This window comes from Bos mutus, chromosome 27 (assembly GCF_027580195.1).
Source record: "Bos mutus isolate GX-2022 chromosome 27, NWIPB_WYAK_1.1, whole genome shotgun sequence".
NCBI classification, from domain to species: Eukaryota; Metazoa; Chordata; class Mammalia; order Artiodactyla; family Bovidae; genus Bos; species Bos mutus.
Window position 1 is genome coordinate 24,230,890 of NC_091643.1, and position 72,089 is coordinate 24,302,978.

A 72,089-nucleotide genomic window follows, 5' to 3' on the forward strand; every position below is an offset into this window, starting at 1 on the left:
ATGTAAAACTTAGAGATTTGCACCATTTGTGTTTCTGTACACCGGGCAGTGGTGGATTTTGCACAGCCTTTGGAAGAACATTCAATCCTATACTTCTCCTATTCTTTAGAACCTTAATGTTTCTCCAGACTCCAATATGAATAGGGATCACCCAGCGAATGCATCCTGTTAAGTCATCTAGTTAAAATGCAAAGTCTAATGAAATGGTACTGAGATACATGCTGGGCTTCTGAATTTTGAACAGGTTCTGGGTGTGGCTGATGCTGCTGGCCCATGGACCACGCTTCCAGTAGTGAGGCTTAGAACAGTATTCTCAAGGTGTGATCTCTGGACCAGCAGCAACAGCATCACCTAAGAACTTGTTAGAAATGCAATTTGTCAGGTCATGCCTCACAATCAGAGGCGTGAATCAGAAATTCTGGGAAAGGAGCCCTGAAATCTGTTTTATTATTTATATTTTAATTAAAGGATACTTGCTTTACAGAATTTTGTTGTTTTCTGTCAAACATCAACATGAATCAGCCATAGGTATACATATGTCCCCTCCTCCCATCTCCCTCCCCATCCCACCCCTCTACATTGATACAGAGCCCCTGTTTGATTTCCCTGAGTCATACAGCAAATTTCCATTGGTTATCTATTTAACATATGATAATGTAAGTTTCCATGTTACTCTCTTCATACATCTAACTCTCTCCTCCCCCCCACCCCGACCCCATGTCCATAAGTCTGCTCTCTATATCTGTTTCTCCATTGCTGCCCTGCAAATAAATTCATCAGTACCATCTTTCTAGATTCTACATATATGCATTAGTACATGATATTTATCTTTATCTTTCTGATTTACTTCACTCTGTATAATAGGTTCTAGGTTCATCCACCTCATTAGAACTGACTCAAATGTATTCCTTTTTATGGCTGAGTAATATTTCATTGTGTCTATGTACCACAGCTTCTTTATCCATTCATCTGTCAATGGACATCTAGGTTGCTTCCATGTTCTAGCTATTGTAAGTAGTGCTGCAATGAACAATGGGATACATGTATCTTTTTCAATTTTGGTTTCCTCAGGGTATATGCCTACGGGTCCAGTCCATTCTGAAGGAGATCAGCCCTGGGATTTCTTTGGAAGGAATGATGCTAAAGCTGAAACTCCAGTACTTTGGCCACCTCATATGAAGAGTTGACTCATTGGAAAAGACTCTGATGCTGGGAGGGATTGAGGGCAAGAGGAGAAGGGGACGCCAGAGGATGAGATGGCTGGATGGCATCACTGACTCAAGGGACGTGAATCTGAGTGAACTCCGGGTGTTGGTGACGGACAGGGAGGCCTGGCGTGCTGTGATTCATGGGGTTGCAAAGAGTTGGACACGACTGAGCGACTGATCTGATCTGATGGCGGTTTTATTCCTAGTTTTTTAAGCAGTCTCCATACCATCTTCCACAGTGGCTATATCATTTACATTCCCACCAACAGTGAAAGAGGGTTCCTTTTTCTCCACACTCTCTCCAGCATTTACTGTTTGTAGACTTTTTTTTTTTTCTAAATAATATATGCTATTTATATGAAATGTATATTTAATTGGACACCCTACATTTTCTAGAATGGCTGCGATCCAAAAGTCTACAAATAATAAATGCTGGAGAGGGTGTGGAGAAAAGGGAACCCTCTTACACTGTTGGTGGGAATGCAAACTAGTACAGCCACTATGGAGAACAGTGTGGAGATTCCTTAAAAAACTGGAAATAGAACTGCCTTATGATCCAGCAATCCCACTGCTGGGCATACACACTGAGGAAACCAGAAGGGAAAGAGACACGTGTACCCCAATGTTCATCGCAGCACTGTTTATAATAGCCAGGACATGGAAGCAACCTAGATGTCCATCAGCAGATGAATGGATAAGAAAGCTGTGGTACATATACACAATGGAGTATTACTCAGCCATTAAAAAGAATACATTTGAATCAGTTCTAATGAGGTGGATGAAACTGGAGACTATTATACAGAGTGAAGTAAGCCAGAAGCAAAAACATAAATACAGTATACTAACGCATGTATATGGAATTTAGAAAGATGGTAACGATAACCCTGTATACGAGACAGCAAAAGAGACACTGATGTATAGAAGTCTTATGGACTCTGTGGGAGAGGGTGGGAAGATTTGGGAGAATGTCATTGAAACATGTGAAATGTCATGTATGAAACGAGATGCCAGTCCAGGTTCAGTGCACGATGCTGGATGCTTGGGGCTGGTGTGCTGGGAAGGCCCAGGGGGATGGTATGGGGAGGTTGGGAGGGAGGAGGGTTCAGGATGGGGAGCATGTGATTTTTTTTAAAAAAATAAAAGAAAAAGAGAAAAAAAAAAAAGAAAACGTAAACACAGCATATCTCTTGGCCAGATAAAAATAAGATGTCGAGGAGGAGCCAAGATGGCGGAGGAGTAGGACGGGGAGAACACTTTCTCCCTCACAAATTCATCAAAAGAGCATATAAAAAAAAAAAAAGAAAATGTTTGTAGACTTTTTGATGATGGCCATTCTGACCTGTGTCAGGTGATATCTCATTGTGGTTTTGATTTGCATTTCTCTAATAATAAGTGACACTGAGCATCTTTTCATGTGCTCACTAGCCATCTGTATGTCTTCTTTGGAGAAATGTCTGTTTAGGTTTTTTTCCCACTTTTTGATTGGGTTGTTTGTTTTTCTGGTATTGAGTTGTACAAGCTGCTTGTATATTTTGGAAATTAATCCTTTGTCAGTTGTTTCATTTGTTATGATTTTCTCCCATTCTTAGTGTTGTCTTTTCACCTTGCTTCTAGTTTATTTTGCTCTGCAAAAGCTTTTAAGTTTAATTAAGTCCCTCTTGTTTATTTTTGTTTTTATTTCTATTGCTCTAAGAGGTGGGTCATAGAAGATCTTGCTTTGCTTTATGTCTTAAAGTGTTCTGTCTATGTTTTCCTCTAAGACATTTATAGTTTCTGGTCTTACACTTAGGTCTTTAATCCATTTTGAGTTTATCCTTGTGTAATGTGTTAGGAAGTGTTTTAATTTCATACTTTTACATGTAGCTGTCCAGTTTTCCCAGCACCACTTATTGAAGAGGCTAACTTTGCCTCATTGTATATTCTTGCCTCCTTTGTCAAAAATAAGGTACCCACAGGTGCATGGGTTTATTTCTGGGCTCTCTATTTGTTCCATTGGACTATATTTCTGTTTTTGTGCTAGTGCCACACTGTCTTGATGGCTGTAGCTTTGTAATATAATTTGAAGTCAGAAAGTTTGATTACTCCAGCTCCATTCTTTCTTCTCAAGACCGTTTTGGCTATTTGGGGTCTTTTGTATTTCCATAAGAATTGTGAAATTTTTGTTCTAGTTCTGTGAAAAATGCTATTGGTAATTTGATAGGGATTGCATTGAATCTGTAAATTGCTTTTGGTAGTATAGTCATTTTCACAATATTGATTCTTCCTACCCAGGAACATGGAATATCTCTCCATTTGTTTGTGTCATCTTTGATTTCTTTCATCAGTGTCTTATAATTTTCTGTATATAGTTCTTTTGTCTCCTTAGGTAGGTTTATTCCTAGATATTTTATTCTTTTTGTTGCAATGGTAAGTGGGATTGATTCCTTAATTTCTCTTTTTAATTTTTCATTGTTAGTATATAGGAGTGCAAGTGATTTCTGTGTATTGATTTTGTATCCTCCAACTTAGCTAAATTCACTGATTAGCTCTAATAATTTTCTGATATTATCTTTAGAATTTTCTATGTATAGTATAATGTCATCTGCAAACAGTGAGAGCTTTACTTCTTTTTCCCATCTGGATTCCTTTTATTTCTTTTTCTTCTCTGATTGCCATAGCTAGGACTTCCAGAACTATGTTGAATAATAGTGGTGAGAGTGGACACCCTTGTCTTGTTCCTGATATTAGAGGGAATGCTTTCTGTTTTTAACCATAGAGAATAATGTGAAACCTCAGTTTTAATAAGTTCTCAAGATGATTCTCGGAGAAGGCAATGGTACCCCACTCCAGTACTCTTGCCTGGAAAATCCCATGGACAGAGGAGCCTGGTGGGCTACAGTCCATTGGGTCACTGAGTCGGACACGACTGAGCGACTTCACTTTCACTTTTCACTTTCATGCATTGGAGAAGGAAATGGCGACCCACTCCAGTGTTCTTGCCTGGAGAATCCCGGGGACGGGGAAGCCTGGTGGGCTGCCGTCTATGGGGTCGCACAGAGTCGGACACAACTGAAGTGACTTAGCAGCAGCAGCAGCAAGATGATTCTGCTGCTCACTGTAGTTTGAGAGCCTCTGGCTTATGGTATCATCTTTCAAAAATTTTCTTCCACACAAAGTTATTGCATAGAACATGTTGAATGTCATGGCAAAAACTTACTCTGAACAATATAAAACCAAACTACACATGATATTCAACCACTAAGCTACAATATGGAATAAAGGTAATTTGCAATTTTCATTTTCTCTCCTTAGAGAATTCACACATTAATACTGGCTATGCTCTAATGTCATGAACATAGATCAGCATATTCTGGAATATCTCACTCAACACAAACAAGTTTTATAGTAGACCCTTTAATAATGTGGGGATTAGAGGCACCAACCCTATGCATAGTTGAAAATCTGCCTATAACTTATAGTCAGCCTCTGAATCTGTGGTTTTGCATCCATGGATTCAACTTGGTACAGACTGGATGGCCCTGCAGTATTTACTATTGAAAAAATTCTACATGTAAATGGACCCATGCAGCTCAAACCTGTGTTGTTCAACTTAACTATAAAAGGTACCTAAGTAATGGAGTATTCAGAGAACCCAAGAATTCTTTTTCAATCCACGGGGTATGATGGTAGCCAAGACAGACAAAAATGCCTCCTCATGACCATCATCTTGTAGAGAATGTAGACATAAATAATGTTAGGTGACATATATAATTTACGCACATGTGCCATATATGGTTGGTCCTGAGTTAGAAGCAGGTGGGTGAGAAAGAGACAAATTCTCAGTCCTTGACCATGTCCTGACTATTCTGATCCAATTGCTCCAGAGGTTGTGGTGTGGCTTCCTGGATGGATTACTGCAGCATCTGGGGTTCGTGCTCCCTGGGCAACTGCTACAGAGGTTTGAGGTCAGAGTTCTACTGTCTCCTATGGTTTCTCTAGTGTCCTTTTATACATTCAGCCTCTCTCGGAGGGAAATGGAGAGCCATCATAGGACTTTGTGCCCTACAATGAAGGGTTCGGTGAAGGGAATTTGGTAATTTAATTTATACATTAAAATGGTCACTCTGGCTCTTATTTGAAGACTAGATGGTAGGGAGGCAAGGATGAAAGGGAAACCTGCTCTGATATTATTAAAAGAACCCAGAAAGATGTGATTCTTACTGGTATCAGAGTGTGAAGAATATACAAAGAGGTGGATCTGACCAACTCTCAGGGTTTGTGGAACAAGCACAAGGAAGCAAGTAAGAGATGAGGAAAGAGAGGGTATGAGTCACCAGGTGAATATCATTATTTTCCCCTAAATTTAAGCAGGTAAAGATAGTATTAACAAGGGAGGAGGTGGATGAAGTGAACGGGTAACTCAATGAACATTTTTTCAAGCATATAGTTCTTTGATGCTGCTGTTTAAGTTGTTAAAAAAATATTTGGGGTAAATTATGTTTCTGAGTTTCATTGAGGGATATCACATCTGTCTAGACTAACAGAAGCCTGCATAAAATGGCCAGGCCCATTCTCCAGTTACTGATTTCACCAAGATTAAAAATAAAGAAAAAAAAAAAAAAAAAAACAGCAATAGGTATTTGAAGAACGGAGGATTTTATGTTCTCTTTGATGATGACCCATTAAAATATTTTGCCCACGGTTTCTCATTGACTTAATTAGCCAATTCTTTTATTCTCCAAAGAAATAGGATGTAAGATGCAAGAGTACTTTTATTGGTTTTCTTGTCAAGGTTTTGGGGATCCAACTTAGATGAGAAGTTTTAATTGTATTGTCAGCAGGCATTAAAGTGCATCTTAAGCTGAAATGTATTTGCTGTCATGAATATAAATCTTGTAAACAAATAAATACTCAGTATAAAATTGTCTGGGTTCCTTCAGCTAGAGGATTGTAGGAGAACAGTTTCAAAGGAGTTGCAAATGGCCAACACAGAGGGTTTAGTAGGAAGTACCAACATTCAGAAGACTTTTTAATGTATGTTTTACAATTTCTATGGAAATAAAAATATGAAGGAAATAATAATGAACACACTGACATAACTACCAGTGGCACAATTTTGTAAAAATAGGTTTCATTCTAATATATCCATTTTTTGTTAAAGAAATCGACCTAGAGATAGCAATAGGTAGATTTATGACTGCTGACATATCCATAAAGTTCTTAGGGCAGTACCTAGACATAGAAGCCTTTTGTATTATTTTGGCCCTATATTATAAAACTATGTGCACACTATCTGTATCTTGGTATTTCTTTTAGAGACCTAACTCTTCATTGTTGTTTAATCTAATATAGAATTAGTAGGTTTCTCTTGCCAGAATTGAGATGAAGAACTCAATTTACTCTTTGACTGTCTTGTATGTTTAATCTTTTTGTGGCAGAGTATGTGCGTGGTATTTTTAAGTTTTATGGGAATGATATATTTCTTTTAGACACAAGTCCATAAAAATAAAGTAATATTTTTGTATTAGCTGACCCTTTGCAGGAGCACATCCACATGTCAATATGAGTGGCGAACTGGAGAAATGAGAAGATGCAATTTTCAGCCAACTAAAATGTAAATATAGATGCCTTTTGAGAGTCCCTTGGACTGCAAAGAGATCAAACTGGTCAATACTAAAGGAAATCCATTCTAAATATTCATTGGAAGGACTGATGCTGAAGCTGAAGCTCCAATACTTTGGCCACCTGATGCAAAGAACTGACTCATTAGAAAAGACCCTGATGCTGGGAAAGATGGAAGGCAGAAGGAGAAGGGGACAACAGAGGATGAGATGGTTGGATGGCATCACTGACTAGATGGACATGAGTTGAGTAAGGTCTGGGAGTTGGTGATGGACAGGGAAGCCTGGCGTGCTGCAGTAGCAAAGAGTCGGACACGACTGAGCGGCTGAACTGAACTCATAGATGCCTCATTTTTAACCACCCCCATGCAATCCATTGCTAATAAATATCCTTTTTTATGCAAAAATTAGTTGATTTTCAGGGGACTTTGATGCTGATGGACTTTAAGTGACTGAATTTATTCAAATACACAAATATCCATTTGCCCAGAAATTGAATGAAAATTTCACATTCCTGTTCACACATGAACACCCACATAATGTGTCTTATCTTTTAGCTCCTTTCAGTTATCTAAAGAGTTGCATTAGCCATTTTTCCCCTTGAACAAACCCATGATTTTAGGTGACTTCTGGACTTAGGATTTCATCAGTGTTAAATATGAAGAGTGGGAAATTTTGTAAAAGTAATTATATGAAAATATTCATGAATACCTAGAAACGTGTTAAAAACCCAGTGGCCTAAAATGTGAGTATATATTGCATACCTACTGTAAACTTAATGATAAAGGTACAGTCAGGGCTGAGCTAAGGATTGCTGAGTAGGAGAGAAATATAAAACATATTGGTTACCTACAAATTGTTTATCATTTAGTTGATAAGAAAGTGCATCATGGGGACTTCCCTGGTGGTCCGGTTAAGAATCTGCTTTGCAATGCAGGAGATCTGGGTTTGATCCCGGGTCAGGGAACTAAGATCCCACATGTTGTGGAAGACCCAATGCAGCCAAATAAACAACTAAATATTGTTAAAAAAAATAAAGTACATCATGAAACAAATAAGATATATACAGACACAAATTAAAGGGTGCTATAACCAAAAAAAAGTGAATGTATAACTAAAGAAACTAAAAAGTATAATTGAAGAAAGTATTACTAGAGAAACTAAAGAAAGTATAACTAAAGAAACAGCTTCCCTGGTAGCTCAGTTGGTAAAGAATCCTCTTGTAATGCAGGAGGCCCCAGTTCAATTCCTGGGTCGGGAAGATACACTGAAGAAGGGATTGGCTTACCCACTCCAGTATTCTTGGGCTTCCCTTGTGGCTTAGCTGGTAAAGAATCCATTTGCAATGTGGGAGACCTGGGTTCGATCTCTGGGTTGGGAAGATCTCCTGGAGAAGGGAAAGGCTACCCACTCCAGTATACTGGCCTGAAGAATTCCATGGACTGCATAGTCCATGGGGTTGCAAAGAGTTGGACACAACTGAGTGACTTTCACTTCACTTCATAACTAATGAACTACTGATATAAATAATTAGATATGTGGTATATTTAAAAAGCATTAATTGAATAATAAGATGTCAATAAATGCTTTATACTTAAAAATATCAGGAGGAGAGTTCTTGTGAAACTTCAAAGAAGATGCCATTAGGAGGTGGGTCTGAAGAATGGAGAGAGTATTAATAAATCCAGAGATGACAGAGAGAATTCTCATTGAGGGAAAGAGCAGGAGCAAATCCAGACATATAATCATGGGGGGTTCCTGGAGCTGAGCAGGGGAGAGACAGTAAGAGTCAGTATCCTGAATCAGATGGGGTTTCTGGAGGGAATAATAAGAAATAGTATTGAGATTTAGTATTAAAGATTGACTCCTACTCCAGAGAGCTTTAAAAGAAGTAGATGTGCTTTCATTGAGTACAGTAGACTATTAGGAGGTATTATAAACACTTGAATGGAACAATAACGTAAAAAACTTGTGTTTGAAGCTTAAACCAATAGCAAAATATAGGAGGAATTCAAGCAGGGAAAGGAGGACTATAGGAAACACGATTAGAACTGGAAACCAATGTATCTGTCAGCTATCTCTGAAGGATCATCTTTATCCCCAGAGCAAACCTTAGACAGAATTATCTTTCTAATGCTCAGCGAATTCCACTTCCTTTGGCATTCTGCCTCTCTTCCTTGTCCTTTGAACAATGAATTCAAATCTCTTGATAGAGATAAATTACATTTCAGCCCCTTATTAAAAAACTTGCAGACAGTATAGCTAAATGTTTTCTAAAGGTGAGCACTACAAGTTATAGAATAGCAAACTTGGCATTGTTTTCAGGGAAAATATCAAAGTAAATGGTCGTATAGAGTGCTTAATGCAGAAGAAGTGCTCTTTAAGTGCCAACACGGGCCCATAAATATCCAGTCATGGGACAAACCTCATTGCCTCTTCTGGCAGAGTTGTCACAATAAAGAGAAAGAGGGAACTAGATATACTGAACCCAAACTTCAGTGAGGCAGTTCACTCAGTGTATCTGGTGAGTTTTCAACATGAATAGCAGTTAGGATGAATGACAGTGTTTCCCCAGTTAGTCTCCATCTTTGGATAAATATAACCTAGAGGGAGGTCTCTGGGAGTTTCTATAAAGCTCAGTCTTTGACTGTGCCCTAGTTTATGCATCAGATACCAAAATTATCTCAACAGGTTTAGAGAACGGAGAGGACTGAAGGTGAATATTAAGAGATATAATGGGGCACTTCCCTAGTGGCCCAGGGGTTTAGACTTTGCCTTCCAGTGTAGGGGGGTGCAGGGGGATCCCTGATCTAGGAGCTAGGATCCTGCATGCCCCGTGGCAAAAAATCCAAAACATAAAACAGAAGCAATATTGAAACAAACTTAATAAAGACTTTTAAGAAATGGTCCATATAAAAAGACCTTTAGGAAAAAAAGAGGCATAATGCAAAATTCCATTCTGTGATATGGGCTGACCATCGCTCAAGTACAGGCTGGGAATACTTGAACTATGAGACTATCATGGAAAAGGTCGCCATATACTTAACTATTGTCCTGAGAACAAATCCTCAATTTATGTCATCCAATATACTTACTGTTCTCACAGTGAATATTCAGATTCAAAATTCAGAAGGGAGATATTATGGGACAAGCTGGATCTGGGGAGCATCCTGGCATAGGTAGCTACCAGCAGTCGCCAGTGGAAGGGCTGACTCTTCCATTCCAAGGGTGACTTTCCCCAAACTGTTCACTCAATACATTTCTTTTAGAAGGATTTTATCTACATTTTAACCTCTCATGCCTGAAAAATGACATACTTATTCACACACTTGCAATCCCCAGTAACTAAAAGCCCTCACTGAACAGCTGCATGTTTTGATGCTCAGCGTGTAATTCAGTGCCATTCAAATGACACACAAGTAATTTATGACCGTAGTTGAGACAGTTTGTGCTTCTAGCAGAATTGGAGCTGTACAGTACCTAGCAGCACTAGCTGTCTAATGTTAGACATGAAAAAATTAAAAGGAAAGGAAAGGAAAAATTAAAGGAAAGGAAAAGGAAAGATTAAAATTTTTTATTTCTCTTTTTGCTACTCCAAAATGTTCTACTCTTTTATTTTGTTGGAGAATAAAATCTAAGGGGTGAAAGCCAGAAACTGAAATTGCTAGTCATTTGGAACCTGTTGTTATAAGAAACATATTAACTCCAGTGATAATTTCCATATAATCTTGTTATTATCTGAGAGCGACCCGCAGTTGCTATAGACTACTGCTGTTAATGAAGCTGCATATGGAGTTTCTCTGTTTTAAAAACTCAGTCAGGCTTTTCTCTGTTATTTGGAAGCATGACGTAGTGGAATAAGCACAACTGTGAAAACATGAGTCAGGATCTGGGTTGTTCATAGTTTAGGGTGATTGTCTCACCTACTTTTTCTACCACATTAGCACTTTGGCTTCTGCACAGCCAGAGAATAAATAGGCCAAGTCTTGAACTGCACATGCTCACAGATAACAAGATGATACATTTTGCAAACATATAAAATGAGCTGAAAGATAATTCAAGCAGAAAATATACCCCTTTTATATTTCAAATGGCTTGTAGGTAATTAGTCAACTGAGTCCTGTCACGTGGAAAAAACATTTTATTAAGCATGACTAAATACCTATGCTTACAAAACATAAATACAGACTAAAATATAGAAAATGAACGTTATGAAAAATTGTGTCTGTTTTTATGTCATCAAGAAACGTTCTTTATTTTTTAGCTTATTGATACAGGTTCGTATTTGGGGGTAAATCACTCTCATCTATTTTATTTGAATGTGTCATATTTTTTGAAGTCCTGATAAGATGAATTTTCTGTTCACTTACTAAACATTTACTGAATCCCTTCTGTTGGTATTGTTTATGAATAATAACAATGTCAATTATTTTACAGATACTTTCTAAATTTCAAACCCTGGCTAAGTACTTGATATACATTACCTCATCTATTTCATACAAGATCCTCTATGAGGAAGGTATTATCTGCATTTTACTCATGGAAAAATGGAAGCTGAGAGAGGTGAAATAACTTGCTTAACATTTCATAGCTAAAGGGCTGTGATAATAGACTTTTGGTTCAGTTCTTTCAGAGACCAAAGCTGTGGTTTCTAACCCAAACACTATGCTTTCTTCTATTAATTGTCCTGATAGGTGTGTGTGTGTGTATAAAATATGTGTGTATATGTTTTGAGATAATCAAGTTCATGAAGAACACATGTATACTATTCCCCCACAAAGGAAAATGTTGCTATTTTAAATTATGAATAGAAGTAAATAATATTTGTTTTTTCTCACTTACATATCAAATGTTAAACTTTAAAAAAGATATTTACCAAAATCATAATTATTTTAAAGTATTATAAGAAACTGTTCATTTATTTATTTGAAAATGTTGACTACCAATAATGTATAGCCTTAATCCCATCCCCTGAAAAGCACAGTATATAAGCAAACAAGGAGAATGGCAAGTTTTCAACTGGTTGTGGTGAACAGGCTACAGAGAGAGAATCCTAATACTAATAGATGTAGATGTTTAATACAGGAGAGCAATGTTCTGTCTTGAAGACATGTTCTATTTCTAGCATTTTTGCTTAGGCATTTTCCCCGAAGTTCTTTATGACACCCTTCAACGAAAAAGAATTTGGTCCTCTATCTGGATTTCTCATTTCCTAGATCACTGGTTCTTAAAGTGTGGTCCCAGGCGTGAGCAGCTGCAGCCTCGTCTGTGAAGTTGTCAGACTTGTGGGTTCTCCACCCCAGACCTAATGAATATGAAATTCTTAGATAGGACACAGCAATCTGTGTTTCATCAAAGCTTCCAGGTGATTCTAAATCACTTTTAAATACTTTAAAATAATTGTGATTTTGGTAAATATGTTTTTTTGAAGTTTAACATTTGACATGTAGAGTGTTGAGAAAAAACAAATATTATTTACTTCAATTGGAATTTAAAATAGCAACATTTTCCTCTGTAGGGGGTTATTATACATGTGTTCTACATGCATTTTATTATCTCAAAACATATACACACATATTTTATACACACACACACACACATACCTATCAGAACAATTAATAGAAGAAAGCAGAGTGTTTGGATTAGAAACCACAGCTTTGGTTTCTCTGAAAGAACTGAACCAGAAACCCACCATCATAGCCCTTTAGCTCATTAGTGTGTGAGAACCACTGTCTTACATAAATAGCAAAGTCTTGAATAGAAGGAACATATTAAATAGGAAAGGGCTTCCCAGGTGGTGAGGTGGTAAAGAATCTGCCTGCCAATGCAGGAGACACAAATTCGATCCCTGGGCGGGGGAGATCCCATGCAGGAGGAAATGGCAACCCTCTCGGTACTCTTGCCTGGAGACTCCAATGGACAGAGGAGCCTGGAGGGCTATAGCCCACGGGGTCGCAAAGAGTCAGACACGACTGAGCACACATGTGAACACACACACGAACACACACACACACATACCAAACAGGAAACTTTATGCTACTTCCCAACAGCACAAACTGTTTAACTGATGCTCAACACATAAAAATATATTGTCTTATTTTTTCCTATTCCTTCAAGTTTTGTGTTGGCTCTTGGCATTTCTAACAGTGGTTACCTCCTCAGGTTCTGACTCACTGTATGTGGGAGACAGATACCTTCTGTCAGCCCTGCTGGATTCTGAGGTATCATAGACCTCTCATGGATACATCTGCTCTATGCTCCTTGATCCTTCATGTGGAAGGATTCTTAAGCTAGTATGACTTTTCTGGGTCCTAAAACACATCAGGCAGAGTGTTGAGAGCTTCTCTTTTGTTTTCCTAAAGCTGGTGTGAAGGCTCAAGTTTTGGCTTCTCCCTGGCCTACAAATTACGCTCACCCTCCATGTGAGCTCTGCGTGGCCATCTGATAAAGCCCACGCTCACTGCCACTGCTGGGAGCAGGCACAGGGAGCCGGCCCGATCGAGGGTGTGTGTTTGAGGCCCGGGGACCTCTGAGAGTGCCTGGGGGCCAGGTGGGCTGGTCCATGTGGGCTGACCCACTGTTGCCTCACTGCTAGCAGCTTAAGGGTGGGCTTCTTCACGGACTCTGAGAGGCAGCTAGTAGGACCCATGTCCCTTTAAATCCTTAGAGTCTTTTCTGCAGCTCTCCCAGCCTGTCCTGACCCCCAGTCACGTCTTTGAATGAAAGAAGTCTTTGATGAAGTGAGATTTCGCCAATATAAACTGTTTGGAACACTTCTATTATTTAGAGAGGATAATAACTCCTATATAAACGCTTCTATTATTTAGAGGGAATTAACAGTCAGATCTGAAATAACAGTGAGGAAATCAGGTTTTTAATCCTACAGCCAAATCAAACTAATACTGGAAAGTTCAACTCATTAAAGAATAACCATCCCCATGTTATTGGTATATGAGCAGTAAATAACCACAATCTATTACAAACTTCTTCTGTACAGTGTTACTGTTCTGGTTTCCATTAAGGGACAATATGACACCACCCTTATGGCAGAAAGTGAAGAAGAATTAAAGAGCCTCTTGATGAAAGTGAAAGAGGAGAGTGAAAAAGTTGGCTTAAAACTTAACATTCAGAAAACTAAGATCATGGCATCCAGTCCCACCACTTCATGGAAAATAGATGGGAAACAATGGGAACAGTGGCTGACTTTATTTTTCTGGGCTCCAAAATCACTGAAGATGGTGACTGAAGCCATGAAATTAAAAGACACTTACTCCTTGGAAGGAAAGTTATGACCAACTTAGACAGCATATTAAAAAGAAGAGACATTACTTTGCCAACAAAAGTCCATCTAATCAAGGCTATGGTTTTTCCAGTAGGCATGAACGGATGTGATAGTTGGACTATAAAGAAAGCTGAGCATTGAAGAATTGATGCTTTTGAACTGTGGTGCTGAAGAAGACTTTTGAGAGTCCCTTGGACTGCAAGGAGATCCAACCAGTCCATCCTAAAGGAGATTAGTCCTGGGTGTTCATTGGAAGGACTGATTTTGAAGCTGAAACTCCAATACTTTGGCCATGTGATGTGAAGAGCTGACTCACTTGAAAAGACCCTGATGTTGGGAAAAATTAAAGGTGGGAGAAGCAGTAGAACAAAGGATGAGATGATTGGAAGGCATCACCGACTCAATGGACACGAGTTTGAGTAAACTCCAGGAGTTGGTGATGGACAGGGAGGCCTGGCGTGCTGCAGTCCATGGTGTCACAAAGAGTCGGACACGACTGAATGACTGAACTAATAATCTAGAGTTGAATGTAATGCCTGTCTTATATTGGCTCAGCATTAAGGAAAAGTAAATATAAAAAGCAAGATTTTGTAAAGTTATAATTTTGGTTCTGAAAGAATTAATAGAGCAAGAAAAAGGTTTTAGACACCAACTCGTGACACCCTTGTCTTTTAGAAGGAGGAGAAAAATGAAGTTCAATAGTGCATGGTGGCCCTAAGTCATGGCAGAGCCCAATTGAGAATGGCTCTGTTGTTTCACAGATCTAAATTAATCACAGAAGCTGATGATATCTAGTTACCATTAGTGTTCAACTATTACTTGATACATGGATCACCCCACAGTCTCCTTAGTCAGGTACTTTACAAATATCTGTTGATACACAGAGTGCACATACTTAACACTCAGCATGTTCTCTAAAGAAGGTGAATCTATCAGCAAGGTGTGAGTATCCACTAGTAGCCTTCGTATGTACAGTCTTTATGGAGAAGGAAATAGTAACCCACTCCAGTATTCTCGCCTGGAAAATCCCATGGACAGAGGAGCCTGGTGGGCTATAGTCCATGGAGTTGCAAAGAGTCGGACATGACTGAGTAACTGAGTATGTACAGTCTTTGTTCTGGGGCTCTTCAAAAAAATCTATATAGATGATCACTGTTTCATATCTTTCCTATTTAATTATCATAGAATTTAAGCCAATTCCTTAATTATCCCAAAGTGTAGCATTTCTTGCCTATCTTGAGTTGGAATGAAAAATCTTAGTGCCTGTTGGTGACATACATTTGGTGTCATCTCTGCCCTGCTCAAGTACAAGTTTGACTCTTGCTATATGAACTAGAAACTTGAGACAAAAGTCAACCCCTTTGCAATTTATTCACTTAAAGTTTCAAGGCTCATATTCACTAGACTGTGAACTCAGCTTTTACCAAATCCTATGGCCAGGCTATTATGTCCTCTCAGACATTCCTTATAGCTACTGCCAGAAATTATAGTCAGTACCAAGGGAGCAGAGTAAAGGCAATGATAATTCCATTCATTCATTCACGCATATCACATTTATTAAATACTTATTATGTTTAGTCTGGCAACAAGGTTCTAGGATACTCAAGCACTCAAAAAGCAGTCTTTACTCTTAAAGAAATTAACGTCAACTATAAAAAGGAAGACACACATGCAAATATGTGCCTTGAAGTATTACCAATTCTGTGAGAGAGACACACATCAAGTTTACAAGGCTGGAAGAAACTCTGATGTATCATTTGCCTAATTGTTTTGTTGTTAAGGGCTTCCCTGGTGGTTCAGAGGATAAAGAATCTGCCTGCAATACTAAAGCCCTAGCTATTTTCCTTAAGTTCACTGTTTTTAATGTATAATGATTCTGATGAAGTGATTCATAGTAATCAATTAATGATTGTTGAAGAATAACTCTTCAAAAAGATTCAACACAAATAATTTCTTTGCCTGAGAAAATTCATATACAGACTCAAACACATTAAAATGAAAATTTGTCCCCGTTTTAGCTGCTTAGGAAATGTCATCAGTGTGATATTTTCCACTTCACAGTATATTTCTAGGTCGAGGTATGCTGGCTTGTGAACTGAGCTCAGAGTTACAGTGCATGAAACATGATGCATGACTCTGATTAGTTTAAAAAGAGTTCATGTACCTTGTGAAAAAGTTTTAGGGATCACTTAAGAATGTATTTCTGGAAGATTACATTTTTGGCAGCAGTGGGCATTTGGAATTTATGGAGTCACTCTGGATCACTGGGATTATTTTGAGCTCTAACAGGATTTGATTGGTCACACCTCAACCATGATCATTCTTCATCTTCCAAAGAGCAAATACATGACATGTGAAAACCCTCTATATTTAAAAAATATTATCTGCTTTTTCAGGATGTTCTTTCCTGAAAATACAAAAAAAAAGAAAAAGAAGGATCTTCTAGCTTTGTAATTTTGTAAAGGATATAAATATAATGGTGCTGTTTAGAGAACACTGCTCATTCATGTGGGGTAGGGAGAGGTGTCCTGCTGCTCTCAAGAGCAAATGACCCCAGGTCTGGATTTTCATCTGAGCCATTTTCTCCCACTCATAAGGTGAAGTGTTCTGTGGAAATAAGTGAAGACCACTCAAATGAGAACAAGCAGGGACTATGTATTCAGAGATTGCTGTAGCACAGAAGTCAGCCATCATCACTTGCATTTGGCAGAGATTCAAAGGCAGGCAGAGGGGTGAGAAAGCTGTCTGATGCAAAGAGGGAAGGCTTTGGCTACCCTCCCATTGAAAGCTGTTGACCTAGGGAAGCTGGAGATGGGCTAACTAGAAAGGATACATCTTCTGTGACTGGTTGGGGAACTAGCTGGCTTTCTCTGGTTGGGCCTGAGTAGGAAGTAGTAATTAAAAATAGAAAAGTCCAAGTCTTTGATCAGGTCTTGACCATTCTGAGCTGATGACTGCAGAGATTGTGATGAGAGTTCTGTTGTTATTATGATCTATTCAGCCTCTCCCTTTTAATTCCTCCCCACACTTCTGACACTCCCCACACTCTTGTCTCTTCCTGAAATACCCTGCATATATCTCTCTATATAAATCATAACTGATGGAACACCACTGGGCTTTGGGGCAAGCATTTGGAATATAAGCATGAGATCATATGTATAGTACTTAATTCTTTCTTAACACTGAAACACTGTTCATGGAAGAACAATGTTTACTTAAGACATATTAGAAAAATATCAAATTATATACCACTAAACTCCAGTGTCGGAGAAGGCAATGGCACTCCACTCCAGTACTCTTGCCTGGAAAATCCCATGGACAGAGGAGCCTGGTGGGCTGCAGTCCATGGGGTCCCTAAGAGTCAGACATGACTGAGCAACTTCACTTTCACTTTTCACTTTCATGCATTGGAGAAGGAAATGGCAACCCACTCCAGTGTTCTTGCCTGGAGAATCCCAGGGACGGGGGAGACTGGTTGGCTGCCATCTATGGGGTTGCATAGTCAGACACGACTGAAGCAACTTTGCAGCAGCAGCAAACTCCAGTGTGGTCCATGATATGCATGGATATTCTATTTTTAAAAAGAAGAGGGAACTTTACGGGTAAGCTTGACGACCACTGGGTGTAAGTTTGAAGCAGTCTTGATTGGGTAGATTGAGAGGGATTCAATTAATAGTGCTAAGAGTTTAAGCTGGATTTTGTTGTGTGATACTAAGATAGATGACATTTTCCCATTGATCTCATTGATTATTGTACAGATAAACCTTGTTTCCAGGTTAATGTGAGTAAAAGATGGCTTCAGAAAACTAGAACATCTCAAGAAAATTCCTCAGAGAAACAATGATACAAGAAAGAAAAAATTAAGACCTATGTTATTGAACATACAAAAAAAAAAAAAAAAACGGTCTGTTTACCCTCCTTGTTTCCAGTATCTAATAGATGATGAGTTACCTCAACCAAGAAATGAATGAAGAAACTATGACAAAAGCTAATTGTTAACATTAAATAAATTCATCTATAAGATTCAAATAAATGAATTTTGTTTGAATATTCATTACGGTTGCATAACAATGCACGTCTCAAACCTTTTTGATCTAGAAATGGTATAGATTAAAAAATGAGATGGGGAGGAGAGAAAATAAGAATCAGTGCATACAAATTTATTAATCTTTTACAACTAGAAAGAGGACTATATTAAAGTTACATCTCTAGAGTTTAGACTTGTAATCGTTACTATGGTTTCACCATTGTACCACTTAAAACATATTTATGTTCAGATTTTGCTAACGTGTACATTTGATTTTTAGGCTTAGTTCATCCATAATCCAGAATGTCCCTCATAAGTTTTATCAGTAAACTTAGTCATTTGCCTCGGGACCCATCATACCCTGATTCTCACCCTAACCCATACCCTGATCTGGATAATTTAGATGATGAGACTTGGGACTTTGAGTTGATGACATTGATAAAGTTTAGATATGAGTTGATGTTGGAATGATGAAGTTTTCAAGATGTTGGAGTAGGGTAAATGTATTTTACATGTGGAAAAAGCACAAATTTGAGTCAGGGGTAGATGAATTGCATTCCTCCTAAAAGATACATTTAAGCCCTAGACCTCAGAACCTCAGTGTATGAATTGGTTTGCAAACTGGGTCTTTACAGAATTAATCAAGTTTAAATGAGGTCTTTAGGGTGAGCCCTAACTCCATGCGTTGTCCTTAAAAAAGGAGAACGTTTGGACACAACGGCAGACAGGTACTCCAGGAAAGATGATGCGAAGAGACAAGAAGACAGCCACCTACAGGGCAAGGAGCTCTTGCAGCTCCTAGAAACCAGCCAGGAGGCCCGGAGCAGATCCTTTCCTGCTGCCTCCAGGGCGAGCTTGACCTGCTGCCAGTTTTGAGATTTCTGGCCTCCAGAACCCTGAAGCAGTTCTGTTGCTCTAAGCCCCCTAGTTTGTGGATCTTTGTTATGGAAGCCTTAATGGAAATGATTTTGATACTATCTTTGAATCTGCAGTTCAAAATCTGTAGTTGCCCATAGACTCTTAGACCTTTTAGTTAGTGTGGTGGGTCTCTTTACCATTTAACCAGATGCTATTTCACTCTGAGGTATTGACTAGATTTCCCCCCTGCCTGACCCCTGCCACCCAGATACTGCCCTTACAACTTTTCCAATGGCTGAAGTATGCTACCGAGCTTTTGTTTCATTAAAGAGTAGACACTAGACATGTGAGAATTGTTTTTCTCATATCTTTCCTAGAGAAACTGAATTACACAGGCATGCATTTACTATTACGTTTGAGTCCAAAAAAACAAAAGAATAGGATGCTAGGAAACAAAGTATTTTCCTTAGAAAAATATTAGGAAAACAGCATGCTATATATCTGACTTTTAAGTTAAATTGTGATAGCAGAGACAGGAAGTCACTTGCCACCTATTCTGTTTTACCCTGTTACACTCCTTCCCATTGTTTAAAACTTTAAAGGCTCTTCTGTTTAACTTTGTAGGGCATATTAAAAAGTTAAGGAGTTAAAAATCTTTTAGTTGACTTCTTAGGACATATTAGTATATTTACTTGTATTCTCCTTCCACCATTTAAATGATCAAATTTTATTTCATTTCATAGTCCCAAGTATTTACATTTTATTGTCATATTTACTTCCTTTACTACTTGATTTACTCACTTTAATATATTCTTCATTCTAGTTGTAAAAGATTTGTACATACTGACTCTTCCTTTCCCTCTCTTCCCCATCCCATTTTTTAATCTGTACTATTTCTAGATCAAAAAGGGTTGAGATGTGCATTCTGTTACACAATTGTATCTACATTTATTTGAATCTTATAGATCAATTTATTTAATGATAACAATGAGCTTTTGTCTTAGTTTCTCCATCCTTTCTTGGTTGATGTAGTTCATCATCTAATAGATTCTAGAAGCCAGGAGGGTACACAGACCCAACTTTTTTTGTTTTGTTCAGTAACAGAGGTCTTACTTTTTTTTCATTCTTTTATCATTGTTTCTCTGTCTATGAGGAATTTTCTTGAGGATACTTAGGAGCTATTCTCTTGTTTTCTGGCATTGACTGTTGTAATGAATAAGTCTGAGGATAGCAATACATTTTTTATTATTATACAAGACCTTGATTTTAGCTGAGATTTGAAAAAGTTTGTCTTTTTAAAAATTTAAATTATTAAGATATTTGTTGAAGTAATTTTTCTCATTAGCCCCTTTCTTAGGGCACAATATGCTTTTCCAAACTGTACACTTAAGGCTTCTTTTTTCCCCCTGGAGAATTTTTTTGTATTATATATTTAAGCATATATTCTTTATTACTGTCCTTATTTCTTTTTGTCAGACCAGTTAGATATACATGGTATTTCACTTGTCTCCCAAATCTATAATTTTCTTGTATTCTCTTAAATTCTTTATTAAATTCCATTTAATTTTGCTTATTCTCTCCTATTTTTCCTTCATGCTCCTTACTGTGTTAAGCAACGTCCATTATTCTTCAGTTGCTTCCAATTTCTCCCTTAGTTCTGTGATTTTTTTTCCCCTTTCTACTTCTTTTATGACATCTGCCAGACAAGCTGATATTTTGTCTTTTTCCAGTGTGTTGTTAACACTTACTTGAATTACAGCTTTTACTTGGTACTCTTGCATCAGAGATATTCATTTTTTTAATTTGTAAGAAACATTTTATTATAATTTTTCATCTACTCAGGAAAAATGTGGAGAAGGCAATGGCAACCCACTCCAGTACTCTTGCCTGGAAAATCCCATGGACAGCGGAGCCTGGTAGGCTGCAGTCCACGGGGTCGCTAAGAGTCGGACACAACTGAGTGACTTCACTTGCACTTTCCACTTTCATGCATTGGAGAAGGAAATGGCAACCCACTCCAGTGTTCTTGCCTGGAGAATTGCCTGGGCTGCCGTCTCTGGGGTCGCACAGAGTTGGACACAACTGAAGCGACTTAGCAGCAGCAGCAGGAAAAATGATTTTCTGGTGAGTGTTCTTTGCCTGCTGTTCATTTTTGTTTTTCCAACCCTTGTCTTGTACAACCGTCTGTACAACCGTCTGTGGTATCTTGGTTGGCATCTTATTTGGGGTTCATTTTATTGTTCATCTTTGAATAAATCTGTTTTCCTTTAGCTAAAGGATCATCAGAAGTTTGTATAAAAGAAGAGTCCAGGGTTGTATTCCAGATTTGTGGGAATTTTAATCATGACCTGCTATTCTTTTTGTGTTACTTCTTTCCCAGTGAATAGAGATAGTCAAAGCTATCATGTTCATGGCATGAAGTGTCTTTTCCTGCCTCTTGCCTCATCAACAGACTAGTGTGTTAAGTGTTAGCCGCTCAGGCATATCCGGCTCTTTGCAACCCCTTGAACTGTAGCCCTCCAGGCTCCTCTGTCCAAGGAATTCTCTAGGCAAGAATACAGGAGTTGATTGCCATTCTCTTCATCAGAGGATCTTCCCGATCCAGGGATTGAACCCGGGTCTCCTACGTTGCAGATGGATTCTTTACCATCTGAGCCACCAGGGACACTTCTTGAAAATGTGACTTGTCTAAAAAAGCCATTGTTTGTGCTCTGAAAATATCTTGCTAGCCTCTGCATGCTTGGCTATCGTTATAAACAAAAGATTTGGTTGAACATCTCAGAGTGCATTACTTACCTCTGAGACTTAACACTTTCATGCACTTGTAGGTACATGGGCTTTCCTCGTAGCTCAGTTGGTAAAGAATCTGCCTGCGATGCAGGAGACCTGGGTTCGATTCCTGGGTCAGAAAGATCCCCTGGAGAAGGAACTGTTAACCCACTCCAGTATTCTTACCTAGAGAACCCCCCATGGACAGAGAAGCCTGGCAGTCTATAGTCCATGGGGTCACAAGAGTCAGGAAACGACTTAGCAACTAAACCACCACCACCAAAACCAGTGTGTTCTCTCTTTGATCATATAACCCTGGCTGGATTATCAGTGGTTGGAAGCTATCTTAGCTATTTAGCTGTTCAGAGTTTTAGACAATTTCTATTTTAATTGAAGTCCCAATTATAATGCCAAGATAGTTCAGTTTCCAGACTCAGCTATATATTAACGACCATGAATAACTTTTTTGTATCACTTGTCTTTAGATTTTTGAGTGATGTATTTTTCTTGCCTCCACATTCAGACCCAAACGTTGATCCATTTGCAGCTTCAGAAAGTTGACACATCATTCAATGGGAACCTTTACTTAACAAAATTCATGGGAACAGAAGCAAAGAATGAAAAATCTTAGAGATCTGGTAGGAGATAAACTCTAAGTCTAGTAGTAAAGGGCTTAGACATTTGATAGGCAAAATTATTTGTAAATGAAAATACAGGGACTTCCCTGTGGTCCAGGGCTTCCCTGGTGGCTCAGACGATAAAGTGTCTGTCTGCAATGCAGGAGACCTGGGTTCAATCCCTGGGTTGGGAAGATCCCCTGCAGAAGGAAATGGCAGCCCACTCCAGTATTCTTGCCTGGAAAATCCCATGGACAGCAGAGCCTGGTAGGCTGCTGTCCATGGGGGTCGCAAAGAGTCAGACACGACTGAACGACTTCACTTTCACTTTCCCTGTGGTCCAGTGGCTAAGACTTCATGCTTTCAATGCAGGTGGCCTGGGTTTGATCCTTGGTCAGGGAACTAGATCGCACATGCTGCATCGAAGAGTTTGCACATCACAACAAAGATCAAAGATCCCATGTAAGCCAAGCACAGCCAAATAAATATTAAAAAATACAGTGTTATAAGGAAAATGTAAATACAGTGAAAGCAGGAGGCTGTAAGAGGGCATGGAAGATGAGAAAAGTAGAGTAGGTTTCTAATTTTTAAGTCTCTTAAGGTTATTTTTAATTAACACTCAATAACTTTATAATCTGGGTTGAATTACAATCTGGAATTAAGGAATAGATACAGCGCAAAAAGAATCAGAATAAATGTGATAATTTTCTCATGTTTATCCAGAGAAAATCCCATCATTTCCGGGATTTTCACTATTTGAAAGAAACAATACAGGCTCTGTCTTTCTAAATTAATCGTAAATCCACTGGATGCCAATGCTAAAGTGATAATTAAAAATGCATGTAGGTCCCTGAGCTTGGTTAATGATATAATTAACAAGTAAAGTTACTAATTTAATGGCAAATACAGTGGGCATATATGGATTAGGTTGAAGCAAAACTTTCTAGTCCACTGTTTTATTGAAAGTGGTTGCTAGAGGACATTTATTTTGTATGTTTCAAGATCCATTATTAACTGTGCTAGGAGTCCCTTTCATCCAATTAAAATCTCTGTTTATATTTTTCATTAGCTGAAGTTGTTCCCTAGTTTGGCATTAATTATCACACCCATTTAGCCAGTATCTGAATTTATTGTCCATCTGCTCTTTAGCTGCTACAAATTGTGAAATTGTGTGGAACTATACTTTATTATTCAAAAAATTTAAAAATCCACTTATTTCAGTTTCTATATGTCCAGAGATACAGTTCCAAACTCAGTCTTCTATAAGTTGACTAGACAGGGATGCGATTACACATTTCAATACAATTCATTGTAGTAATTAATGGATTTACATGGAAATACTCAATAATAAATGCACTACCCAAGGTCCAAATCCTCCCTTTATTCTATTTGTATGTAAATTTTGTTTATGTAAGTTTTATTCTAATATGATCAGCCAAACTGAACCAAATTTTATATCTTTTAGGGAACTGTTGTTATACTGATTATGATGCACAGAAATTAATCTTTATTCTGTTATGAGACAACACTGCTCTTTGGTGTGTAACTGCTTTTCATTTACTCCACTTGGAATGAATTCAGTTTACACATAAGCCATATACATAAAATTATTCCAAGTTCAAGAAGCAAAGCTTACAAGAATAAATGGATAGCCCAGATTCTGAGTGGGAGCTGCATAGAACAAATAGAGCTTTCTCAGCCCCCATCAAAAATCACTTGACATAGGTAAACACCAACCCAACAATATATATATATATATATATATATATATATATATATATATATACCTATTATGTACCAGACTTCGTACTGAATACTGAGGTTACCAAAATGTCTTATGAAAGATGACTCTGCCCTGGAATATCTGAGGTATTCATAAGATGTGTCTTAAACTGTTACCCAAATCTCCCATAAATACTGTCTAAAGTCTCAGGATATAATCCTGTCTTAAGTACTACTCTGGCATTTATGTTTAGTAAATAAACTTCTTTGGTTTATTGGGAAATAGAAGGAACATCTAATTTCTAGTAAATCCATTAAGTATATCTTCTCAAATGTCTTCATCAATTTCAATGAATCTGTAAATTTATCATCTACCCAACCTATTCTATTGCTAAAGGAGCAATACTTTTTTTTTTTTTTTTTCCCCAACATAGCAGACTCCTCCATGACAGGGATAAAACAGGGAAGATGCAATGAACCCAGCTGCTGTCTGACAAGAGGACAAGAGAGGAGAGAATTCAGAAGAAGATCACATGCTTGTAACTCAGAATTCTGTCACTTTTCCGCCTCCTCATTGATGCTGCTAAAATAAGAGATTACAGCCACATATTATTATATTGATAATCTCCATTATGTAAATGATTCCTAACTTTATAACCTCCAGTTGTCTCCTGGTCCTAGGAAAGTCACTCTTTAAATCTGCGTATTAAGATAAGCTTGCCTCCCTCATCAGAAAGCCTGACAACACCAACTTCAGATTACCATCCTATGAATTTCAATAGAAGCGATACTGGCTCAGATATTTTAAAGCCTATTTATTCGAGAATCTCATTTTACTTTAAAGCAGTAACAGAGCCACATGAATACCTGGTACTATGAGAACTAGCCCTGGAGTGATCATGAGTGGTCTTAAAGAGATAATACCTTGACATTTCAAAATAACCAAAACCAATTTTTTTTTTAATGCAAGGGAAAACAGCAGATCAGAATATCTAATTTATGAAATAGCAACAGTACAACTAATTAAAATTCTCTTTTAATTTGAACTTATCCAGAAAGTTACTAGTAGTGCCAGAAGGGCATAATTTTGAATGACACCAACAAGGAAAAACCTGATGGTTAATGTATGAGGCAATTTTAAGTCCCTCAGATAATAACTTCCTGTAATTTGGGTAGTAGCTCTAATTAGGTGTAGGCTAAATATTGGGCTACTCTGTCTTGTTCCAACACCAGTTACCTGGTGACCCTAGGAAAGGTAGTTGTGAAAGTGTGAAAGTGAAAAGTGTTAGTCGCTCAGTCATGGCTGATGTTTTGTGACCCCATGGCTCTTCTGTCTATGGAATTCTCCAGGAAAAAATACTGGAGTGGGTAGCCTTTCCCTTTTCCAGGAGATCTTCCCAACCCAGGGATCCAACCCTGGTCTCCTGCATTGTGGAAAATTCTTTACCATCTGAACCACTGGGGGTTCCCCTTTAATTGAGGGTTCCACCAGCTCAGGAATTCTGACTCTAATAACAAGCGCTAAAGACACTCCTGGAATTGCATACAGACTGCATTAATGTGCATTTGTGTTTTTCCCCCACAGGGAGTGAGTCCCAAATTTTATCAAATTCTTTTCTTTCTTCCAAAGGTTAATAACCACTGAACCAGATGATCTCTAACTTTGCCTTTCTGTCTAAACTACTTGAAGGTTCTGTGCTTTTTTACAGTTTCATATTTTAGTCACATTTTCTCAGGGCACAGGAAGTGTTAGGAGTAAATTGCCTCCCTTGAAATCACTGATCCATTGGAAATCTGGAGTTGTCATTCTTTTAGTGGGGAGCAGTATTTTGTTCTGCTCGAAGAGGCTGGGAAAAGTAGCCACGGGCCCTTTGCTCTTTTCCATTTTACTTATTTCTCTACAAGAATGTGCATATTCCAACATTATAGGCCAGTCTTTCACTGTGAGTTACCCAGCTGCCTTCGGTACAATTCTCCTTTCTCACGGTGGTTCTTCCCGACGCGGTGACTGAATTAACACACTGACACATCCAACACGAGTTCACCAGCCTCAGCTTTTTGAAGAGTGCCTCACTTAAACATGGTTAACATCAGTAGGCAGCCTGTACACTCACAAATTTAAGCCAGAGGAGGGAAGTATACCCTAGTATCTGCTTCTTTCCGACAGTCCACACACCTGCTTGATTCTCAGACTCACTGGAAAGGAACCTCTGCAGCACCCCAGTATAAACCCTAGCCTATACCAAGCAAAGAATAAGGCCTATGATTTTTGAAAGTCAATATATCCTCATTCCTCTTTTCCATCCCATGGCTTTCAAACAGATTTCTAAACAGGGTTGCGTGGATTGCCAGGGACTGGAGGCAGAAACAGGGGAAGAATTGTGAATTGCTGGGTTCTGGCATGTATGTGGGGTATGTATGGGATATGGAGAGAAGAATGTGCATTTGTAACAATTTTGCAGTAAAAGAAAAATTTCTCTTGCATATGCTTGTTTCACTTCTCTTATTTGTGATCCACTAGAAATAGCGTCCATTCATCTTCCAGCTGCTTCTCATTTTCCAGGCTTCTCTCTTTGTGTGTAGAACTCTCAAGGTGCTCAGGTTTGAGTCTATTTAAAGAGCATCCCTGCATTCCTGTCCTGGACACAGTACGTACACAGGCTACCTCATCCTCTGTCCTCTTTGCTCCTATCCCCACCGACTTCTGTTCTTCTCAGCTGCATTTTTCTAACCCGAACTGATTCATCCGCCACTCTCTTCCAGGGCAGGCTGTGAGTCATAATGGAAAGAACAGCAATTCTAAAGTATTTTGTGAAAGCTGTGATTTGGAAAGCGAACTTCCACTTCTACGCTTTGTGATCTTAAAATGTTACGTGACTTCTCTGAGTTGGTAGGAATAAAGTTCAGAAGCAGAGCACGCACACCCATCTTGAAGTTCCATCTCCAATATGCCTACTATCTAATCAAGTAGGGAATTCAGGTGGTGGGTCTCTTGGTACCACTGTGTTGAACACAAAGTCTGGTGCTCAGGAGGCTATGAGCAAACATTTGCCACCAGGTGAACAGCTTCAGTGTCCTTATTGAGGCTAGGAATAACCACACCTTGCAGGATTGTTGAGCAATGATTCTCTCATTCAGCAAATACTAACTCCTGCATATGAATCACTGATGAGTCTGGTGGGACATGATGGATAGATAATATTTATTAACTTGCTTTCTCCTTCCTCTTTCCTGGACTCACTGTAAGTGGGTGCTGGAAACATTCCTCTTACTTTTCTGGCCAATCCTGACCTGTTGTACGGTCAGCTACTCTACAAGTAGTAGAGTAAGTAAGTGCACGTCCTCTGTCTGTGGTCAACCAGAGGACACAGTTAACCTGACACCTCAGCTGCTGTGGATCAAGGACCCACTCTTATCCTCCCCTGCTATTCCAGCAGATCAAGTGTGGCTGGAGCAAGGAGCCCTCAACTTTGAGTTAGGACACCTTGGTTTGAACAGGTTTCCCTATTTATGTGGAGACAATTTCTTTACAATGAGAACTTTTATATTTCATAAAACAAGGAGGTTGAATTATTTGACCTCTAAGGTGCTTCTTGTTTTAAATTCTAGAACTTATCTAGCAATTAACCTCACAGAGTACCATGAAGTGTTTTCTTTTCTATCAAGTCTTAGTTCTTCTACCTAAATGGAAAGCCTTTCACAGGCACAAGTGATTGACAGGTATATCATCATATTTCTATACCCTTCACATGCCTAGAACACTCTTTAATGGAGTAAGAGCTCAAATCTTTATTCTTTATTTAGCAACAGGAATACAGAATATTTCAGATTTGTGTTACAGCCACCAGGGCTTAAAAATCAAAGATACTCCATTTGGTCAAGAATCATTCAGTTCAGGGCATTTTAAAAACTGTGTTATTTATTCTACTTCTAGCAAAATATTTGGAGTTGATTCTATTGAAGATATCACTTTATATCTAAAATCATACATTGAGAATAACATTTATTTCACAGAGGGGACTTGTACAGACATTATCACCTTGGAATTCATTTTATGAAATATATACACCTTTCTCTGAAAGGTCTGTTAGTTTCCAAACAAGAAAGTTTCTGCATGGCGAACCTGAAAATTAAAGTTGCTTGGCTGTGGGAGAAGGAACTGTGTTACATTTGTAGGAAATAAAGCATAATAAAATAAAAAATACAAAGCTTAAGAAATCCACTGGGAGGTACAATCCCCCCTAAAATAAAGGGTGATTTCAACTGGGCATTCTTGACTGAGGTCTTCTGCATCTCTGAGCCTCTTTCTCACACTTGCAAACCCTGCTGGAGAGCTCCCCCATCAAGATGATGAATGGGGTTTTGCAGAGCCCAGCATGGTACCCATCAGCTGAGTGACTCTGCCCTCTGCTTCGAAACTATGAACTATTCTGATTCCAAAGCCTTCTCTTGGGTCGAAGCCTTCAGACAGAAAGCAAAACATCTTGGAAAATAGACTGTGTGTGGCTCGCCCCCATGCTGAGCTCCAGAGAGGTGAAGTCTAGGTTGGTTCATTGCTTTGCAAGTGGTAAAGGGAAAGCAAGATACTGATTTCAAGGAAGTTGCAATAAAGCAGCCAGAGTCCTTCAAGCATTTCCCCCAAGTTTTTTTCCATTAACGGTAACATTTGATACCATTCATCTTTAGCTTCCTCTGTCTCCTTGGGGCCTCTATTTCTCTATCTGCTGTCTCTGTCCTGTTGGAGCAATGACAGTGATCTATCAAGCTGTTAGATCTTGTTTATCCTTGGCCACGGCTTAGTTTTCAAGCATTATATCCCTGAAATGTCCAAAATGACCTGCCTCTCTCAATAAGGTTTTTGGTGCTCTGACACTATGAAATTAAATATTAAATCTGTTATTTCACATGATGTTAATATCCATTTAAAATGTATGCTGCTACTCCTAAGTCGCTTCAGTCGTGTCCGACTCTGCGACCCCATGGACTGCAGCCTACCAGGCTTCTCCATCCATGGGATTCTCCAGGCAAGAACATTGGAGTGGGTTGCCATTTCCTTCTCCACATTTTACTTATAGAAAGGTGAAATATTATATAATACGTCAAAAATGAAAATGAACCTCAAGATGTGCAATAAATGGTTTCTTTACAAACTTAGGGATATTAATTCCTCTTGCTGCTATTTTACTCAATCATGAAGCCCATTTTTGGAGAAAACTATATATGTATATATTAGAGCTAGGAGATGCAATGTTTAACAAGTAATATTTAAAATAATTAAATATTGAAAGAATTTTTAAAGACATTCAGTACAATTTTTCTTAGTTAGAAGTGGGGAGAGAAGGTAGATTAACAAAATACATTTTTATAAAACTCGAGATTTTCTTCCTTATACTTTCATTTTTCACCTTAATTTCATGAAGCCACTTCTCCTTGGTTAGCTTTTGAGTGACTTTTTCTTTCTCTACTAACCACTGATCACACATTAAAATTTGCCCACCTGATTATAAAATGTCAGATATCTTCAGGAAGAAAGACCAGCTTTGTCTATGCAAACAAAGAGCCCTTCTCTTTGAGTTTACATCACAAAATATAAAGAGAATATAAAATGTATAATTTCACTCAAAAAATGGTGAGGCAGTGCCTTTCACTTTAAAGTAAATATTTGTTCTCAGTAAATCTTTCCATCCTGGGTTTGTTATCCCATGGTTGATTATATAAATGACTATTTCAATTTAGTCATGCTATTCAATATATAATACATGCTACTTGCTGATATTTATGTAATTACTTCCTACATATATCAATCACTAGTCATTTTTCTATTAACATACTCATGGCTTAAAATTATTTTGATTTCTCATTTCTCATATACGGTTTTCAGCCTTATCACTGTATGAAAAGGCTTCGGCTTATCAACTCTTCCCCACTATTTCAATTAAATAGCCATGAATTATTATTGGCTTTTAAGAAATTCTATTTGTCTGATCTGGATTGTCAGCCAACCTTAATTAAAAGAATGGAATGAAACAATTTAGAAAGAAATGAGAAAGTGAGTGATAACCAACTCCTTTGAAAAGGATACTATAAAAAGAATTTTAAATAAATGTCTTGAGATAATATTGAAACAACAACAAAAAATGTGAACAACAGAAAGGGCCAGATAAACTTCAGAAAGAGGTCAGTTTCATTTCCATGAAACTAGCTTCTGTGAATTGAAACCCTCGAACTCCTGTTTTCTCTGTTCTCATTGTTATCAAATCCTGCTCCCAGACACTGAGGAAGTTCTGAAGTTCTGTCCTTTCTGAGTACTGAGAGTTGGCATGAATATTCTCTCCCATGTCCTGACGACAATGGCAGGCTCACTTATTTTTTCTGGCAAAAGGTGTCACATGTATAAGGCAATGGATGGTGCTTATTGGGCGGTAATGCTTTAACGATCCCCCCCCAAATTAATTATCTGAAAATATGTTTCATCATCTGACCCCCAAAGTAATTCCCTCTTAAAGCTTCTCTATTTTGACCAAGGTCCTGCTATTTCTCCAACTGCCAATATAAAATCATGACAATTCGTTCAACTCACTATTTATTGAGTATGTGCTTTGTTGGACAGTAAGGAGATCAAACCTGTCAATGCTAGGAAATGAACCCTGAAAATTCATTGAAAGGACTGATGCTGAAGTTGAAGCTCCAATACTTTGGCCATCTGATGAGAAGAACTGACTCATTTGAAAAGACCCTCATGCTGGGAAAATTTGAGAGCAGGAAGAGAAGGGGGCAACAGAGGAGGAGATGATTGGATGGCATCACTGACTCAAAGGACATGAATTTGAGCAAATTCTGGGAGATTGTGAAGGACGGGGAAGCCTGACATGTCTCAGTCCACGGGGTCAACAAAGAGCTGCACACAACTTAGTGGCTAAACAACAGCAAACCATTTATAGCTACTAACTTGATCATTACAATGACCTGATGAAATAGGTCAGATTAGTTTTCCTTTTTCATAGATGCAGAAATTGAGACAGAGAGATTAAGAAATTTGACCCAATTTACATACATATTAAACAACAGGATAAAAACCGCAGGCAATTTGGCCCAAAGCCAGTTCTCTGGTCTTCTGTGCTATGGCTTTCTATCCTATGCCTGCCAGCAGAAAGGAAGGAATGCTACTTCCCTATAGCTCAAATGGAAAAGAATCTGCCTGCAATGCAGGCAACCAGGGTTCAATCCCTGGGTCAAGAAGATCATTGAGAGAAGGGAATGGCAATTCACTCCAGTATTCTTGCCTGGAGAATCCCATGGACAGAGAAGCCTGGCAGGCTGCATTTAGTGGGGTTTCAAAGAGTCAGACACAAATGAGCAACTAACACACATCAGCAGAAAGCAAGGAATGCTACAAGTTTATCCCTGGAACACTAGGAGGCAAAAGTTGTCTGGGACAAGCAATGTTCCCAGGTGTTTCTGCAGATTCTCACACTTTGATCCTCTGAGGGATCCATCTCATGCCCTCTGCCTATCAGAGTCCTCATCTCAGGCCATGGGGAGTCACCACGATGTCTGGGGGACAGAATTCCACTTCTGTTAAAAACAAACAAACAAAAAACTCACTTCATGTTTTATCTGTGATAGGTTGAGTTTCAACTCCTCTTTGTCTAGGAGTTTTTTTCAGAGGATCCACAGGCCAAATATTTTTGTTATGTTACAAGACAGCTACAGAAAATGCCCTTTAGGTTCCAAACAAGCTTTTGAAAAATAAAGTCAGCACTTTTGAAAAATAAAGTCAGTCTTTTCTTCCATCCCATTAAACAACTTTCCTGACCTTGAGTAACCCATGCTGGCGCTGATTGGACTTGATGGAGAACAGTCTCCCCCACGCTCTAGCTGACTTCCCTCTGCCCTCTCACTTGGCCATCATTCAACAAATAGGTGCCGTGGGTGACTAGGGGCCATATCAGAGGCTGTCCTCACACTCACTGAAGAAAGACAGACAGTAAATACACGTATGTGAGATTCTGAATTAGCTCTCCAACTGGTACACGGGAAACACTCATGTCAAGGCAGTGCAGCCCCCTTTTGTTTGGTGCCAGTGAAACAAATCAGGACACTGTGGGGCTCTTGGGCAGGCAAACCTTTGTGTGTTCCCATTCCTGGTTTGTAGGGAACCGATTCCAGCCTCCACTACCTTCCAGAGTTCCAAAGGGCAGGTTCATACAGTCACTAACCAGAGGAGAGAGGGGATGCAGAGACAAGGGAGGAGCAGCCAAGAGACAATAGTGCAGCCCTGGGGCAGGGCACTGGGTCCACCTCAGTTCAGTTCAGTCGCTCAGTCGTGTCTGACTCTCTGGGACCACATGGAATGCAGCACGCCAGGCCTCCCCGTCCATCACTAACTCCTGGAGTTTACTCAAACTCATGTCCATTCAGTCTGTGATGCCATCCAAACATCTCATCCTCCATCATCCCCTTCTCCTCCCGCCTTCAGCCCTTCCCAGCGTCAGGGTCTTTTTCAGTGAGTCAGTTCTTTGAATCAGGTGGCCAAAGTACTGGAGTTTCAGCTTTATAATCTGTCCTTCCAATGAATATTCAGGTTCCACCTCAAGGGATCAGTTCAGTTCAGTACAGTTGCTCAGTCGTGTCTGACTCTTTGAGACCCCATGAACCCCAGCACACCAGGCCTCCCTGTCCATCACCAACTCCTGGAGTCCACCCAAACCCATGTCTGTCGAGATGGTCATGCCATCCAATCATCTTATCCTCTGGCATCCCCTTCTCCTCCTGCCTTCAGTCTTTCCCAGCATCAGGGTCTTTTCAAATGAGTCAGCTCTTCGCATCAGGTGGCCAAAGTATTGCAGTTTCAGCTTCAACATCAGTCCTTCCAAAGAACACCCAGGACTGATCTCCTTTAGAATGGACTGGTTGGATCTGCTTGCAGTCCAAGGGACTCTCAACAGTCTTCTCTAACACCACAGTTCAAAATCATCAATTGTTTGGCGCTCAGCTTTCTTTATACTCCAACTCTCACATCCATACATGATCACTGGAAAAACCATAGCCTTGACTAGACAGACCTTTGTTGGCAAAGTAATGTCTCTGCTTTTTAACATGCTGTCTAGTTTGGTCATAACTTTCCTTCCAAGGAGTAATCATCTTTTAATTTCATGGCTGCAATCACAATCTGCAGTGATTTTGGAGCCCAGAAAAATAAAGTCAGCCACTGTTTCCACTGTTTCCCCATCTAAGTCAGCCACTGTTTCCCCATCTATTTGCCACAAAGTGATGGGACCAGATGCCATGATCTTAGTTTTCTGAATGTTGAGTTTTAAGCCAACTTTTTCACTCTCCTCTTTCACTTTCATCAAGAGGCCCTTTAGTTCTTCTTCACTTTCTGCCATAAGAGTGGTGTCATCTGAATATCTGATGTTATTGATATTTCTCCCAGCAATCTTGATTCCAGCTTGTGCTTCCTCCAGCCCAGCGTTTCTAATGATGTACTCTGCATATACATTAAGTAAGCAGGGTGACAATATACAGCCTTGACGTACTCCTTTTCCTATTTGGAACCAGTCTGTTGTTCCATGTCCAGTTCTAACTGTTGCTTCCTGACCTGCATACAGATTTCTCAAGACGCAGGTCAGGTGGTCTGGTATTCCCATCTCTTTCAGAATTTTCCACAGTTTATTGTGATCCACACAGTCAAAGGCTTTGGCATAGTCAACAAAGCAGAAATAGATGTTTTTCTAGAACTCTCTTGCTTTTTCCATGATCCAGCGGATGTTGGCAATTTGATCTCTGGTTCCTCTGCCTTTTCTAAAACCAGCTTGAACATCTGGAAGTTCACGGTTCACATATTGCTGAAGCCTGGCTTGGAGAATTTTAAGCTTTACTTTACTAGTGTGTGAGATGAGTGCAATTGTTTGGTAGTTTGAGCATTCTTTGGCATTGCCTATCTTTGGGATTGGAATGAAAACTGACCTTTTCCAGTCCTGTGTCCACTGCTGAATTTTCCAAGTTTGCTGGTATATTGAGTGCAGCACTTTCACAGCATCATCTTTCAGGATTTGAAATATCTCCACTGGAATTCCATCACTTCCACTAGCTTTGTTTGTAGTGATGCTTCCTAACAATGTCTTTGAGCTCTTTAAAGAACTAAAACCCAACAAAAGGAAGAAGTTAGCATTTGTCATTCAAGGGAATACCAGAATCGAGGAGTCAGAGAAGCTCATCAAAATATTATCTGAGACCAGATCAAAGAAGTGCAGGCCCTGAACACACCCTAAATTTTTCAGCAACCCTATCCTTGGAACATTGCTATAAAATTCATCATCTTATCCTCCCAGGCTGGGAAATATAGTTTTTGGGAGGTAGGAGCCTGCTGTGTCCCCCTTTGTCTGGCAAAGGAATAAACCTCCAGTATTCTTTTCTACTTCACCCAAAACTCTGTCTCCAAGATTTGATTCGGCAGCAGTCACAGAAGCCAAGTTTTCAGCATTGCTATCACATCCAACATGGATGAGTTGGCAAGAGAAGGAAGGAGGAGCAGGTAGGACACAGCCTTCTCCTCAGCACAATTATAGTTGTTCACCTCTTCATCTTAGGATATAAAAGTATACATTCATTTAAAATATTTTCACAGCCTTCCCCTCTACTTAACCAGCAACTGAATTGTCATCTAACAACAGATGCTTTAGTAAAAAAAATAAAAAGAAATCCAATAAAGGACCGAAACAGTTATGCAGCCACCTCTATTTTTCAGAGAGGGAAAAATAACTTCACTCATACATATTCATTGCTGAATAAAATTATTACTCTTTAAAATAAATATAATATTGAGAATTAGAAAACATCTAATTGCTTTTGTTGCAATTTGCATAAGTAAAAGAAAAGATATATAGTGTAGTTCTCCTGCACAAAATGTCCCTTGTTAATGGAGTAATAGATTATATTAACGTTACCTTTATAAAGAGAAATGGAGACTGACAAATTTAGTACAAATTTTCCCAATGAACCAAAGGGACAAAATAATAGTGTATGCAGTCATTTTTTCCATTTATTTCCGTAGATGATCTTCATTTAAAGTAATCACATCATTATAATAAGAAACAGATGGTAGAAAATATCACCTTACAACAAATGAGATAGCTTTAAACTTTAATATATGAACAGATTGTATACTACCCAACTTCTTGGTTTTACACAGTCTAATGCAAATTTCTATGACATTTTTTTTTGATAAATCAGAAGAGAAATTACTTTGAAATTTACCTCAGCTTTATATTGACGGGCTACACTGTGTGCTTTCATGGGATGGCAGGTGAATTTGGGACTCAACCCTCCCCATGTGCTGTGCTCCAAAGAAAAGATGTCCCCTCATCTTTGGTTCTTGGACCTCACTGGATTAAATTGGCTCAAGGAAATCCTTCTGAAGCATCTTAAAATATAAATTATATGAAAAGAAATGAAGTTACTGAACTGCTTCAGGTTTTCTCGTGCTATAAATAAGAGAACCCAAAGGCAAAAGTTATTTGGCAGGGTCCACAGATGGATTTCGGGGCAAGATTTATTTCCCTCCTCCAAGCTGAAGAGGACTTCCAAGCAGGCTCAACTCCAGAGAACAGCCAGGTGCTAGAGAAGCTCACATTCTTTTGCTTGACAGACTGCTTCATCAGCAAACCTAAGAAACCACCATTCCTACCAGATGGCCTTGAATGTGAATACACTGAGTCATGCATCAAAAGTTTCCTTTCAACTACCTGAGTCCCAGATTTTGAACTTTTGAAGATGCTCTATGAACTCTGAAATTGTGTCCCCTACTCAGACTGGCACTTAAAACAAAGAAAGAGAAAAACCAAAGTCTCATATACTAACACATATATGTGGAATCTAGAAAAATGGTGTAGATGAACCTATTTGCAAAGCAGAAATAGAGACACAGATGCAGAGAATAAACATACAAATACCAAAGGGGGAAAGGTGGGATGGGATGAATTGGGAGATTGGGATTCACATATATACACTACAATTGTAAAATCGATAACTAATGAGAACTCACGTATAGCACAAGGAACTCCACTACTCAGTGCTCTGTGGTTTCCTGAATGGGAAGGAAACCCAAAAGAAAGGGGATATATGTACATGTGTAGCTGATTCAATTTGATGTACAGCAGAAAATAATACATTGCAAAGCAACTGTACTTCAATAAAAATGAAAACAAACTTTCCCTTCATGTATAAATTACAAATTACAAAAGAAGGAGAAAGGATTACTCAAAACTGCACACAAATTTATTTGCAGTTAGCATTTCTGCTCTTTATGATAATTAGCTTAAATATTGATTTGTAGAGTTTTTGTTGTAGTGAATGAGGGTTTATAATATGGTGGAAAGAATACAGAGTTTAAGAGTCTGTGGGATCTGTCAGTTAGTGGCTCTGTAATCTTAAACAAAGTACCTTAATCTGTCTAAACCTTATCTGAATCACCTAAACTGAAGAGAAGTGAAAGTGCTGCTCAGTCGTGTCCAGCTCTTTGTAACCCCACAGACTGTAGCCCACCAGGCTCCTCTGTCCATGGAATTCTCCAGGCAAGAATACTGGAGTGGGTTGCCATTTCCTTCTCTAGAGGATCTTTCCAACTCAGGGATCGAACCCTTGTCTCCTGCATTACAGGCAGATTCTTTACCATTTGAGCCAGCAGGGAAGTCAAAATCACCTAAAAGAGTTTAGCAACACATTCTTCTTAATTACACTGCAAAGGTGCTTTGTCATCAGACACTCAAGATGACATTGGTTTTTAGATATTCATGAATGGTTGGCTTTTTACTATGAAAAATGTATGTCATTGAGGTCAAATCAGCAGAGTTTTTCTATTGACAAGTGCATAGAAATGCAGAAGGCTGGCAATGGGACTGACAAAGGATGGTTTATTTATCATCGGATTTCACAGACTCATTGCAGACCTACTGCCACTTTGTAAGCAATATGGTGCCAAGGTCCTGGATTGAGGCTTTCAGTTAGAGTCCCTTGCTTTCAGTTCTAGCTTTGCCCTTGTCATTTGTTTAATCTGTGTCACTTTCAAATTATTTTACTGCTTAAATGATGCTTTCCTTTCTGTAGCACAGCCAATAAGGATATCAAACCTGCACAGATGTTGTAGAGTTTAAACTGATGATATGTGTGCAGTGTTTGTTTCTCCTCCATTTTTTCCTCTCCTTTCCAGTTTTCAGTGTCCAGGGAAAACTGTATCTGTGCTAAAAGTCAATACGTAAGAATCTCACTCCTGGCTACAACCAGCATCACTGGGATAGATTCTGAGCAGTGCTCTCATCAGATGTTCTAAGCCCCCAGAAGTGAGTGGCCTCCAGCAAGGCTTCTCTGTTCACTTATAATTAGCACACCTAGTAAAAGCCACAGGATATGAGGAATCAGCCAGTAATAGCTTTGTAGGCATAAGCATTTTGAAAGAAGTTACACAAATTATTTCCAAACCCTCGAGACATTTAAATATTGTTCACAGAATATAACATTCAGTGATTTTATTTAGAATATCTGTCTAGTAATGTGGCTTTCAGAAAGAACTCAGATTATAAGAGGGCTAGAATTAGATGCAAAAGACAGAAGGGAAAAACACGATTTTGTGAAGGCAAAGTTTTCTCTAATATTTTTATTCCTCACACAAGAGGAATTAAGCCCTCCAACCTGCAAATTCCACATATACAGAGAAAGTATGTTCTGCTCAGTATACACTAAGAGTATTATGTGTTATACTAGTCTCTCTCTCTCTTTTTTTAATGACTGCTATCTGCTAGTAGACTGTAAGCCATTTGATGTCAGGGGCTCATTCACATCTAAATTCCCAAGGCCTAACATATAAAAAGTTTCTAAAATAAAACGAATGGATGGTCAATAAGCCTGCCAATGTGAGGCATTATTTAACCATTATTATTATCACTTAGGATACTGATAGTTATGTATTACAAGCCAGGAAAAAAGAAACAATAATATTTCAAATAGCACTTCTTAGAAGAAGAAAGATTTTTTCCTGTTTTTTTTTTAAAGAGGTTAAAATCATAGACTTCAGTATTGCTGAATTTTACTTCCTTTTTCAATGCACTGTCTATGTTATCTGAGAAGCAATCACCTGGCTCCCATAATAAGAGGCTTTTTCCAGCAATGAGATTTCAGCCTTTTACAAGTTATCATCACCCACTTCTTTCAAAACTATCATAATAAATCTCACTACTTTTACTTTTGTGAGTCATAGAACAGAGTTCTCTTATTCAATTAGAACTTTTCACTCCTTTCCTACTCATGAGATCCCATATTCTGATTATTTAAATAGCTATTTCATTGAGTATTAAGAACTACCCACCAAAAGCTCGACATATCTCCTTTTTTTTTAAATTTTATTTTATTTTTAAACTTTACATAATTGTATTAGTTTTGCCAAATATCAAAATGAATCCATCACAGGTATACATGTGCTCCCCATCCTGAACCCTCCTCCCTCCTCCCTCCCCATACCATCCCTCTGGGTCGTCCCAGTGCACTAGCCCCAAGCATCCAGTATCGTGCACTGAACCTGGACTGGCATCTCGTTTCATACATGATATTTTACATGTTTCAATGCCATTCTCCCAAATCTTCCCACCCTCTCCCTCTCCCACAGAGTCCATAAGACAAAAATATGGAATGCTTCACGAATTTGCGTGTCATCCTTGCTCAGGGGCCACGCTAATCTTCTCTGTATCGTTCCAATTTTAGTATATGTGCTGCCAAAGCGAGCACGACATATCTCCTTTTGTAACTCTCATTCATTGTTGGTTTTATGAAAATACTATGACACTTTTTCAAGAGCTACTTCATGTTTATGAAAATAATCTGTTCACATCTAATCAAGTTGATATATTAGTAAATTATAAAATGTGAAATTGTCTACCACCAGTAAACATTATTTAGGCAATATGAGAGAGAACTATTTCAACAAATAGGTCCCCCAAAATCAGTGGGCTAAAAACAACAAAATCTTATTTCTGTTTATATAAAAGCCAATATGATTAAGGAGGATCTAAAAACTAGAAAAATTAAATATGTTTTTAGACTATAATACATATAACCAGGAAAGCAAGCTTAATTTTCTTCTACTTGATTAAGTGATTAATAATCACTAACAGTCATTTTTTTGGGCTATAGTGGAATAAATAACCAGGTTCAACTTGAGTATAATAACATTAATGTTCAATAAATATTAGTGTAGCAAGATTAAAATTATGTGCTTCCTTACTGAAATTTAGTTTTTCCTCTACTTTATCCTCAGAAGACAATTGGTAGCTAGTGTTCATTTTACAGATGTATTCAACATCCACTTTTTATGTTTCTTTCTTGGGAGATAACTTTAATGTGATGCTGAATATCTGGTCTTTGAAAAACTGATTTGTATAGCATATTCAAAAGCAGAGACATTACTTTGCCAACAAAGATCCGTCTAGTCAAGGCTATGGTTTTTCCTGTGGTCATGTATGGATGTGAGAGTTGGACTGTGAAGAAGGCTGAGCGCCAAAGAATTGTTGCTTTTGAACTGTGGTGTTGGAGAAGACTCTTGAGGGTCCCTTGGACTGCAAGAAGATCCAACCAGTCCATTCTAAAGGAGATCAGCCCTGGGATTTCTTTGGAAGGAATGATGCTAAAGCTGAAACTCCAGTACTTTGGCCACCTCATGCGAAGAGTTGACTCATTGGAAAAGACTCTGATGCTGGGAGGGACTGGGGGCAAGAGGAGAAGGGGACGACAGAGGATAAAATGGCTGGATGGCATCACTGACTTGATGGATGTGAGTCTGAGTGAACTCTGGGAGTTGGTGATGGACAGGGAGGCCTGGCGTGCTGCGATTCATGGGGTCGAAAAAGTTGGACACAACTGAGCGACTGATCTGATCTGATCTGATGAACATATCAATGGTCAAATTAAAATTTTCTTATACTTAGGGCTTGTGAAAGTGAAAGTCACTCAGTCCTGTCCAACTCTTTGTGACCCCATGGACTATACAGTCCTTGGAATTTCCCAGGGCAGAATACTGGAATGGGTTGCCTTTCCCTTCTCCAGGGGATCTCCCCAACCCAGGGGTTGAACCCAGGTCTCCCACATTGCAGGCAGATTCTTTACCAGCTGAGCCACAAGGAAAGCCCAAGAATACTGGAGTGGGTAGCCAATCCCTTCTCCAGTGGATCTTCCCTACCCAGGAATCGAACTGGGATCTCCTGCATTGCAGGTGGATTATTTATCAACTGAGCTATCAGGGAAGCCCAACTTAGGGCTAGAGTAGATCAGAACCCTCCATTTCTACTTCCTCTAATTTTAAGGATCAGAATGGACTTCTCTGGAAGGCTCTGTAGTGTAGCCAAGGGGTTTTGCATAACAATGTGTTAGTGAAGGCCTTTCTACTCAAATGGTAACAGTGAGGGGAGCAGATGTTGCCAGAAGAAATACACAATTACAAATGTGCTCAGAGAATAAAATACTGCTGTTAAAATTGTAGGTAGAAAAGCACTGACTGCTTGTTACTGGTCTAACACTCATAGCAGGCCATCCCTGTATTGAAATGAATGTGAACTGGGTACCAATCTCCTGTTTCAAAGAGTTCCATTACTGGGTCTAGGTCTACCATCTTGCTATGCTCAGTCACTCAGTCATGTCCGACTCTTTGCAACCCCAGGGACTGTAGCCTGCCAGGCTCCTCTGCCCATGGAATTTTCCAGGCAAGAATCCTGAAGTGAGTTGCCATATCCTTCTGCAGGGGATCTTTCTAACCTAGAGATCGAACCCATGCTTCTTGTGTCTCCTGCATCGGCAGGTGGATTCTCTACCACTAGTACCACCTGTGAAGACCATCTTGCTATTTGTTTCTTATTTGTATCATTTGCTCTTTTTCTCTTTGTTCTTCCTTTCCTAACAAATTTGAGATTAAATTATTTTATTCTAATATTCAGTTTTTTTCTCTACTGAATTTTTTAGTTATTCTTTTTAAAAAAATTTTTGGTGGCTTCTTTAGTGATTAAAATATGCCTCCTCAATTTATCATAATCCACTGTAAAAACTGTACAACAGTAAAATTTCATTTTCTTTTGTCATTTACTTATTTAATATGTTTTCTATATATATTACAAACTCTGCCATTAGTTGTTATTTTTATGTCAAACAGTTAGTAATAGTCTTTTATAATAATATGTTTTTTACATTCATCAACATATTTGCTGTTTCTGCTGCTCTTACACCTCCCTGAAGACAGGGACTCCATATGGGATCATTTACTTCAAGCCTAAACAATCTTATTTAGTAATATGGGCATGTGAGGCTTTAAATACATTAGGTCTTTATGACCTTATTTATTCTGTACTGTTTTCAAGATAGCTTATTAAAGACCTATCCATTGCACCTGTTTAAGAATTTTAAAAAAGATTTGGAGTCACACATTTTCTTTTCTTAAAATCTAGTCTGCACTTCTCAGAAAATTGGAAGGAATTCGAGTTTTTCTGAGTTTTCCATGAAGGTGAGAGGACTCCACAAATGCAGGAGACCTATTACCACATCATATACGTCCTGAAGGATTTTCATGTCTCATTCTCCCAAGAGATGGACAGGCTTCATATCTAATAGCACAGTCAGTGGAAACACTTCATGTTCTTTTTCAAGACCCATATAGGCAGATCGATTTCCATTCTATAACAAAGTCAATTAAAAAGTAGGAAGATAGAAGGCTGCCTTCCTAGGATCTAGTCACTGTAGGAAATTGCAAAACTTTGTTAGGACTCTCTCAAATAAGTTGTTTCCTCATTTGGATGGTCAAAATATTGCTCTTTCAAGAAGTAGAAACCATGCAAGATGGATTTCTTTATTTTTGTCTTGTTTGTATATGTGTTTGTTTGTTTTGTTTTGTGATTTGGAACTCTTTCCTGAATCTCAACATTAAAACAGAGATGAATGGACTGCGCTATCAGAGGAGCTCTTAAGAGGATTCCTTGTGAAGAAATTTAAAGATTAGAAAACACTTGGAATAAATGTAGTACAGTAAATTATGAGATGATGTGCTATGCTTTACTCTGAATTCCTGACTTTGTGCTTTTGAACATAAAGTAAAAAAAATGAACATATGTAATAGAACATAAAATAGAAATCATTTAGTAAGCTAGATCATGGAGCTAATTTATTGCTTATTTTCACATTTTTTTCAGTAATGCAATCTGTCACATGATTTTATCATTTAGGCTGCCTTTGTTTCTCTATTACAGAAAACTTATATAGAATGGCTTAAGCAATAAGGAAGAATTACTATTCCATATTATAAAAGTTCCTGAAGTAGATGGCATTCAGAATAGGTGACGTTAGCGACTTAAGAATGTCAAGGACGCAACCTTCTTCCGGGGTGTTGAGTCAGCGTGGCTGCCACGTGCTGTGGGCAGCACGAAAACGGTCAGGTGAAAGACAGAACTGACTTCTCATGTATCTCCTTTCTTTCCAGAGAACACCTTTCCAAGCAACCTCTGTGCCCATCAGCAAACTTCCCTCAGGTCTTTTTTGGCCAGAACTGTGTTCTATGCTCATGTTGATCTCTGAGAGGAATGAAAGCAGATGTGACTGAATCAAACAAATCATGTTTTGGTCACCTATGTATACTCTCAAACACATGGCCAAGTAGTAGAAAGACAGGTAGAAAATAGAGCTGGGAAAAAAAAAAAAAAAGCTGAGGTGGAGTAAATGACTGAAATATATCAGTGGATATAGGCAAAGGCAACTGTTTCCCTCAATGGAGGTCAAGAATAGACCTACCATACACAGATGAGAGAAAGAGGCATGGCAGCAGTGCTCGCTGGGGGCTCACGTTTCTTCAGCTTCCATGACCCCAGATAGTATCCAGTTGCCAATGATAATACCTGATCTGGGTGACATTTAGTCCAACAACTTTTGAGACAGTCCTTTTACCATCCTGATATGGCTTTTGGTTTGGTCTGGTTTTGCTTTTTTTCTTTTAAATGCCCTTTTTGTCCCCTCCCCACTCCTCTGAAGATTCTGGCTCCATTCCTGCCAGCCCGCCAGGAGTAACTCACAGAGGAAAACCCCAATAATTTCTTCATTGAAACAACAGGTGAACTGAAAACTAATCTTTCAAATTTACTGCCTTTTAGCACGGTAGTTTGGAGATGACAATGGCACCCCACTCCAGTACTCTTGCATGGAAAATCCCACGGATGGAGGAGCCTGGTAGGCTGCAGTCCATGGGGTCGTGAAGAGTCGGATGCGACTGAGAGACTTCACTTTCACTTTTCACTTTCATGCATTGGAGAAGGAAATGGCAACCCACTCCAGTGTTCTTGCCTGGAGAATCCCAGGGATGGGGGCCTGGTGGGCTGCCGTCTCTGGGGTTGCACAGAGTCAGACACAACTGAAGTGACTTAGCAGCAGCACGGTAGTTCTCATTCTTATCTTTGCATTAGAATCATCTGGAGATCTTTAGAAACTTTCAGTGTTCAGGCTATACTTTAGATCAATTATATTAGAATCTCCAGAGATAGGCTCAAACATGAGTAATTTTCTAGCTCTTAAAACAAGTCCAATGTTCAGCCAACGTTAAGAACTGCTCTAGTGCCACAGAGTCTAGTCTCTCTGAGAAATGCATTCTGTCAAGGGTCAAAGAGTCCTAGACAGATGACAGTTTAGAAAAGTAAGGAAGATTGAAGATGGTTGGGAAAGAATATCAATTGGTCGATTGTCATTTTAATCTCAAAATGATTTATATATGTATGTTGTATATATTAGGACAATATGTTTGCTATTATGAGCTTATATTGATCATGATGAAAATGTTGACAATAAAGTTTTATGAAAGGAAAACTTTGGGTTTAGTTTATGAGAAATCAAAGACATTAACTATGAGAAATGGGTAGCAGCATGGTTTATTTTTTTGAAAAATTAATGATTGATTTTCTTCAGATAAGAGGCTTTCAATTGTTACTGCTTGCTTTCTCAGCAATCTCTTTTTTTTTTCTCCATGGATTTTAATTCTTTGCATCCTTTAAATATAAAAAAGGGGGGTGGAGAGATGAGCAAATGGTTTAAAGTAGTGTTTTATTTCCAAGGGTGCTAATACTGATATTTCCCATGACTAGCCATGGAATTAAAAGACGCTTATTCCTTGGAACGAAAGTTATGACCAACCTAGATAGTATATTCAAAAGCAGAGACATTACTCTGCCAACAAAGGTCTGTCTAGTCAAGACTATGGTTTTTCCTATGGTCATGTATAGATGTGAGAGTTAGACTGTGAAGAAGAAGACTGAATGCCGAAGAATTGATGCTTTTGAACTGTGGTGTTGGAGAAGACTCTTGAGAGTCCCTTGGCCTGCAAGGAGATCCAACCAGTCCATTCTGAAGGAGATCAACCCTGGGATTTCTTTGGAAGGAATGATGCTAAAGCTGAAACTCCAGTACTTTGGCCACCTCATGCGAAGAGTTGACTCACTGGAAAAGACTCTGATGCTGGGAGGGATTGGGGGCAGGAGGAGAAGGGGACGACAGAGGATGAGATGGCTGGATGGCATCACTGACTCGATGGACGTGAGTCTGAGTGAACTCTGGGAGTTGGTGATGGACAGGGAGGCCTGGTGTACTGCGATTCATGGGGTCACAAAGAGTTGGACATGACAGCGGATGAACTGAACTTATACAATATGTTCTATTTTTAACGATTGTTAAATAAAATAAGTTAAAATATAAATGAATAGACCTATTTTTCAGATTATGAAACTTTGGAAAGTCAAACTTTATAAAGAGTCTTACAGATAACATTATTTTTTATTACTTGGGAGAAGTAATTAAATTGACTGTTGAAGAACAAATTAACTCGCTTCACAAATAAACCACACATTATTTTTTTCCTTGTTTGTGACTAAATTAACTATTTAGTTTATAGATTACAAAGTACAATGGCAGTTGGCAATGGAATTGAAGGATAATGTGCACCACCTGGAAATCATAGACTCCAATAAAAATGGTTCAATGATATCTCTTCTGGATGCAAAATATTAATGGCCTTTTATTGTATTTTCTTATGGAGGAAATGTGTGCATTTGTGTTTCAGAGGTAAATCATAATAAGTGAATGCATTTTTATAATTATGTGTTTAGAAAGAAAAGCCTACTTATTGTGGATATCCAAGAAGTCAATTGTAGAAGATAATTTATTAGGAATATCTGTTCAGCTCACAACTCTTCTCTGACCTCTGAAAATCCTCCCCTATCCCTGAAAGGAGTAGATATAAGTAGCTGTGTTTGTGCCATCTTAATACTAATCTCTTAGCCGATACTCTTTGCAACTGAGGTAGACAACAAGGCAAGAAAGTCTGAATTGAGAGGTACAGAGATTCACAACAAAGAGTCATGTTAATTGCAGAATAATAAAGAGTCACAGGTTTCTTCTGAGATTCTAGAATTCCCTGGTTCCCACTCTTCCTTTAGTCCTGTTTTTTCAACATTCCATTTGTTTTGTGATACACCAGAGTATACTTTCAATAAAACATACTTTTGTTTGTTTAAGCTAGATTGATGTGGTTTTCAGTACATGCAACCAAGAGAACTGTGACAAAGATTCTCAGCTTGTAAGCAGTTTGAAATCCTCTTAAGCATCTCTTCTATTTTTCTAGATTAATGAACTGAGACTTGAAGAGGAATAGTCAGTTGCCTGAAGTTACAGAACTATCTGAAAAAACACATTTGAAACTTGAAGCTTATAATGAGTCATAATACTTTTTCAAGTTAATATTTGTGTATAGCTAAAGAATAAATGAAACAAATTTGCTTTATGAGAGATAATAGGGGGCATTAAATGAGTAAATATCATTTGGAAAAAAGCTAGCGTTAGTTAGATATGAATCGCGTATTATGTACACACATTATTTTATTAATGCTAAAAAGTTAATGGAGACATTAGCTTCTACAAATTAGAAAATTGGGGGAAATGTTACTAATTCTTTCAAAGTTCTCCTCCTGGTAAGTAGTGGTGGATTTGAGATATGATTTCAGCTCTTATTGACTCTAGTGTTTATATTTAATTTTCTTACTATGAGTAGAATGTTAGAAAATCAAGCTTGATGAAAAGTCAAAGTTTGTGTGTGTATGCTAAGCTGTTTCAGTTATGTCCAACTCTTTGTGACTCTCTGGACTGTAGCCTGCCAGGCTTCTCTGTCCATGGGATTCTCCAGGCAAGAATACTGGAGTAGGCTGCATGGCCTCTTCCAGGGGATCTTCCCAACCCAGGTAAATTTACCTATTAATCATTTTTAACACTTGTTTATAAGTGTGTTTTTATGCAACTCTAAGTATCTAGAGATTCTATACAAGTACGTCTGAGTTTTCATGGGTAGGTCTTGTTTATATGTAAATAAAGCATTTCTGATGACAATCTGTGATTGACAATCTGTGAATGGAAAATGAAAGAGTGAAAATCACTTTTAAAGGGATTCTGAATAGCAAAATCACACTTTGGACAAGTGAAAATTCTTATTTTTACTTCCTGAGTACATTTTTTTTTCCAATTTTTCTGACATCGAAGATTTATCACTGTACTAGAATTCCCCCTTCTAAAACTGACCATCGATATTTTGATCAATTAGTTCAAGACCTAGTTCCATGTTACTGCCCAAGCCTCTACTGAGAACTCCAGCTAGTAAAGCTTTCCACTTCTTTACACTCAAAGAATCAAGTGTATATACATATCTGCACTTAGGGGAAGTTCTTAGGTGAGTAAGTTTAAACTAGGTAATAGGTATAAATTACTTACTACCAAAGAAATTTAGGATTTAGAAGGAAACAGACATGTGCATATAATAAAATGGGTAGAATATGGGAGCAGGGAAGTAAACAGGAATTTACTGGATGTAGAATGTGTATGGAAACAGCCACCTCAAAATTCTAAATGTGATCATTTTACTTTGACACAAAAATGGCATCTTTAGATTTTTGTCTTTGTTTTGGTTTCCTTGTTTGAGAAGCTTGCTAAGATTAGGGAGTCCTAGAACTGACTGGAAACGAAGACAAACCAAATCTCTGAATCTAGATTATGAAGACAGGTATAAAGAGCAATCTATACCTTAATTTGTGTGTTTTTTTTTAAATGATGACACTATGTTTATATTTTGTCCATTATCTTAGTTGTAAATTTTGGCATTACATTATATGAAGTTAGTAGTAGGCTTATTGTAGCTGATCAGATATGGTAAATACTTTTGATTCCTTGATAAATGTTAAAATATTTCTAAATAAATTTATATAATATACTATATCAATACTCTTATTCTGTAACACGTATTAAATTTATAGAATAATAAAGTCCTATAAAATATTGCTTGATGTCCATGTATAGAGTCTTCTCTTGTGTTGTTGGAAGAGGGTGTTTGTTATGACCAGTGCATTTTCTTGGCAAAACTCTATTAGTCTTTGCCCTGCTTCATTCTGTATTCCAAGGCCAAATTTGCCTGTAACTCCAGGTGTTTCTTGACTTCCTACTTTTGCATTCCAGTCCCCTATAATGAAAAGGACATCTTTTTTGGGTGTTAGTTCTAAAAGGTCTTATAGGTCTTCATAGAACCGTTCAACTTCAGCTTCTTCAGTGTTATTGGTTGGGGCATAGACTTGGATTACTGTGATATTGAATGGTTTGCCTTGGAAACGAACAGAGATCATTCTGTCATTTTTGAGATTGCATCCAAGTACTGCATTTTGGACTCTTTTGTTGACCATGATGGCCACTCCATTTCTTCTGAGGGATTCCCTCCCACAGTAGTAGATATAATGGTCATCTGAGTTAAATTCACCCATTCCACTTCATTTCAGATTGCTGATTCCTAAAATGTCGACATTCACTCTTGCCATCTCTTGTTTGACCACTTCCAATTTGCCTTGATTCATGGACCTGACATTCCAGGTTCCTATGCAATATTGCTCTTTACAGCATCGGACCTTGCTTCTATCACCAGTCACATCCACAGCTGGGTATTGTTTTTGCTTTGGCTCCATCCCTTCATTCTTTCTGGAGTTATTTCTCCACTGATCTCCAGTAGCATATTGGGCACCTACTGACCTGGGGAGTTCCTCTTTCAGTATCCTATCATTTTGCCTTTTCCTACTGTTCATGGGGTTCTCAAGGCAAGAATACTGAAGTAGTTTGCCATTCCCTTCTCCAGGCTTCAGCAATATGTGAACCGTGAACTTCCTGATGCTCAAGCTGTTTTAGAAAAGGCAGAGGAACCAGAGATCAAATTGCCAACATCTGCTGGATCATAGAAAAAGCAAGAGAGTTCCAGAAAAACATCTATTTCTGCTTTACTGACTATGCCAAAGCCTTTGACTGTGTGGATCACAATAAACTGTGGAAAATTCTGAAAGAGATGGGAATACCAGACCACCTGATCTGCCTCTTGAGAAATTTGTATGCAGGTCAGGAAGCAACAGTTAGAACCGGACATGGAACAACAGACTGGTTCCAAATAGGAAAAGGAGTTCGTCAAGGCTGTATATTGTCACCTTGCTTACTTAATGTATATGCAGAGTACATCATGAGAAATGCTGGACTGGAAGAAACACAAACTGGAATCAAGATTGCTGGGATAAATATCAATAACTTCAGATATGCAGATGACACCACCCTTATGGCAGAAAGTGAAGAGGAACTCAAAAGCCTCTTGATGAAAGTGAAAGTGGAGAGTGAAAAAGTTGGCTTGAAACTCAACATTCAGAAAATGAAGATCATGGCATCCGGTCCCACCACTTCATGGGAAATAGATAGGGAAACAGTGGAAACAGTGTCAGACTTTATTTTGCTGGGCTCTAAAATCACTACAGATGGTGACTGCAGCCATGAAATTAAAAGCCGCTTACTCCTTGGAAGGAAAGTTATGACCAACCTAGATAGCATATTCAAAAGCAGAGACATTACTTTGCCAACAAAGGTCTGTCTTTAGTCAAGGCTATGGTTTTTCCAGTAGTCACGTATGGATGTGACAGTTGGACTGTGAAGAAGGCTGAGCGCCAAGAATTGTTGCTTTTGAACTGTGGTGTTGGAGAAGACTCTTGAGAGTCCCTTGGCCTGCAAGGAGATCCAACCAGTCCATTCTGAAGGAGATCAGCCCTGGGATTTCTTTGGAAGGAATGATGCTAAAGCTGAAACTCCAGTACTTTGGCTACCTCATGCGAAGAGTTGACTCATTGGAAAAGACTCTGATGCCGGGAGGGATTGGGGGCAGGAGGAGAAGGGGACGACAGAGGATGAGATGGCTGGATGGCATCACTGACTTGATGGATGTGAGTCTGAGTGAACTCTGGGAGTCGGTGATGGACAGGGAGGCCTGGCGTGCTGCAATTCATGGGGTTGCAAAGAGTCGGACACGACTGAGCGACTGATCTGGTCTGGTCTGATAAAATATTGCTTAACTTGTCTACTAACATGTCACTTCTCTCCCAGATAGTATCACCAGTTTTAGTACAATATATTAACAGGTCGTTCTGTACTAGGTATTTATATATTATGTATTTTAACTCAATAATTGATAGGGGCAATGAAAGAATTTATTAAGAATAGAGCAACCCATATTATAGAATTATGAATATATGTATCTTAAAATTGGCTCAAGAATAATTATGTAAATCTAGGATATAGAAAAATTCTTTTAAAAAGTAACTTTTTTTAAAGCACTCTGGTAAGCACCAAAAATCTGCTCTCTATACGAGTAATAAGAACACTTGGCAAAAATTGCAAGATTCGGTTTTCAAAGAACTCCAGAAATTAACTGAAAGTTTATAACAATTAAAGGAGCATTTATTCAAGAAAAACACCTCAGTGTCTGTAACAACACTGCATTGTGACCTACTCCTTTCCCACCCACCCCCACCTCCACTCCACAGCATTCTTGAAAACTAATAGTCCTACTTACGCGGTAGGTAGGAAAACCAGCAGTCTAGCAGCCACAGAAGGGAAAAAATAGGTTTGGAATTTTCCCAGAGGTCCATATCCACAAATTTGTTACTATTTTCTCTGTCTGGTGGCTCTCTAGAAAAGCTCAAACTCTATTTGGTCTGACTCAGGACTCACTCTGTGGGACCAGCCCTATCCTTCAAGCATTTGTTGAAAAATATCAGGGGCAATTTCTTAATATCACAGCAGCCTGAAGGAGTGGTATCAACTGAAATAAAGAAAAGACTGACCAAAAATTCCTAAGAAAAAATTGGGAATGTAATGTTTACTGGGGGCTTTGAAAAGCTCCATCATATCCCTGGAAATATTGCAGGTCATACACATATGTAGGGCTATGTGGATGCCATGGAAAGACTTCATAATTCATTAAAATCTCAGCTCTTTTTGATAATGAGACTGCACGGGTTGGAAGTGAGTGCCAAGACAGAGTTGTAAACTGCCTGCAGAAGCACGGAAGGCATGCCCCAACATATACACACATACCCATACCCCCCCCCTCAACACAGGCACATACAGAGCCCCTTAGCAAAGCCTGGGATGCTTACCGATTCAAAGAATTTACACAAATCTCTGTCCAATCATCAAATACCCACTAAGTTAATTGATTAAAGACTTCAGTGAATGCACATGACAAAGAAGGCAGGTTTCACAGAATTAATACAGGAAAGTCACTAAACAAATAAATGGACGCAACAACATCCGGTGGAGGCAGCTGAAGACTCTGACAGAGCTTACATGTTATATTATTTTAAATGTCTAGTTCTCAAAAAAAAAAAAAAAAAACCAACTATGCTGCACACAAGAAAACAGGAAATTATGGCCCATTCAAAGGGAGGATAAAATAAAAACAGGCAATAGAAACTGAGGAATTAATTACTAGACAAAAGCTTTAAATCAATTGTTATAAATTTTTCAAAGACCTGAATGAAACCATATCTAAAGACTTAATAAGAAAAAATGTCTCACTAAGAAGAATCTTGATTAAAAGATAAAAATAAACAAATGAGACATTCTGTAGTTGAATGAAAAGAAAATAACAAAATCAAAGGGACACTAGAAGGTCTTGCTATTGGTTAAATTATATCCTCTCATGCTGCCACCCCCAAATTCATATGTTGTAGTTCTCACTCTTGGTATCTGAAAATGAATACTTTCTTGGAGATGAAGTTCTTTACAGTGGTAATCAAGTTAAAATAATAAGAGTTAGGATGAGTCCTAATCCCATATGATTAGTTTCCTTATAGAAGGTTGAAATTTGAAGACAAATGCACAAATATAGAACCTGTGTGAATGTGTCAAGGCAGAGATGGGGTGAGGTGTCTCCCAACAGACATATCCATAGAAACAGAAAGTAGATTACCAGTTGCATATAGGAATTATATTTAGAGACACACATTTTTTTGTTTCAATTGCTTAGGTATAATACATTTAATATTTCTTCTGTTTCGACTTCAATCTATTGAAATTATTCAAGAAATATAAAGAGACTTAGAGACTTGTGTGTTATCATCAAGCATATCAGCATATATATAATGGAATCCAAGAAGGGAGAATAGAAAGCAAAGGTAAGAATATCTGGAGAAATAATGGCCAAAACCTCTCCAAGTCTGATTTACAAAAAAAAAAAAAAAACAAAACAAGCAAAAACCTTAGCCTACACATTTAAGAAGATCAATACATTCTAAGTAGAATAAACCCAAAGGTAACAACTAGGCACAAAGTCAAAGTGTCAATAGACAAAGATAACCATAAAATTAGTTTTAAAAAAGGCTCAGCATGTAAAAGGCATCCTTAATAATTGACCTATCATTAGAATCTTTGGAGGCCAGAAGATATGAGATGACATAATCGAAATGCTGAAAGAAAAAGACTGTCAACTAAGTATCCTATATTCAGCAAAATTATCCTTTGACAATGAAGGGAGAAATTAAGATTCCCCTTAAAAACAACAAACAACAACAAAAAAAACAGTCTGGCAACCATGTAACTGTTCTATAAGAAATATAAAAGAAGTATTTAAAGCTAAGAAAAATGACAGTGGTCTTGAAATAGGCATTTTAAAAAAATACAATGTTGAACACATGAGTAACAAAAGAAAACACAGATCAATGAATTTCATCAAAACTTTAGAAGAAATTGTGCTTCAATGATATTATCAAGTAAGTGAAAAGATAACCCATGGAATGAGAAATAGTAATTACAAATCATGTATTTGGTAAGGAATCCATATCCAGAATATATGAAGATATCCTACAACTCAACAAAAAAAACACAAACAACCCAATTTAAAAATGGAGAAAGGATTTGAATAGACACTCTTCTATAAAAGATATTCAAGTAGACAAAAGCACATGGAAAGACGGTCAACATCATTAGTTATTAAGGCAATGACAAAAAGCACGAGACACCACCTCATATCTACTCTTGACCCTCTGAATAAAAAAGATAGACAATAAGAAATGTTGGTGAGGATTTGGAGAAACAGTATCTCTCTTACATTGCTGTTGAGATTCCAAAATAATGTACCTATTAATACTCTGGAGAACAGTTTTGAAGTTTCTCAAAATGTTAAACACAGCAATTCTACTTCTATGTATATCCCAATTTCACTGGAAACTGAACACATATGTCTGCACAAAATACTTGAATGTTTATAGCACGTGGATGTTGGACATAAATGTTTACAGTAGCATTATTCATAACAGTCAAAATTGGAAATGATCCAAGTGTTCATCAATTGATAAATGGGTAAACAAATGTAGTAATTAATACAATGCAGTATGATTCACCAATAAAAAGCAATGGAGAGCTGACACTTTCTACAATGAGAACAAATCTTCTGAACATTTTGCTAACTGAAAGAATCCAGACACACAAGACCACACAATGTATGACTCCATTTATATGAAATGTCAAAAATAGATACATCCATAGAGACAGAAAGTAGATTACCGTTTGTGTAGGAATTATATTTAGAGACAGACAATTTTTGTTCCAGTTGGTTGGAATAAATTTTGTTCCAATTGGTTGGAACAAATTTTGTTCCAATTTCTGAAATAAAGGCTAAAAATAAAGGTATCTGCAAATATACAGTAGAAAAATATACACTTAACTAAGTTGGGTTGGCAATAATAGAGATAAAATAGAATTGGGAGCTAAACATTGTAAAAGAGATATGCTAATATCAGCAAAATGTTGCTATCCACAATAAAAATAATTACAAGTATTTTTATGTACGAAGATCATGGCGTCTGGTCCCATCACTTCATGTGAAATAGATGGGGAAACAGGGGGAACAATATCAGACTTAATTTTTTTGGGCTCCAAAATCACTGCAGATGGTGACTGCAGCCATGAAATTAAAAGATGCTTACTCCTTGGAAGAAAAGTTATGACCAACCTAGATAGCATATTGAAAAGCAGAGACATTTCTTTGCCAACAAAGGCCCATCTAGTCAAGGTTATGGTTTTTCCAGTGGTCATGTATGGGATGTGAGAGTTGGACTGTGAAGAAGGCTAAGCACCGAAGAATTGATGCTTTTGAACAGTGGTGTTGGAGGAGACTCCTGAGAGTCCCTCGGACTGCAAGGAGATCCAACCAGTCCATTCTTTTTTTATTTTATTTTATTTTATCTTTATTTTTTTATTTTATAAATTTTATTTTATTTTTAAACTTTACATAATTGTATTAGTTTTGCCAAATATCAAAATGAATCCGCCACAGGTATACATGTGTTCCCCATCCTGAACCCTCCTCCCTCCTCCCTCCCCATACCATCCCTCTTGGTCGTCCCAGTGCACTAGCCCCAGGCATCCAGTATCGTGTATCGAACCTGGACTGGCAACTCGTTTCTTACATGATATTTTACATGTTTCAATGTCATTCTCCCAAATCTTCCCACCCTCTCCCTCTCCCACAGAGTCCATAAGACTGTTCTATACATCAGTGTCTCTGCTGTCTTTAAACTTTACAATATTGTATTGGTTTTGCCAAATATTGAAATTAATCCGCCACAGATATACATGTGTTCCCCATCCTGAACCCTTCTCCCTCCTCCCTCCCCATACCATCCCTCTGGGTCGTCCCAGTGCACCAGCCCCAAAAATCCAGTATCGTGCATTGAACCTGGACTGGCGACTCGTTTCATACATGATATTATACATATTTCAATGCCATTCTCCCAAATCATCCCACCCTCTCCCTCTCCCACAGAGTCCAAAAGACTGTTCTATACATCAGTGTCTCTTTTGCTGTCTTGTATACAGGGTTATTGTTACCATCTTTCTAAATTCCATATATATGTGTTAGTATACTGTATTGATGTTTTTCTTTCTGGCTTACTTCACTCTGTATAATAGGCTCCAGTTTCACCCACCTCATTAGAACTGATTCAAATGTATTCTTTTTAATGGCTGAGTAATACTCCATTGTGTATATGTACCATGGCTTTCTTATCCATTCATCTGCTGATGGACATCTAGGTTGCTTCCATGTCCTGGCTATTATAAACAGTGCTGCGATGAACATTGGGGTACACGTGTCTCTTTCAATTCTGATTCCCTCAGTGTATATGCCCAGCAGTGGGATTGCTGGATCATAAGGCAGTTCTATTTCCAGTTTTTTAAGGAATCTCCACACTGTTCTCCATAGTGGCTGTACTAGTTTGCATTCCCACCAACAGTGTAAGAGGGTTCCCTTTTCTCCACACCCTCTCCAGCATTTATTGCTTGTAGACTTTTGGATCGCAGCCATTCTGACTGGCATGAAATGGTACCTCATAGTGGTTTTGATTTGCATTTCTCTGATAATGAGTGATGTTGAGCATCTTTTCATGTGTTTGTTAGCCATCTGTATGTCTTCTTTGGAAAAATGTCTATTTAGTTCTTTGGCCCATTTTTTGATTGCGTCATTTATTTTTCTGGAATTGAGCTGGAGGAGTTGCTTGTATATTTTTGAGATTAGTTGTTTGTCAGTTGCTTCATTTGCTATTATTTTCTCCCATTCTGAAGGCTGTCTTTTCACCTTGCTTATAGTTTCCTTTGTTGTGCAGAAGCTTTTAAGTTTAATTAGGTCCCATTTGTTTATTTTTGCTTTTATTTCAAATATTCTGGGAGGTGGGTCATAGAGGATCCTGCTGTGATGTATGTTGGAGAGTGTTTTGCCTATGTTCTCCTCTAGGAGTTTTATAGTTTCTGGTCTTATGTTTAGATCTTTAATCCATTTTGAGTTTATTTTTGTGTATGGTGTTAGAAAGTGTTCTAGTTTCATTCTTTTACAAGTGGTTGACCAGTTTTCCCAGCACCACTTGTTAAAGAGATTGTCTTTAATCCATTGTATATTCTTGCCTCCTTTGTCAAAGATAAGGTGTCCGTATGTGCGTGGATTTATCTCTGGGCTTTCTATTTTGTTCCATTGATCTATATTTCTGTCTTTGTGCCAGTACCATACTGTCTTGATGACTGTGGCTTGAAGTCAGGTAGGTTGATTCCTCCAGTTCCATTCTTCTTTCTCAAGATAGCTTTGGCTATTCGAGGTTTTTTGTATTTCCATACAAATTGTGAAATTATTTGTTCTAGCTCTGTGAAGAATACCGTTGGTAGCTTGATAGGGATTGCATTGAATCTATAAATTGCTTTGGGTAGTATACTTATTTTCACTGTATTGATTCTTTCAATCCATGAACATGGTATATTTCTCCATCTACTAGTGTCCTCTTTGATTTCTTTCACCAGTGTTTTATAGTTTTCTATATATAGGTCTTTAGTTTCTTAGGAATATATCTACCTAAAGAAACAACCAGTCCATTCTGAAGGAGATCAGCCCTGGGTGTTGCTTGGAAGGAATGATGCTAAAGCTGAAACTCCAGTACTTTGGCCACCTCATGTGAAGAGTTGACTCATTGGAAAAGACTCTGCTGCTCGGAGGGATTGGGGGCAGGAGGAGAAGGGGACAACAGAGGATGAGATGGCTGGATGGCATCACTGACTCAATGGACGTGAGTTTGAGTGAACTCCTGGAGTTGGTGATGGACAGGGAGGCCTGGCGTGCTGCAATTCATGGGGTCACAAAGAGTCGGACACGACTGAGTGACTGAACTGAACTGAACTGGAAATTGTTTTAGAGGCTTCTCAGGTGGCTCAGTGGTAAAGAACCTGTTTGTGAAAGCAGGAAATGGACACAGGTTCTATATCCAGGTTGGGAAGGTCTCCTGGAGAAGGAAATGGCAACCCACTCCAGTATTCTTGCTTGGGAAACCCAGTGGACAGAGGAGCCATGCAGGCCAAAATCCACAGGGGTCACAAAAGAGTTGTATACAACTTAGCCAATAAAAAACAGTAAGAACTGGTTTTAGTGTCTCACACACACACACACACACACACACACACACATATATATATATGTGTGTGTGAACATATATATATATATATATGACTGTGAACATTCCCATGAATGTTCCTTCCTTTCCTTCAAACAAAACCAGTTTATACTCCACATTTTCATGGTTATTTTCATTTGCATTCAGGAACTGCTTTTTCTTTTTCTTTTTAAAGTCAATTGGCATTTACTTAAAGGATATGCCTTCACTGCACAAAGCCTGCATGGAATCTATTACCTAAGTTAAAATGCTTAACTGTTTTTTTTTTAAATGCCTGCTTTCACTACAACATTAGTTTATTGAATTACAATTATAAAATATCAGTATAAGCTATAGCACTTGCTTTACTCATCCTTGAACAAGTCTCAATTATAGTTGACTATGGTAAAGAATTACTTTCATAGAACTCTCAGCTAATTGATTATACGCTTTACTACAAATGGTTGTATTATTTTCACTTTATTATTCCCAGTCAATATCCCAATCCCACTTCTAAATTCTTCATCAAAATATAAAGGCTCATTCAACTATGTAGTTTTTCTTTTAATCATTCATGTGTGTGTGCACATGTTTAATAGAACTTATGCACAGAATAGTTTAAAGAACAAAAATGCATAACTCAATCAGTTCAGTTCAGTCACTCAGTCATGTCAACTCTTTGTTACCCCATGAATTGCAGTACAAGCCTCCCAGTCCATCACCAACTTCCAGAGTTCACTCAGACTCACGTCCATCGAGTCAGTGATGCCATCCAGCCATCTCATCCTCTGTCATCCCCTTGTCCTCCTGCCCCCAATCCCTCCCAGCATCAGGGTCTTTTCCAATGAGTCAACTCTTTGCATGAGGTGGCCAAAGTACTGGAGTTTCAGCTTTAGCATCATTCCTTCCAAAGAAATCCCAGGGCTGATCTCCTTCAGAATGGACTGGTTGGATCTCCTTGCAGGCCAAGGGACTCTCAAGAGTCTTCTCCAACACCACAGTTCAAAAGCATCAATTCTTTGGTGCTCAGCTTCCATCACAGTCCAACTCTCACATCCATATATGACCACTGGAAAAACCATAGCCTTGACTAGATGGACCTTTGTTGGCAAAGTAATGTCTCTACTTTTCAATATGCTATCTAGGTTGGTCATAACTTCCCTTCCAAGGAGTAAGTGTCTTTTAATTTCATGGCTGCAGTCACCATCTGCAGTGATTTTGGAGCCCCCCAAAATAAAGTCTTATACTGTTCCCACTGTTTCCCCGTCTATTTTCCATGAAGTGATGGGACTGGATGCCATGATCTTAGTTTTCTGAATGTTGAGTTTTAAGCCAACTTTTTCACTCTCCACTTTCACTTTCATCAAGAGGCTTTTTAGTTCCTCTTCACTTTCTGCCATAAGGGTGGTGTCATCTGCATATCTGAGGTTATTGATATTTTTCCTGGCAATCTTGATTCCAGCTTGTGCTTCTTCCAGTCCAGTGTTTCTCATGATGTACTCTGCATATAAGTTAAATAAGCAGGGTGACAATATACAGCCTCGATGTACTCCTTTTCCTATTTGGAACCAGTCTGTTGTTCCATGTCCGGTTCTAACTGTTGCTTCCTGACCTGCATATAGGTTTCTCAAGAGGCAGGTCAGGTGGTCTGGTATTCCCATCTCTTTCAGAATTTTCCACAGTTTATTGTGATCCACACAGTCAAAAGCGTTGGCATAGTCAATGAAGCAGAAATAGATGTTTTTCTGGAACTCTCTTGCTTTGTTGATGATCCAGCGGATGTTGGCAATTTGATCTCTGGTTCCTCTGCCTTTTCTAAAACCAGCTTGACCATCTGGAAGTTTACGGTTCACATATTGCTGAAGCCTGACTTGGAGAATCATAACTCAATAGGTTCCCACAAAGGAAACATCTGTGTTACAAATTCAGTTCAGTTCAGTCACTCAGTCATGTCCAACTCTGCGACTCCATAAAGCATAGCACGCCAGGCCTCCCTGTCCATCACCAACTCCCAGAGCCTACCCAAACTCATGTCCATGGAGTTGGTGATGTCATCTAACCATATCATCCTCTGTTGTGCCTTCTGCTCCCACTCTAAATCTTTCCCAGCATAAGGGTCTTTTCCAATGAGTCAACTCTTTGCATGAGGTGGCCAAAGTATTGGAGTTTCAGCTTCAATATCAGTCCTTCAAATGAACACTCAGGATTGATCTCCTTCAGAATGGACTGGTAGGATCTTCTTGCAGTCCAAGGACTCTCAAGAGTCTTATCCAACATCACAGTTCAAAAGCATGAATTCTGCTCTCAGCTTTCTTTATAGTCCAACTCTCACATCCATACATGACCACTGGAAAAACCACAGCCTTGACTAAATGGACCTTTGTGGACAAAGTAATGTCTCTCTTTTAATATGCTGTGTAGGTTGGTCATAACTTTCCTTCCAAGGAGTAAGCATCTTTTAATTTCATGGCTACAATCACCATCTGCAGTGATTTTGGAGCCCCAAAAATAAAGTCAGCCACTGTTTGCACTGTTTCCCCATCTATTTGCCATGAAGTGATGGGCCTAGATGCCATGATGTTAGTTTTCTAAATGTTGAGCTTTAAGCCAACTTTTTCACTTTTCTCTTTCACTTTCATCAAGAGGCTCTTTAGTTCTTCACTTTCTGCCATAAGGGTGGTGTCATCTCTTCACTTTCTACCATAAGGGTGGTGTCATCTGCATATCTGAGGTTATTGATATTTCTTCTGGCAATCTTGATTCCAGCTTGTGCTTCCTCCAGCCCAACATTTCTCATGATGTATTCTGCACATAAGTTAAATAAGCAGGGTGACAATATACAGCCTTAACATACTCCTTTTCCTATTTGAACCAGTCTGTTGTTCCATGTCCAATTCTGACTGTTGCTTCCTGATGTGCATATAGGTTTCTCAAGAGGCAGGTCAGGTGGTCTATATTCCCATCTTTTTCAGAATTTTCCACAGTTTATTGTGAGCCACACAGTCTAAACTCTGGCACAGTCAATAAAGCAGAAATAGATATTTTTCTGGAACTCTCTTGCTTTTTTGATGATCCAGCAGATTTTGGCAATTTGATCTCTGGTTCCTCTGCCTTTTCTAAAACCAGCTTGAACGTCTGGAAGTTCACAGTTCACACATTGCTGAAGCCTGGCTTGGAGAATTTTGAGCATTACTTTACTAGCGTGTGAGATGAGTGCAATTGTGCTGTAGTTTGAGCATTCTTTGGCATTGCCTTTCTTTGGGATTGGAATGAAAACACCTTTTCCAGTCCTGTGGCCACTGCTGAGTTTTCCAAATTTGCTGACATATTGAGTGCAGCACTTTCACAGCATCATCTTTCAGGATTTGAAATAGCTCAGTGGGAATTCCATCACCTTCACTAGCTTTGTTGGTAGTGATGCTTCCTAAGGCCCACTTGACTTCACATTCCAGGATGTCTGGGTCTAGGTGAGTGATCATACCATTGTGATTATCTGGGTCATGAAGATCTTTTTGTACAGTTCTTCTGTGTATTCTTGCCACCTCTTCTTAATATCTTCTGCTTCTGTTAGGTCCATACCATTTCTGTTCTTTATTGTGCCCATCTTTGCATGAAATGTCCCCTTGGTATCTCTAATTTCTTGAAGAGATCCCTAGTCTTTCCCATTTTATTGTTTTCCTCTATTTCTTTGCATTGATGGCTGAGGAAGGCTTTCTTATCTCTCCTTGCTCTTCTTTGGAACTCTGCATTCAAATGGGTATATCTTTCCTTTTCTCCTTTGCCTGTCACTTCTCTTCTTTTCACAGCTATTTGTTTCAGCCTCCTCAGACAGCCATTTTGCTTTTTTGCATTTCTTTTTCTTGAGGATGGTCTTGATTCCTGTCTATTACCACCACCAAACAAACTCCCTTCATGCCCCTTTGCAATCACTGTCCACCGTCTTCTCCAACAAAAGTAACCATGTTTACATTTTTTATAGCTTTATTTCCCAAACATGCATCCCTAAATACTATAGCTAAATGGAATCATGTAATATGATCTGGATCTTTTGTGCCAGGCTTATTTTGCTCTCAACATGATGACTGAGAGCCATTCATTTTCTTCAGTGTAAGGGTAGTTCATTCATATGTAATTTTCTTCTCTAATATTCTATTAATAAGAACAACACAATATATTAACCCATTCTACTGCTTAGGGGCTTCTTGGATGTTTTCTGCTTTTAGCTTACAAATAATACCATTATAAAAATGTTTATCATTCTCCTTCAGGCACAAGCAATTTGCTGGATACATACCTAGGAATAGAATTGCTGGGTTGTAAACAACACATATGTTCAGCTTTTGTAGATACTGCCAAACAATTTGGTAAAATATTCACTCCAATTTATATAATCTTACCAACAATGTAGGAAATTACTTTGTTTCCAGATCCTTGTCAGCATATGTTGCTGTCATCCTTTTCACTTTTATTAATTCTGGGTATGTAATGGTATTTCAAGGAACTTCAAATATGCATTTCCATGGTGACTAATGAAATTGAGCAGCTATCCATACGTTTATTGACTGGATACCCACTGTTGTTAAGTGACTGAGTCTATTGTCCATTCTATTCTGGTTGTCTGTCTTCTTCTGGACAGAGGTCATTTGTCAGTCATATGCGGCATGCCCTTTAACTCTGTCTTTTTTTCCGAATACAAAGTCTTAATCTTGATATGGCGAAGCTAACAATCTTTTCCCTTCCGTTTATTGATATTTTAATGTTTCCTTTAAGAACATACTGATTTTATGGAGCTATTATCTTTATGCTGTGTCCTTCTTATGTGGTTAAAAACTTCCACTTGGAATGGATTTTAGTGCTTGGTGTTTGACAGTCACTGATTTTCAAAATTTCCCACTTACAAATGTCCAATTATTCCAGAAGCATTTACCTATAAGTCCTCCCTATTAAACTACTCCGCAGTGCCACCTTTATAAAAAATAGTTAATACACTTTTGAGTTTGTTTCTATTCACTATTAAATTGGTCTATTTGTCTATCCTTTCATCAATGCAATGCTATTTTCATTCCAATAATTTTATTGTATTTTAATATCCAGCAGAAAAAATCTTCACACAGTGCTATTCTTTTTAAATAGTGTCTATATGTCAATCCCACTCTTCCAATTGACATATATACCATGTACGTGTGAGTGTACTAAGTCGCTTCAGTCATGTCCAACTCTTTGCAACCCCATGGACTGTAGCCTGCCAGACTCCTCTGTCTATGGGATTCTGCAGGCAAGGATACTGAAGTCAGTTGCCGTGCCCTCCTCCAGGACTACTGTGTGTAAAATAGATAGCTAGTGGGAAACTGCTATATAGCCCAGGGAGCTCAGCTCAGGACCCTGTGATGACCTAGATGGGTGGGATGTGGGGTGGGAGGGAGGCTTAAGGGAGAGGGGGTATATGAATACATATAGCTGACTCACTTTGTTGTACAGCAGAAACTCACAGAACGGAGTAAAGCAACTATCCTCCAATAATAAGATTAAAAAAAAAAAAGACATGTAACCACAACTCATATCAAGAAATGAAACACTTACCAGTGATGCAGAAGGCTCCTTAATCCTCTCTCTTAGTTACTAATCCCTCAACAATCCCAACTTCCTTTCACCACAGGTTAGTTTTGCCTGGTTTTGAACTTTACATAAATCATACAGCATGCACCCTTCTTACACACACACACACACACACACACACACACACAAACAGCACACACATAAAAAAAAAAAAACCAGTGTCTCAGCTTTTTTGGCCCCACAATTTTTCATATAATTTTTAGAATTAGTTCTGTCATTTTTTTTTTTTTACAAAATTCCTGTTGGGAATTTGGATTGTAATAAACATATTTGGAGGAGAACTGATATCTTTAAATATGACTTCTAATGCCCAAGCCTGGACCATCTCTATTTTCTTCAATTTCTTTCAGTATTTCATAGTGTTTTGCACAGAGGTCTGCTACATATTTCTTCAGATTTACTGATAGTTATTTCATAAATTTGATATCATTTTAAATGTTCTATTTAAAACATTTTTATTTTCTATTAGTTTCTAATACTTAAAACTGCAATTAATTATTTATATCAACCTCACATTCAACAATCATATTAAACTCTGTTAGAAATTTAGTTTCTCTAAAATATAGACCCTTTACATATACAGTATATACACAATCATATTATCTTCATATATAGTATCATTCCTTTCTTTCTAATATTTATGATTTTTAATATCTTTTCTTTCCTTGCCTTGCTGATTAGGACTGCCAATATAATGTTGGAAAAAACTGATTACAGGGACCATCCTTATTTAACTCCCAATCTAAAAGGGAGTATTTTTAGAATTCCACCATTTAATATAATGCTTGTCAACGTTATCAAATTCAGGAAATTTAAACTTGATGCTGAATGACTGGGCTTTGGCTTGGAGAACTAGAGTTTTTCTGTTGTCTAGTTGCTAAGTCATCTCCAACTCTTCTGTGATCCAGTGGACTGTAGCCCACCAGGCTCCTTTGTCCATGGGATTTCCCAGGCAAGAATACTGGAGTGGGTTGCCATTTCCTTCTCCAGGGGATCTTCCTGACCCAGGGATTTAACCCATGTCTCCTGCTTGGCAGGTGGATTCTTTACCACTGAGTCACCTGGGAAGATCCTGCCTCCTACCAGAGTTAGATTAGAATGCAAAGGTGATAGAAGTACTATTTTCAGGGAAGAAGATAAAAAGAATTTTGCCTTGCTTCTCTGGCCATCTTCATGGCACTCTAAATCCATGGGAACCCTTCAAGCAAGCAAGAGTGTCAGGAGAGTTCCCACAGTGAGAAGCCATGGGATAAATCTCTCTTTCCTCACTGGAGCTCCCTAGGTTCAAGGTGGTAAGAGATGCAGTAAGAGATACCCTTTGAACAGGGTGAGAGAGTGGTCGAGAATTGAGTCAGTGTTCTTTCTCAGACGATGATGGTAGCCTGGGGCTGGAGGACTTGAAGGGCGGTCAAAGAATTAGACCCCTGAATGCCTACATCTACAGGATACTTCTGAGGTATAAGGTCACAGGACCAGGAAGAGAGAAAAGGGCCGAGTGGCTTGAAAGCCATCATCCTAGCAGCCTGCAGAAAGATAAAGGGTTACACCAGGAATGGAAGACAGTGGAACAGGATATTACCACTGGTAAGCAGAGGACAACAGGAGATCCACATGTCCTGTTTCCTTCCTGATGATGTTACACAAATTTCCCCTATGAACATAGAGGCCATTCTGGGGCGAGATGAGAGAGGGTTGAAAAGTATTTAAGTACCATTAGTTGTAAACTCAGTCTAGAAAAAGGCAAAAAAACAATATTTAATGAGGACCATTTGAAGGAAAAGAAACTTCACGTATTTTCCCAGATAATGAGCACAAGTATATAAGGCATCTGTTCAATTCTCTTTTCTGCCTTATACTTCTGTGTGATGTCATCTACCCTTCTTGAAAGATGCTATAATAAAAGTTCTAAGAAATTCGTTATTGTTTGTGTTGAGAGGAGATTTTGTTATGAACATTTTTTTTTGTTATTACATTTCCCAGTGTTCTCTTTATGAGAACCCTCAGGAAAGATTTCTGTGTGGTCTTAAAACAAAGAACTTTTGAAATTTTCCTCCCCTCTCCCATTTCTTTGCTGACATTTTGAATTCCGTAACTGACTAGATTTTCTTTTATGTGTTTGCCAATGGAAAACTTATAATTTCTGACCCATTGCTAGCAAGGCATTAAAAATTTATAGTATCCATTTTAAAAAGCTTTTTATTATGAAAACTATATTCAAACATAGACAAAAGTAGAGAGAATAATTTCATGAACATCCATTTACCAAGCACCCACATCGTCAAGCACAACCGTGACACCAACACTGGCTTGTTTCACCTACCTCCTGCTTACCTCCTACCTTGCTGGACTATTTTAAAGAAATTCCCAGACCTTATGACATTTCATCCACACTTATTCCATTCTGTATCTCTCAAGAATAAAGATTCGGGACTTCCCTGGTAGTTCCAGAGGCTAAGATGACACACTCCCAATGTGAGGGCCCAAGTTTGATCCCTGGTCAGGGAACCGGACTCTATATGCCACAACTAAGAGTCTGCCTGTTGCAAGTAAAGATTCCTATGCCCTAGGGAAGATCAAAATCCTGCCTGTGGCAAATAAGACCCAGCACAGCTATATATATATATGATTCAACCAGGGAAATTCTGTTTGCACTGGAGACATAGAAATTTATAAGACAAGGTGGCTCTTATTCTAAAATAAAAAGCAACTACATACTGTATAAAACTATTTAAAAATTATATCTATGTTTGAAAAGACATAAAAAAAAATCTACAAAGTGGTTAAATGGCATTAAAATCTAAAATGGTCCCTTTAGAAGCCTAGAGATCCAAAGTTATTTTGATTTTTAGCAGAGCAGTGAGAGGCAGAAAATATAACACCATAGATAAGATGAAAAGACAGCAACTGATGACTCAACTAAATTGTTAAAGGCTGAATGTAATCTTGCTTGATGCTATATACCGCCTAGCAGCCCAAACACCACTAATTATTAGAGAAATGCAAATCAGAACTACCATGAGGTATTAGCTCAAACTGATCAGAATGACCATCATCAAAAACTCTACAAACAATAAATGCTGAAGAGGGTGTGGAGTAAAAGGAACCCTCCTACACTGTTGGTGGGAATCTTAACTGGTACAGCCACTATGCAGAACAGTAGGGAGGTTCCTTTAAAAGCTAAAAATACAACTATCATATGATCCAGCAATCCTGCCCCTGGCAAATATTCTGAGAAAACCATAATTCAAAAAGATACATGCACCCCAATGTACAGAGTACTATTTACAACAGCAAAGACACGGAAGCAATCGAAACATCCACTGAGAGGAATGGATAAAAATTATGTGGAACACATATACAATGGAATATTTCTCAGCCATAAACAAGAAATAATGCCATTTGCAGCAACACGAATTCAGTTAGAGATTAACATACAAGGTAAAATGAGTCAGATATGCTACGGCTTACAAGTTCAGTTCAGTCGCTGAGTCGTGTCCAACTCTTAGGAACCCAATGGACTGCAGCATGCTAGGCCTTCCTGTCCATCACCAAACTCCCAGAGTTTACCCAAACTCATGTCCACTGAGTCAGTGATGCCATCCAGCCATCTCATCCTCTGTCATCCCCTTCTCCTCCTGCCCTCAATCTTTCCCAGCATCAGAGTCCTTTCTAATGAGTCAGTTCTTTGGCCAAAGTATTGAAGGTTCAGCTTTAGTATCAGTCCTTCCAATGAATATTCAGGATTGATTTCCTTTAGGATGGACTGTTTGGATCTCCTTGCACTTCAAGGGACTCTCAAGAGTCTCCTCCAGGACCACAGTTCAAAAGCATCAGTTCTTTGGCGCTCAGCTTTCTTTACTGGAAAAAACATAGCTTTGACTAGATGGATTTCTGTTGGCCAAAAAAAATGTCTTTGCTTTTTAATATGCTGTCTAGGTCGGTCTTAACTTTTCTTCCAATGAGTAAGCGTCTTTTAATTTCATGACTGTAGACACCATCTGCTGTGATTCTGGAGCCCCAAAAACAAAGTCTGTCACTGTTTCCACTGTTTCCCTATCTATTTGCCATGAAGTGATGGGACCGGATGCCATGATCTTAGTTTTCTGAATATTGAGCTTGAAGCCAATTTTTTCACTCTTCTCTTTCACTTTCATCAAGAGGCTTTTGAGTTCCTCTTCACTTTCTGCCATAAGGGTGGTGTCATCTGCATATCTGAGGTTATTGATATTTCTCTCCGCAATCTTGATTTCAGCTTGTGCTTTATCCAGTTGAGCATTTCTCATGATGTACTCTGCATATAAGTTAAATAAGCAGGGTGATAATATACAGCCTTGACATAGTCCTTTCCCGATTTGGAACCAATCTGTTGTTCTATGTCCAGTTCTAACTGTTGCTTCCTGACCTGCATACAGATTTCTCGAGAGGCAGGTCAAGTGCTCTGGGATTCCCATCTCTTTGAAGAATTTTCCACAGTTTATTGTGATCCACACAGTCAAAGGCTTTGGCATAGTCAATAAAACAGAAGTAGATATTTTTTCTGGAACTCTCTTCCTTTTTCAATGATCCAATGGATGTTGGCCATTTGATCTCTGGTTAACATTTAGCCTTTATAAAATCCAGCTTGAACATCTGGGAGTTCACGTTTCATGTATTGTAGAAGCCTGGTTTGGAGAATTTTAAACATTAGTTTGCTAGCATGTGAGATGAGTGCAATTGTGTGGTCATTCGAACATTCTTTGGCATTGCCTTTCTTTGGGATTGATTGAAAACTGAACTTTTCCAGTCCTGTGGGCACTGCTGAGTTTTCCAAATTTGCTGGTGTACTGAATGCAGCACTTTCACAGGCTCATCTTTTAGGATTTGAAATAGCTGAACTGGAATTCCATCACCTCCTCTAGCTTTGTTCATAGTGAAGGTTCCTAAGGCCCACTTGACTTCTCATTCCAGGATGTCTGGCTCTAGGTGAGTGACTAAACCATCTTGATCATCTGGGTCATGAAGATATTTTTTGTATAGTTCTTCTGTGTTCTTGCCACCTCTTCTTAAAATCTTCTGCTTCTGTTAGGTCCATACAATTTCTGTCCTTTATTGTGCTTATCTTTGCATGAAAAGTTCCCTCAGTATCTCTAATTTTCTTGAAGAGATCTCTAGTCTTCCCATTCTGTTGTTTTCCTCTATTTCTTTGCATTGATCACTGAGGAAGGCTTTCTTATCTCTCCCTGCTATTCTTTGAAACTCTGCATTCAAATGGGTATATCTTTCCTTTTCTCCTTTGCCTGTTGCTTCTCTTCTTGTCACAGCTGTTTGTAAGGTCTCCTCAGTTCAGTTCAGTTCAGTTGTCGCTCAGTCATGTCCTACTCTTTGCAACCCCATGGACTTCAGCACGCCAGGCCTCCCTGTCCATTACCAACACCCAGAGTTTACTCAAATTCATGTCCACATGCCAATGCAGGAGATACTCATTCAGTCCCTGGGCTGGGAAGATCCCCTGGAGCAAGGCATGGCTACCCACTCCAGTATTCTTGCTTGGAGGATCCCCGTGGACAGAGGAGACTGGAGGGCTACAGGCCATGGGGTCGCAAAGAGTTGGATGTGACTGAATCGACTTAGCACAGCGCAGGGTATACCTGTAAAACACTTTCTTTAGGCTCAGAGTGATTCAAATGGTAAAGAGTCTGCCTGCAATGCAGGAGACCCAAGTTCGATCCCTGGGTCAGGAAGATCCCCTGGAAAAGGAAATGGCAACCCACTCCAGTATTCTTGCCTGGAAAAATCCCATGGATGGAGGAGCCTGCAGGGCTACAGTCTGTGGGGTAGCAAAGAGTCAGACACAACTGACTTCACTTTTTAGCCTCAGATGAAAGAACCAGAAAAGCGATTTCAGCTGTGAAAATTTTTAACTTGTTCATTAGGATACCCAAGGCTTTGAGTAGAAAAACACGAAACAAAACAACATTCAGGTAAATCTGTGATTCTAAATGTTGGCACATAAGGTTGCTTTGTTTAGCTTGTTTGTGCCTTTGAGCTTAGAGACTATGTATTTGGTAGTATCTGGTATAGATGGGCAACCCTTTTCTAGCTGGCTGGCATTTAGATGAGGCCACAACCTCTAGCCTGGTAAGATTAGCAGAGGAGAAAGGAGGAGGATTAAACAGCTATCTATTTACAGTGATTTCTGTTATTGATAAGGCCTCAGAATAATTTATTTGACCCTGTGGTCTTAAATCTTGAATAAGTTTATACTCGTTGGCCATCCAGCTCATCCAGGCTCTGCAGTGCCTTCAGATCAGCAGCACTGATAGTGCTTATGTGAAATCCTCCAATTCTGTGGGCCAATAACCTTTCAAAATCACTTCTGAAGCCTCCTATCCTCCAGGGCCTTCTGGTTTTCATTTCTGCTTATTTAGAATAAAAATGTCACAGAGCAGGAGAATAAGAATTAAAGGGATGCACACCTATCTAGAGGCTGGGAGGTGACATAAACATAAAAAAAAAAACACATTTTTTTTGGACTCTACAGTCCAAAAAAACTGTTTAATGTGCTGAAAGTAGCATTTTTTAAAATAAGAGTTATATTATTGGCTTAATCACTCAAATCTTATATACATGTATGTATGTAATATATATAGGTGACATATATAAAATGTGTGAATTTTATGTGTGATATAAAATAGTGAATTGCATTTAATCATCTCTTCAGAGATGCTTTTTAAAAAGCTGCTGTGGTTCAGTTTGCTTTATTTATATCACCTGTGCAGACATTCCCACTAAGGAGGCAGCGCATGAAAGTGGGTCCTAAGACATGTTCTCAAGTCAGATTTTCAAAGTCAGAGTCTCCCGTCATACCTTTGGGCTTCCCTGGTGGTTCAGCTGGTAAAGACTGCCTGCAATGCGGGAGACCTGGGTTTGATCCCTGGGTTGGGAAGATACCCTGGAGCAGGGAAAGGCTACCCACTCCAGTATTCTAGTATTTTGGCCTGGAGAATTCCATGGACTGTGTAGTTCATGGGGTCACAAAGAGTCGGACATGTTAACCATGTGATCTTGGGCAGGTGTTACCTCTTTCATATAGGAGTTTCCATATCCTAAAATAAGAATGATAATAAGTATACACACTTGGTTTTAACCACAGACTTCGTAGGCAGCCAACTAATTTGATTGCCTTGGGGTAAAACATGAGTGGGAAGAGACCTTAGAAAGACCTGCTGCTTGTCAAACTGGGATGATCTTTTGAATCAGCTAGGATGCTTTTTGAAAAAATACAAGCTTCTCCACCCCTGGAAACTTATACTGTAGGTAAGGGTAGAAATCAAGAACCTATTATTTAAAATATATCCCATAACAATTCCATAAATGAGCCAGATTTGACAATTATCCATTGAAGAATTAAATCCTCTCTGTAACATCTTTGACAAATTATTTTCTGTGCTTGAAAAGAACTTTCTCTCTCTAGGCAACGATCTGTTTTTGACCTCTCTGTTGCAATGATTTTTCTTATATTGGATGAAATTTACTACTATATTGCTTCTACCTAGAGATCTCAGATATCATTTATGGCCAAAAAAAGAGAAGTCTAATTCTTGCTCTGTATAATCATTCTTTGAACATTTGGAGAGGATTTGGATGTCTTCCTTCAATCAGTTCAGTTACTCAGTTGTGTCCAACTCTTTGCAACCCCATGGACTGCAGCATGCCAGGCTTCCCTGTCCATCACCAACTCCCGGAGTTTACTCAAACTCATGTCCATTGAGTCGGTGATGCCATCCAACCATCTCATCCTCTGTCATCATCTTCTCCTCCTGCCTTCAATCTTTCCCAGCATCAGGGTCTTTTCAAATGAGTCAGTTTTTCACATCAGGTGGCCAAAGTATTGGAGTTTCAGCTTCAAAAAACAGTCCTTCTAATGAATATTCAGGACTGATTTTTTTTTTTTTTTTTTTTTTTTTAGGACTGACAGGTTGGATCTCCTTGCAGTCTGAGGGACTCTCAAGAGTCTTCTCCAACACTACAGTTCAAAAGCATCAATTCTTCTGTGCTCAGCTTTCCTTATAGTCCAACTCTCACATCCATACATGACTAGCTTTGACTAGATGGACTTCTACTGGAAAAGGGAATGGCAAACCACTTCAGTATTCTTGCCTTGAGAACCCCATGAAAAGTATGTCTTCCCTAGTCTCTTCCAAAACAGACAATCTAAATTCAAGCACCTTTTTGTTTCTCGTGGTTCTTTAATCTTTTTCCACTTGGTGGTTTTCCTCTGGACACATTCCATCTATCTGCCTGTTTTCAGGAATGTTTCTCTAAACAAACTAGTGGTTATCAGTGCAGACAGGGGAGGGTGGAGGGGTACTAAGAGGTAGAAACTATTAGGTATAAAATAAGCTAAAATGGAGTATAACCTTTAAAAATTGTGAATAACTATATTGTGTATATACTCATAATTTATATAATATTGTACAGCAACTATATTTCAATATTAAAATTAAAAGAGTATTTCTCTAGGTAAATGAAGACAGTTGTACCTTAAACGTTCTCTTAAGTTTCTAAAGTTATATCTCATTAAAAATAGCCCATTAATGCATATAATTCTTACTCTTAACTAAAATTATTCTGTTACTCCTCACTTGTGCTAATGCTAAATAGTGTCTTCTTCATCTATTTAATTTGATATATTTTTTATTTGATTTGAGTGCTTTTTGTTCTCTTGTGTAAAATTCATCTTATTGGATTTAACCTAACAATGCAAATCTTAATGGTATTTTCAGATCTTGATCTTCTAATGTATCTACTGTCCTTCCTAACTTTATGCCATTCTTGAACTGATGAGCCTACTATGGTGGTGGTAGTTTAGTTGCTAAGTTGTATCCAACTCTTGTGACCCTACAGACTATAGCCCTCCAGGCTCCCCTGTCCATGGGATTCTCCAGGCAAGAATACTGGAGTGGGTTGCCATTTTGTTCTCCAAGGGATCTATCTTCCCTGATAAGGGATTGAACCTGTGTCTTCTGCACTGCAAATGGCTTCTTTACCACTGAGCCACCAGGGAAGTCTCAAACCTACTCTATACCTTTATCCAAATGTAAGGATATAAGGCTGAGAACAGCAAGCTGGAATTCCCATCTAGAAATCTCTGTTCTATTTGACATCACTCCAAAGTTCAAAACTTGAAGAATACAGTTATCTAATGTTTCAAGCTGGTTTTAGAAAAGGCAGAGGAACAAGAGATCAAATTGCCAGCATCCACTGGATCATCAAAAAAGCAAAAGAGTTCCAGAAGAACATCTATTTCTGCTTTATTGACTATGCCAAAGCCTTTGACTGTGTGGATCACAAAAAACTGTGGAAAATTCTGAAAGAGATGGGAATACCAGACCACCTGACCTGCCTCTTGAGAAACCTATATGCAGGTCAGGAAGCTACAGTTAGAACTGGACATGAAACAACAGACTGGTTCCAAATAGGAAAAGGAGTACGTCAAGGCTGTATATTATCACCCTGCTTATTTAACTTATATGCAGAGTACATCATGAGAAATGTTGGGCTGGAGGAAGCACAAGCTGGAATCAAGATTGCCAGGAGAAATATCAATAACCTCAGATATGCAGATGACACCACCCTTATGGCAGAAAGTGAAGAGGAACTCAAAAGCCTCTTGATGAAAGTGAAAGAGGACAGTGGAAAAGTTGGCTTGAAGCTCAACATTCAGAAAACGAAGATCATGGCATCCGGTCCCACCACTTCATGGGAAATAGATGGGGAAACAGTGGAAACAGTGTCAGACTTTATTTTGGGGGCTCCAAAATCACTTCAGATGGTGATTGCAGCCATAAAATTAAAAGACGCTTACTCCTTGGAATGAAAGTTATGACCAACCTAGATATCGTATTCAAAAGCAGAGATATTACTTTGCCAACAAAGGTCCGTCTAGTCAAGGCTATGGTTTTTCCTGTGGTCATGTATGGATGTGAGAGTTTAACTGTGAAGAAGGCGGAGCACCAAAGAATTGATGCTTTTGAACTGCGGTGTT

General features: G+C 38.6%; 1 non-coding gene across 1 annotated transcript; it reads right to left on the reverse strand.

Moving 5' to 3' along the window:
* Nucleotides 1–38,754: 38,754 nt before the first annotated feature.
* Nucleotides 38,755–38,861, reverse strand: LOC138985985 (U6 spliceosomal RNA). Its single transcript, XR_011462939.1, has one exon. It is a non-coding gene; the product is annotated as a U6 spliceosomal RNA (small nuclear RNA).
* Between the last annotated feature and the right edge of the window lie 33,228 nt (nt 38,862–72,089).